The sequence below is a fragment of the Ctenocephalides felis genome, unplaced genomic scaffold, assembly GCF_003426905.1.
Source record: "Ctenocephalides felis isolate EL2017-DRISC unplaced genomic scaffold, ASM342690v1 CF-g0.4_SCAFFOLD_03571, whole genome shotgun sequence".
Classification (NCBI taxonomy): domain Eukaryota; kingdom Metazoa; phylum Arthropoda; class Insecta; order Siphonaptera; family Pulicidae; genus Ctenocephalides; species Ctenocephalides felis.
Genome location: NW_020539725.1, coordinates 47,833,655 through 47,905,743, shown reverse-complemented (window position 1 = coordinate 47,905,743; position 72,089 = coordinate 47,833,655). Strand labels below are relative to the sequence as shown.

Genomic DNA, 72,089 nt, shown 5'->3' with positions numbered 1-72,089 from the left:
AATAACGATTTATTAAGATTTTAATTGATATAATTCTGTTCATTACATGATTTTCGTTAAAATGTATATTTTTGAAGGTGTTAGCAACAAATGATGAAAAACGCAAAAAAGAAACAAATATTCAGTAGCCAGTAACTTGAAAAGTATTTCCTTTTTTGAAAAACATTATTAAATATTTTTCTCGTATAATTAGTTCTTTTATCGATACCCAACGTTATTTTGAAAAAAGTAAAATTACACCACTGAAAAGAAATGTCATCCACCCGAGAAGTGGTAAAGGAGTCTAAATTGTTTTCACTTCTGAAGAGTAAGATGAACCTAGTTCCAAAATTCCAAACGAATTGGAAAATAGTAAAAATTTCAGACCCAAAGCGCTCCATTGAGTAAATATTCCGTACCCAATGACAAACATATGAATTTTTGACACAATGAAACTTCTAAATATTTTTTTTGTGTTTGTGACTTAGTATAGTAAGGCAAAACGACTGCAAATTGAATATGTTTGAGCGCAATCACTTATGGCTCGCTCCTTTGCGCGAATTCGTACGGCGAATCTGTTCGCAAAGTGCGCAAACAAAATTATTGCAAGCAAAAGCAAACCACGCGCACGTCAGACGCATGCGCAGACTGCATCACTTGTCAAATGCATGTTATATTATTTGCATCTTATATTAATTTAATTTTTGGCACATCTCAGCTGCTTTTCGGCATTAACAATGTAGACATTACATTTTCCTTATTCATAATTATGAATTTATTATATTCTAATATTGCCTTAGCCTATAAGTGAATAGAAATGTTTGGCAAATGACAGTCCTCAATTGTTTTTAATGTCAAACTAAGCTTCAAATATTTTCAAGGGCAAACAATGATAAGCGGTTTTTTGTAATTTTTTCTATTTATTTCTACAATTTAACTATATTTCTATGAATCAAAACATTCTAAAAAATTTCCCGAACAAACTTCAGGAAGATTCATGAAAATCTGAATTATAGTTTAGGAGGAAATATGAAACTTACATTGTTACAGAAGAATTTTATATATAAGATATACTATATATTAAATATATATATACTATATATTAAATATATAATGGAGCCAACATTTTTAGAAGATCTAACAAATATTTAAAAAAAATTAAACAAAAGTTAATATTATTAGTACAAGCTTTACTCTCTTATAAGAGTTATATGTATGTGCTCATTTGTTTGTTTTGTAATATCACAATTAAATGAAAGTTAACAAAAACAGTTAAAATTTTTAGGTGCAAAATGATATATTAAAATTTTGTAAATACCACAATGATATTTTTTTTTAAATTTTTTAAATTACCAGTACACGTTTAATCAATCGTGATATTTTTTTTTACTATGTGATAGTATTTAAAACGCAATCCACTCTTAGTTACATATCATAATAAATGTCATATAATTACTTTCAAATTCTTTTCACATTTGTTTTTATTTCATTCATCCAGTTAGACTAATTACTATGCTTAATAGCTTGAAGACTTAAAATTCTCCATTTATGTTTTCATGAACGTCGTATACCTAATGATAAAGGTGATAACAAAAATAAGATAAGACGTTTGTGGAATGCGGTCATGTACCTGCCTAGTTGTTACGGTATTTCATATTTATGTTGAATTTGTTTATTTCTTGAAGAACACACACGCACCTACTCTCTATAATATACATATTCAGTAGAACCCCGTTAAGACGATTTTGCTTTGATCCCTGAGTTCCGAATTTTAAATCCTGAATCTGAAAGTGCTAAAACTCAAAACTAAAAGATCTGGAAATCGTGCTGATTTTTTTTTGCTATTTTGATGATATCTTGTATGGTGATAGAGATCCTGGTCTTAATGAACTACAATATTATAGGCCTACGATTAGTGGTTTAATTTTTAAAATTAACTAGTGATGCATGGCATTTTACCTTCAGCCAAATTGCTAGAATTACCCGTACTGTAAACAAACATTTAAGGAATAAACATAATCCATAATCAATGAAATTTAATTAATGATCAATGATCAATTGTGTATAATAATTATAATAAATTGTGTAAATTTTATTCGTATAGACCTAATATAAAATAACTGACCATTTTTATCACCAAATGGCAACTTTCTTAACTTTTTTTTCTGCATCTCCGAAATCATTAAACCTGCAAAAATTTAACATCTTCGAAAAATTGATCTAAATTTCCGAATAACTTGTCATTTTCTCACATTATTTTGCTCAACAGCAACTCTGTATACTTATAAATCACTCATAAATTAATATATTGATTAAGTCGATTATTTAAACATTTTGGAGTAACTGCCTCAAGATCAAATGCCCTTTTGATAATATGGTGTACAAATTATAAACAGTATGGTAATATTAATCAAGTATAATCATAATTCAAAATAGTACAATTTATTGAACATTTTTATACAGAATGATACAAAACATCCATTTATAAGGGAATGCGTGCATTCATTAAACGCGTTTCGTTACACATTCTTCATTTTTGATTCGAAGAGTAGTCAAACATCTTATTTTCTGCTCTGCTAAATTAATGGCATTGCGGTATTCTGAACCACTATCTTTCTCAACACATTCCAAGTTATCTTGTACAACTAATTCAGAATAATTTTTACTGCAAGGATAAGTCTTATTTGTTTTAAATAATTTATTAGTTTTACATTTAATGACTACTAAACTTTAGTTGCGATTTCAAGTTGTGCAGGAGAGTCCTTGAATTTGTTATTTTGAATGAGCTGTAATAAATTATTTATATTTTCACATTCAATTCTAATGAAAATTAAATCCATTGCATCCATTTATTCCAAGCCACTCCTATTACCTAATATCGATACAAGGTTAATTAAATTTAAAATTGTCATTTGTGTCACAAAAAACAGATAATTGTGATTGACACTCGTCATAGAGAAGTGGTAGAATTTTGTGTATTGACGAGTATATTTGTCATACCTTTAAAACTAAGACTATTTGCTACTTAAATTGCATTTTTTGTGTTTCTTGTAATACTAAATTTATTAATTTAGTGGACGTTATAAATCCCCAGAAAGCAAATAATATTTATAAATCAATAGAATATTAAGTAAATATTTATTAAGATTGAATTATAATAAGTTTTCTATCTGTTTAGGCCAAGAAGAAGATCTGGCGGTAGCATAGTGGTATTGGACGCGGAGAAACCGAGGTTGCCGGAAGACGAATGTTTTAACCAGGGCGTTAACCAGGATACGGATATGGTCGCCGTCATGTCGCTCGCTCACGACAACGGTAAGCTGGGTCACATTTGTTTACATTCATGATTCTAGAAACAATATTTTTGAGCAAATAAAAAATGTGAAAAAAGATACGAATTATTAGTAAATATTTTGTTTGCGTCATTGGCTCAATTCAGAATTTATAAGGATTATTATATAAATGAAATATATTATCGATAGTTTTATTTTTTTTTTAATAATCCAAAAAACAGCAGGAAAAAGGAATAAGACGCGAATATAACCATTTATGTCTTAATATAGTTAATTAATAGTGTTAATAGTCTTAAGGGGGTATTCTACTGTAGAATTTTGAAAAAATCGAATTTTTTTTTCATATTTTCAAAGTTTAGTTATTCAAAAATATGTCATTAAAAGGATTTTTCAAAATTACTATTATTTCCTGAGTTATATCCGTTTTAGTGACGTGGCCTCGGTTCGGGTCCGACCGAGTCTCAAAACTTTGAACGCGTTTTTCTCGGAACTATTTTTTTCGAGCTGGCGGTAAGGATATCTCGAGTTCTAATGAACCGATTTACTTCAAATTTGGAGAGGATCGCTTTATCGCATGGACCTTTCCCAAAACTATAACTTTTCATTTAGTATTTTCTAAAAAATTCGGAATTGTGAAAAAAAACTGATTTTTTTTTTCAAACTGCCGCCATTCAAACAAAAAAATTTTTTTTAACGTATCCAAGGTTCATACGATAGCGGCATCTATAATAATTAAGAATCCATCTATTTTTTATGTTTCGGATCACCAGGAGGGTTGGAATCATGCACGCCAGGACACCCTCTTTCTTTTTGAGCCCTTACTTTGACTGCTCATAACTTTGTGAATTCTATTTTTTTTTTAATAATTTTTTTATGTAATAATAAAATATCAATAAACAAATGATAGAAAAATCGATAGTAAAAATATTATTTGTTTCCTTTATACAGCGCTTCAAAAACCGGGCAAAATTCATGCTTCTACAGTAGAATACCCCCTTAATTGTGCTCAGTTAATTACTATATAGTATTTAGTGTTTAAATTTTATTATTGGGTCATTGTAAACATTCAAAATAATTAAATTAATAATGATCATCAATAATCTTTGTAGTATTGAAAATAAGATCTGTGGAGCTCAATAATAACACCACCTACGGCCTCTCTACTAAATACATTTTAATTTAAGTTTCTGAAGTAGTCTTCAATCTTGTAATGAAAAATGGTTTATCGTTATAAATATATTTCTAGGACCCCACCGTGAGATGGCAGTTGACGTGCCTGACTCGTTCGTCGCGCGCAACAAGACGCCACCTCGCTATCCTCCTCCAAAGCCGCCATCTTCGGGCACGGTCGCCAATCAGGTACCGTCGGCCACCCCGCACAATCACCAAAAACCACACGATAAATCTGATCACCGATCACAAAAACACGCTCACCAGAAGGTGGGACAACAAACGCACATAAAATCCAACAATCGAAATAGTAGTTATGATGATCAACATGTCGGTCACAAAACTAGCAACGGCACCCCGAGTTCGGTCGTCGTAGAAAACCACAAGGTAGGTCGGTTCGATTTGGTGGAAAACGGTCACCAACCGAATCACGATCATCAAAAATCACAACAGAACACAGGTAAAAGTATAAGCGACGATTTAAACGAATCAGATTTGTCGGACGATAAGAAGACGATATCGATATCGGACAACGAGAGGTCTATATCGTTATCGTCTACTAATGAGTCGACCGATAGATACGATTCTATTGTTTCATACGATATTGACACGATTGAGCGGAACAATCGTAAAAATGATGCTTATGATAACCCCAGTTATTTCATCGACCATAGGTACGAGAAAACAATTGTTACGATTTCTGACGATAATCGCGGAAAAGAAAATTTGATTATTATCAATAGTGCTGATGATGTACGATATGTCAATAAGACTAGATTAACAATAAATACAGATGATTACACCTTGCAATATCCTATAGTTACAGTAAATCATAGCATTGACGATAGGGAAGTCGATTTATCTCCTGACAGCGGTAAATTATCGACTACCGACACGGAGGATTATAATGAAAATTATGATCTTTTGCACGATAACATAGTGCCGTCGGACAACGATTTTAGGCTATCATATAATAACATCCGTAAATCATCAGAAGGAGTTGTTCTAACCATCTCTTCGGTGGTCAATGATACATCAAACAAGATCAATAAATTAGTAATTGACGATTTTGAAGTTTCTGATGATAATGTCGCTTCCTTTAACTCGTACGAACCGTTCGATGATCAGCTATCGAGTGGAGGTTACGAACTTTTGAATAGCAGATACAAATTTGCTGGTTGCGATATTGCTTCCTCACTTTATGATCATTGCAAGTATATGGATGATGAGAATGAATTATTGGTAGATAGTTTTGATGGGAGTAGTTATAACGTTGACAGTTTTAATTACTCAGAAGTTAATGCTTCTGTAGAAACCGATGTTAAGGATCTTGATGACAATTATAATGAAGATGATAAAATACCAATAAAACACGAGCACGTTGAAGTAAATGTTATAGAAAATGAGAAACCAAAGAATGATGAAAGAGTTATAAATACATATAAATCTACATATATAAAAACATCAAATAAGCTTACTATTAGCGGTTATGATAATAAGGCTTACATATCAGATATGTTTTTCGTTGAAAGCAATAGTGGTCATCGAGAAATGGCTGTAGACGTACCGGCAGATTTTGTCCAACGTAAAAAAACACCACCAAAGTATCCTGTTTTGAAAAAAGAAAAAGAAAAGGCAAAAAATAACATAAAATTCAAGAAGAGTGCCAAGAAAGGAAAATATTTCGAAAAAGAAAATATATTAAAATCCAATCCTTCATCAAAATCTTTAGATACGTTAAATGATACGATTGATGACAAGAGCAGTGATCTGAAACCGTATACTTCAGATTATTCATATGGAGCGAAAATATCGGATACAAATATTTTATCAATCACTTCAAGAAAATTAAGCTTGAAGAAATCCAAGACTGACGAAATGAAATCCCTTCTAGGATCCAAGGCTGATGAGGAAAGCATTGAATTAGATGTTCTCAACTTGAAACCAAAAGATCTTGACATTGGTAAAAATGATGAAGACGGCGTGAAATCATTATGGATTTCAAAATCAGGAAATGTGAAATATTCCAAAGCAGATAATGATTCAGAATATATATCAGAGATTTCTAAATGCGATATAGATTTTAGCAACAATGCAAGTAATGACATGTCTTCGGTTAAGGTCGATACGAATTTACTTCATAATAAACAAAAGGTTTCCGGCGAAGAAAATACAAAAGATTCTTTACAGGTGCCTGCTATGGCATTTAGATGTAAAGATCCAAAATGGAGAACTCAGCATCAGGTATATTTTGAATGATATGCACATATTATTCTTCCGAAGAATGTATTATTGGGTATTTAAATAAGGCACGTTGGAGAGTATTAACGTGCATTTAGTAGTGAGTCTTGCATCATATTCAGGGGAATTAAAAAAACAATCGTCACATAAGCAATGATAATGCTATAGTTTGAAGTAATTAAATTTGGTCTAAAAGTTTTATTGTTTTGTTTTATTAGCACATTTCGTAACCAGATTTAAATTTGAAATTTATAATGGTAAGAAATATTAAAAAGTTACGAATATTTTATTTTGTAGGTACTATATACTGCATGTTATTTATACTTGGGAATTAAATAAAATTAGTAATAAAAATCATATACATACTAATAAATAATGAACATGAAAGTTATGTTATTAATAAGTATTTATTGTATTTATAAGGTGTATCTAGTAATAATATTGAAATGCATGTGTTTATTCGATATATATAAAATATTGTAGAAAAACTTCTTTGAAATAAAATGCGAATGGGCTATAATACCTTATTAATAAAATACTTATAAAAATACTTTTATAGCAGAATTTATCAGCAGAATTTTTCTAAACCCATTCTCGAATTTACTGAAATCTTGTAATGTAGTTAATTTTTCCATGTGTCTCATACCTACTTTAAATTCAAATGTAAAATTCAAATGTAAAATTCATGAAATATTTTTAAATAACTCATAAACAATATATTTCTAAATAAATGGTTATATATTGAGTTAAGTTTAAAATATTTTCATCACTCGTGTAAAATTGTTACACGATCTTCATACATACATAATATCATAAAATATACATTATACACATTATATATATATATATATATATATATATATATATTATAATATTAATTTTCTTATGACATATCTGTATTATTACTAAAAATATTTTGCATGATTAGTTTTATATTATGATATAGTATATATAATAATAGTAAATTTGGAGTTAATAAAACTTTTCAAGTGCTAAATGATATAGACATTAGGCAATTAGGCATGGGAATTTTAAAGTGATAAATAATATTGCATCTTATACAAGTTTATTCTCAAGTGCACTTGCAAAATCTATTTGTATCGAATAATTTTTTGAAATATTGATTATTTTGATCAATAGTTTGTGTTTCGTTCAAATTAAAATTAAATTAAATATATAGTTTCAATAGAGAAGTATTTATTAAATAATTGACATATTTATTTTTGCTTGAAATTGTGTTTCGAAACATAAAATATTTTTCATTCCTTTTGTGTTTTGTCTGTATCAATATGTTCATCGTATTCATAAAAAAAAATATCAAATCTGGTTCAAAATCCTTTATCACAATTTTTGTTTGATAGATGAACGGTTCAGTGGTGGTAGCGCCTCCATCGGCTCCTTTGGCTCCTTCAGCAGTACAGGTGCCAATACCGCCTCCTCGGGAGCACCTGCGCATCGAGAAAGATGGACGGCTGGTGAATAGAGCACCAGCGCCGCAGGTTCCGGCGAGAGGCACGACTACTATTGCTGCAGCACCGACATCAGGAGCGGTGCAGCCTACTGTGGAGCAGTTGGAGAGCATGAGGAAATATCAGGTTAGCAGAAATAAGAATAGAAATATAAATATCAATTAGTAATACTTACTCTAATGATAGTAAATAATAAATCACTTGATTTAATTATTCTGAATATGTTGTGATCCGATGGGGGTTATAATTGAAAAATTGGTATCGTATAACTAACAAGTCAGCAGAAAAATATAGCACGCCAATATTTGTTTGTAATATAATTTAATTGATATTAAAAAAAGGTAAAACAAGTCAAACTATACGAAAATTTATATATATATATATATATATATATATATATATTCTAATTATAAAATTCTTCCTGTATGTACTCCTTTTCAATGCATCGATAGAAGTCGGCTTGGCATATGATGGAATTTATTCATTATTTTATTGTTTTATTCTATTATTAACATTCCAAGATTAATAAAAGTTTCATACCATGTGAAGATATGGATGATGATGAGCAATAAACCTATGATGAGAATATAAATTGCAAAAATATAAAGAGAACAAAAAATTATTATAAAGAAACGATGAAATGCCTGTGCCTTCTCAGAAGAATGCAGTTGCATATAATGATTAACTTAAATAGCTTGAAATAATTAAATTTAAAGCATTAATTGGCCAACAACATATATTTTATATTTTAAGAATTTATATATTTATATATTACCGTAGCAAAATAAATAAATAAAATAGTACAACGTTTTCAATGTTTGGAATATGAAACAAATATTCAATATTTTCGAGTAAAATTCGTTCGACATTATGATATTAAGTTATTGAATTGTTATGATTTTTTTTGTTTAAGCTAAATTTCATTTTAAATGATTCAAAATCGCTCTCCTTTTCTATCTCCAAAATCTAATACTTGATTATTTGATTTTATGTTAAGTTGTTACATGAAGATATTTTCATTTAAGATTTTTCCAAGTTAAAATAACCCTTACCTGGCAGTGTTACATCAATAAAAAAATTATCATTCTTACCGAAATTGTAGTAATAAAATGCATCACATAGAGCTAAGACAACCATTTGGGTTGTCATCTATAATACCGACATAGCTAAATCAAATCATTGCAACAGCTTATATACCCTTAAAATTTTTGATTGCTATTCAATTAATTATATAAAAATAAATTTTGCTATGATTATTTTTTTTCAATAATTTTAATAATCGCATTTTTTTTAAATTTTCCAATTTTTTTCCATGCTATTTTCATACGAAATTTGATTGAATTGCACACTATCTAAAAGTTAATATTAAGAGCTAAAACTTTCAGAGAATTGTTTTTTATCAATTTGAAACCATATGAGCCCTTGGGGCAAGGTAATTCGAAAATTTCCATATTAAGGACCACCCTAATATATATATATATATATATATATATATATATATATATATTAATCACTTTAAAATGGTTTCTGTAAGTAATGCTACTGTGTTGATTTATTGTTATTTTGCAATGTCAATAATAAAACATGTATGTTCTGTGGGTAACCTTCAGTGTATCACTAAACCAGCATAGATGTGGGTATATAGAAACAAACACAGATCTTACACACACACACACACACATATATATATATATATATATATATATTATTTATATGTTTAAACAATCCAAGTTATACTTGTATATCTATGGTTATAGCTAACTCTTATTGTCTATTCAATAAAATCCTTTTTGTGGTCGCGAGCTATAAATAGTTTAGCGCAAATGCTGAAACAAATGTATAAAATTCTATGCAAATATCGATTTTAGTGTTTTACCGACTTTCTATGTTCCTGCACGACACTTATTCTAATCAGCTAATGAATATTCACGGTAGCATGCATTTTGTCACACCTGCTTTGTACACAAACGTATACTACTCTTATTCATATTGCATACATTTTCTGTGCACCATGTATAGATGGTGATTTATATATATATATATATATATATATATATATATATATATATATATATATATATATATATATAAGATGTCCCAGAACCCAACACCAAGCCTAAACGGAGTGATTATTAGTATTGATCATAACTATTATGTAACAAATTAGAATCACACTTTTTGTAAATTATGAGCTTTTAAGTGCAACCTAGAGCTTTGGTGGAAATTTACCAATTTTACGGTTATTGTGGTGATTTTTGTAAATAACATTTCTAGGACCACAATAAAAAATTATGATACAATTATCCCAAGATTTCAAGAATTGAGATATTTTGTCGAACTACAAAATTTAAAATATTCTAAATAGATCGACTTTGATAAGCCATCCTTTAAAAAAATGCTCCTAAGTCTGTTGGCAATTTTCATCAGAAGTTGGCGCATTTAATCAGGATTGTAAAATGGTATTGAAGATCTTTAAAAATCCTGTCGGATGCGTGAAATACATTTTCAATCTATCGTGTTAAAATTTCAAAATGGATTTTTATTACATAAATATTTTATTCTGATACTTGCTCAGCCCTTTCGCTACGAGCGTTGTCTTTAGGACATCCGTTTGACGATCTGTGTGTAGTGTGTCGCCTATAGACGACATAAAGTGTGCCTATTTTGCTTCAATATTTGTCATTGAGAGAAATGATTAAGAATTCTAATATGTTATTGTGGTGTTTTGAAAGTGTTATTTTTGATTTTTGAATATATTTTTATTGATAATAATTGGATAATATTAAAATATTTTGAGTACATATGTTTGGGCGGCTTGCTTGCTTGTACATCAGTGTCACTTCTGCGAAAAACCCTCACGTAGCGAAAGGGTGAATTATATTATTCATATCCTTAACCAAATAATTCACTGCTAACTTGTACTTTACTGGCTTGATGCCCACTGCGAGGTATAAGATATGATATAGCCACTTTAATGGTTGTTTTCTCAAAATAAAAATGAAGGAAAAGTAGAAAATTTAAACAAATTTCGAGAATTTTTATTCCATTTTGATACCTCCCTGGCCTGATAATCGCAAATACGTGCCTGAATCCATACGTGTATTTACACACATGATATGTCATATGGCATTTCACATATGTCCACTAACACACGCGTTCTGACGGTTTTATTTTCAAATCGCGTTTAGCATCAAATGTGTTGTCCCTAGTAATAGTAGCTCCGTGTCACTCCGTGTAAACGGATTACAAACTGATTATTAGTGTAAAACAAATTTTTTCTTATATTATACTAGTGTGTTATATTTTTTAAAGCAAAAAATTAAAATCGATTACGTAATTAACTGTTAATTTTTGTGTTGATAAGGTGCAAAGTGTAGATAGATGTGTATTGTTAAAATAGTGTTGTGATTATGAAGGTGGAATGTTATTAATTTTGGAGATAATAAAATAATGTTTTATGTTTTATGAATCGATTGAAAGAATGATCTGACTTTGCAATATTAGTTGGTCAAATCTGATTATTGCATGTAACTAATTATTCGTAAGGTTTCCTTAACAACCATATAATAGAATGAATTTGCATGCAATTTTACTATTTTTACAATACCCATACCTATAACATTTATGACGTGTATGTTTTTTTTGTATAAAAAAATAATCCGGATTTTAAAAGATTAGTCAAAAATATTTTTGATAAAATAGTGGTTTTCTTTTATTTTTTAATAATTTGCACCTATTTCATTCAGAACATTAGCAAATTTTTGGTCGTAGTTAAAAAATGTCTAGATCGAATACCTAGAGGCCAATCCATTGATTGGGCGCCTAGGTATGACTCAAAATATTCTAACATTCTAATTTCAAAATCGTATTGATAATTGAGAGGTCTTGTTAATATTAAAAAATATTGAATCCTCGAGCATAGAACTCTATTTTTTGTATTGAACAGGATCAAAACTTAAGAATTCTATAACCACTTACCCTCGGGTGAGTCCTTGATATTTCAAAATGATGAACTCGAATATAAAATCCTTACCGATTCGAGATATACAATTTTAAAAAATTATTAATATTCAAAGCTGCATATAATTAAAATTTTATTTTTATCTATATTTGTCTATTATAGTAATAAATTCGTCTATCAATGATTTTACAGACATAGTTTAACACTAAAAATATTATATTAGGATATTAAATCTTATATCAATAATCATAAATATTTTATACTGTGCCGAAAAGTAAATATTGTTTTAATAATTTTATTTATTTGTAAGAATATTAATCAATCTTACAATTCTTTAAAAGCAATACCTACTCGAAAACTTCTCAAAATAATATAAGCTGTATAATCAATATAAATAAGGTCTATACTGAATATTTATTAATCATTTTTATTATCACATTGTTGAATATTTTACGCAATATAAATCCATAATTCACAAAAAACATCATTTAAAACAGAATTTTACTTGCCAATTCTCATGCCCATTTCTTTAACGTTTTCTCCTATTTTTTTGTTATAATTTATTTTTGTTAATCAAGACCTTAATGTCTTATTTACAAAATTGATATATGCAAAAAAAGAAAAAAACATAAAAAAATATACAATGAATTTTTTTCAAATTATGAATAAATTTTTAATGTAATAGAACTTTCAAATATTAAAGTTTCAACTAAATATTGTGAATTAAATAATAACATAATAATTAGAAAATTCAGTAATATTCAAAAAGATTATCAATGTTTAAAGATTTTTCTTTTGTTATGACTAAGATTTCATATTTGAATATTTTTTCTTTCATAAAACTAGCAGAATGCTATGCATTTCTTGAATAATCGCATAACCATAAAACGATAAGGTTATTTGCAAGTATAAATAAAATTAATTGAAACACAAGAATTTTACCTTGCGAATGAACTAAATATATATATATATACATATATATATATATATATATATATATATTATATAATTATATTTTTTGCTTTGGCGCGTCTTGTGTAATTCGAATTAGGAATAGTACATCATGTTATTCTGGTGAAAGTCCGAAATGTCATCTTTGGTCGTATAAGTTTAGGTTTATAAATTTATATATATATGCGTAGAAATATATATATAATTAAGCGATTGAATATGCAAAAGTTATCTTCAGATATAATATATTACAGATGTATAATGAAATCATTAAGAACGATAAATTATAATTGATTACCTACAAAAGCACATAACAATTATTCAGATAATATTATGTTTTGTATACCAAGGTCTGTTTGTCTTGTAGCTTTTTTATAAATGTCCATTTTTCTTATAAACAAATCGGATTTTTTAAAACTTCGAAGACAAATCTAGAGTTAAACACAAAATATAATGAGTGAATTTAAACATAAAATATGATAAGTGATATATATCGTAGAAAACTGTTACTAAATATTTTTATGAAATGGCTTATTAGTATTAAAATAATTTTAGCCTGACAATGAGAATATTTTAAACATTTTAATATTTTCTAGAGCTTACGGTTTTTACAAAAAATCTGTAAATTGATCATACCGATTCGAGTTTATTTTAATGACAAAAAGATAGAAGATATAAAACAATTAGTACGTCTTCCAATCAATATAGGAATTGATTTTTTTTAATAGAGATCGATTGATCCGTGCACCCGAAATCGTTGACGAAAGTTTGTAACTACTAATAACAGTTTTCAATACTTACTTTTAAAATTAACTAAATTGATCAAATTTGAACCATCTTCCATGATCCAACTAAATTTGGTCATCTCGAAGTCTTCACGCTCACGTGTTTTTGCTTTATTAGCTTCACCATGTTGAGAGGTATTTGTTGGTGATCATTATATAAATTTTACAAATATGAATATTTCACACAATCAACGATGTCTTTGCTCGAATGCTTTTATACAAACATTTAAAGGTGTTTTAATTAGTCTGCAGACAGATAATAATGCACGTAGAATCTATATTTAATACTTGACGTCATATTTTGGCTTGTACGGGCATTCATTGCGGATTTTTATTTACACGGTTACAATGTTAAAACAATTTGAATGGATAAACAACCTATATAAAATGAAGATAAGATTTGTTTGAAAATAATTAACACCTGCGAATTTTTAGAAATACACATTTTAGCTACCTCGTAAGTAAACATTAGCAGTATTGGGATTGCGATTATTTATCTTTGCCAATTGGAAAAAAAAACAAACAGTATTTTACTGAATAACTTTAGGCTCAATTTTTTATTAACTTTCTGTATAGTAAGTTATAGTAATGCAAAAAAAACGAAAATGAAAATTTTTATATATCTTTACGTTTCAGTGGTTTCTGAGCTTAGAAAAATGGATGCATGTGTGTGCGGAAACAAATTTTTGTCGACGATTTCGGGAACACCGACCAACCGATTTGAATAATTCAAAAAAACATTCGATTCGTATTGATAAGGAGAGCTGATTAGTTTTTGCCAAAGGCAGGCCTGGTCGTTTCGAAGATACGGGGCAATAGTGCCAAAAACTGTAACTCAGTTTTTAAGAGAACGGAGCGTCCGATTTTAATAATTCAAAAAACATTTTACTTTTATTGACAAGATAAAAAAACTGATTAAATTCGATCCAAGGTCGGTTGGAAGGTCTTTGCGATTACTATAACTTGCCCTATGGGAAGTTAAACATTCATGTTTTATTCAAAAAGTCTTTTTTACTCAAAGTTCTTTTTTTCGAAAATTTTAAATTTTTCAAAAATCGATTTGTCTTAAGCAATTTGTCTTAAGGTACGATGCCATACATTTTTTTTTGTTTCGTTAAATATTTCTATGTCATCCGCAGTTTATTAAAAATAATTTACATCTACGATTTTGACTGGCTTTTCCATCCTATACTTACGCCACTCATTTCAATAACTGTCACTTATAAATATAAAATTGGAATCGTTAATATTTAGGATAAATAAATCTTTTGCTATTATTCTGTTATATGGAAAAATTAGCAATGATACGTAATTCTCATTATCATGGTTTTGAACTATTAATTCCATTTGTATTACATTACACAAATCCATTTGTTTAACCTTGGCGCCCGTTTATCGGCCTGATATTATCGGTTTGCTATTTGTGGACGTCTGTTGCACCATTCGATGATAATTTTCAATAATAGAAAATAACAATGATCGTAAATGCGAATTCAACATGCAATCATGTAATTAAGATTTTTTTATATAATGTTTTATATAATAATTGTGTTTTTCTCTTTTGTATATTTTAAAATTTAACTCAGTAGTTCATATGAACCCAAACAAAATACTAATTCTAATTAAATAAATAAATTTTATTGAAATAATTTTATTTCAATTTTTTATAATTGTTTATATCAGATATACTAAATGAAGTTATAAGTATATTAAGATAATATTACTTGTAATATTATCTTTAAAATAAATTCCAGAGATAAGCACATTTCTTAATTGAATCGTTGATTTTTTGTGCGGTTTTAGTTATCTTTAGACATTATCCAATTTGCTGAAATTGCGTTTCGTACAAGTTGAATTATATATATATATATATATATATATATATATATATATATATATATATATATATGTTTTATTTGTGAGCAAAAATTGAATTCCACATCTCTCAAGATTCTTGCGATCATGTATCTCAAGTAGGCATTTGTAATTAACATCTGGCTATTTTTGCGGTAGCCTACAAATATTAATAAAAAACACATGTTATATATATACATATCTTATATATAAAATTCTTCTGTAATGGGGTATGAAAGGTTAATCATCCTAAACGATTATTCGGATTTTCATAAATCTTCCTGAAGTTTAGTTCCTTGTTAAGGGAATTTTCTAGGATTTTTTGATTCATAGAAATATAGTCAGATTGCAGAAATAAATGGAAAAAATGACAAAAAACTGCTTATCATTGATTGACATTGAAAATATTTGAGGCATTGTTTGACATTAAAAACAATTGAAGACAATTTGACATTAAAAACAAATGAAATGAAATTTGCCAAATATTTCTATTCACTTATAGACTAAATTAAAAATGTAATGTCTACATTATTATTGCCTAAAAGCAGCTGAAATGTGCCAAAAATTAAAATATTAAAAAACGTAGATGTGGTTACAGAACAACGTCTGTCGGGTCATCTAGTGTATATATATATATTATATATATATATATATATATATATATATATATATGTATATAACATATGATTTAAAATCAATACTCTCAATCTTTATCAGTATGAAAATGACTTAAAATCATTCCTCTCCTCAATTCTATTGTATTTGCCCACAACAATTTCTAGTACTTTTAAAATAAATTATATTTATTATACACATTTTTAATCAAGTTTCGATTTAATTAAACTGAATACTAAATTAATAATATATTAATAAAAATTTTAAAAAATAATCAATGAAGATTTTAAAATAAACTAATTGTATGTTTCTTATAATTCGTGATTGCTAGCCATAAAAATAAAGTGCCTTGTTTTTAGTTGCATGTTTGGAGGGTTTTTTGTTATGATATTTCAAATAAAATTTAATTATTTAATAATATTATTTAGTTTTTTATGCTTTTATTTTGTAGCTTTTATGCAATACTTCATCAGTTATTGTTGGGCCCATAAAATTATAGAAAAGAGTACTCTATGCATACGTAACTTTCGATGAATTTGCTTTAAAATGAGTCAGGTGAAATGCTTTCAATATATTTATAATTCATTTACTGAATTTAAATAGACACTCATATATGTTTATATTAAACTTGCATAACGACTAATTTTCATTTGTATCAGAATTAATTAATGACGAAACCATCAAATTGAATCTCTGTGCAAATATTAGGTTTCGTGAATCGAATATTAATTAAAAATCGATTATGTGACTAAATGAAACTGTGCCGTGGAGACATATTAGTGATGTTCATGTTAGATAACAAGTAGAAGAATATGAAAGTGTTTGTATGTCGAACAATAATGATAATATAGTTTTGTGCTGTTAATTTTTTTAAAATGGTAGCTAAGTCACCTAGAAATAGCAACGTCAGTGATACAGAGTCATATCAGGATAAAAATGTTAGTATGTGCTTTATATAGTTATACTATAGGTATTTATAACATGGAACATAAATCTTACTAATAATAAGTTTGTTGATAGTATGATAAATCACCGATGAACGAAAGATTTACTTCAAAAAATAAATACTAGTATATTAATAACAAATAAATCGCCATGATAATATCACAAAAAAATCATATGGACCATGGTAACTTTATTAGATAATTTAATTTAAAATATATCAAGGAAACTCAATGTATCAAATAATTTTTTTTTGACAAAATTCCTGAAAAAACACTATTTTTCATATGGCACTATATGACTCACATGGCCCTATATTAAAACTTTTTTTTTTCTTCTACCAAAGCTCGCATATCAGACATATATGTCTAACATTTTTATTGCTGCTGAAAAATATACTCCAATAATAAGTAAATTTACTTATTTTTTGTAAATGATTTTTTGCTAATTTATGAATAATTTAAAATAATGTTTTATGCTGTTATTCATTTTTATTCATATCAATTGTTTTACGACATATGGCATTTAATCAGCAGCTGATAAAATATCGATGTGTTTTCTCGCAACAAATTATTATTTGTGATGCCAATGTTAATATTTTGTTTGAGGCTTCACTATACACGATCGATAATTGATATTGGTTACTCAGAGGTTTAGATAAGACAACAGTACCAAATTTTTATGTAGATATCTGTTATTATAGTTATGAGATAACATTTTGTTTTACCATTTTTTCTATCTGGTTTTCCTGTCACCTAATTCATTATAGTATAACTAACATCTAAGAGTGAGGGCCTCACATTTTATACCTCTTGCCGAATTAAATTTTCATACATGACAAACTTGTGCTTCATTTTTTTTTGTTTAAAATAATACTCTGCCGATCCTAAATTCTGTATATCTCATTGTCAGTTAGACTGAAATGTCTGGTATAAGAGATCATACGACAGCAATCAACATGGTATTTCCAAAATGGTCTCTCATCTAAGCATTATCCACTTTCAAATTTACTTTTCTATTAAATAATTTCTATGATTTTTTCATAGGATCAATTACGTCGCCGCAGAGAACAACAGCAGCAGCAGGAGCAAGAGCAACAGCTACTGCGCGCCTCTCTCAGAGGTTCGGCAAAGCTCCGTGCTCTGCAGCAGCAAACACCTCAACAAGTTGCAGCACAGAAGCAGCAGGCCCTGAAAGGAACCCTCAATGAAGCATACGAACCTCATGAGGATGAGATTCTGGATGATAGCGATAAAGAGGTTGGCGACGAAGATGTTAAAGCTCCTGGGATTACGAGTGAGTAAATTAATACATTGAAAAATATATAAACAAAAAATTTTTTGGTGGGGTAGAGCGGGGCTAGTTGAGCAATCGAAATATCTCGAAAACTATTCACCGTCCGTTTAGGCATTATATGGTGGAAGATAGAGGTTTGGGAGAAATAAACATCCCGCGATCGCTAGTGGCCGCTGGACAAATGAGTGAGGCTCACATGCGTTTTGTTTATTTTGAGACCAAAAAGTAAAAAAGTAATTCATAGCGAGTTTTTGTCTGGTTTAGTCAAATGTTATTTATTTTTAATCAGGTAAATGTTATTGCTCCATATAATTATAGTACTTTTGATATGCGCAGAGATTCTGGGTATAATTTTCACGGTTTTTTTATAAACTCACTTTTATTTTGAAATTCCGAGTTGGGGTTAGTTGAGCATAGTTGCTAAACTTGTTCTGTCACTAAAGCAATTACCATTAACTTGCAGAAATTAATTATTATTTTTAAGATTTAAGCTAAGTCTATGAGTAATAATATAAAGAAATAATGATTTTATACAAAAATACTGAATATAATGGTAAAATAATTCCTAAGATACGATATTGTTTTGTTGATTCTACTTTTCGTAGATTGTTATTCAAAGCAAATTACTATAAGTTTTGTTTTCTCTGTCAATAAAGACTATAAATATAGAACTGGTTATTAAAAACTTATTTTATTTCATCACTAATCGACATTGAACCTATGATTTAATTATACTTTCTTAGCGCTCAACTTGCCCCACCTATGGGGTACATTGAGCATACTTGACTTTTTGCATTTAAACAGCTGTAGCTTTTAAATTTTACTTATTACCAAAAAATAGTATTAACACTTTGTTAAGCGATAAACCACAAATCTAATAAGCCGTATAGCAATTTATTGCGACTTTTCATTGAGGAGCTACATCCGTTTAAGTAAAAATTTGTTCAACCCCGCCCTACCCTACGGAAAGTTCCAGCAATTTGCCTTAATACACGATGTCATACACCACTAGTTTATATTATCTTCAGAATTTTTTCCTTAATCTAGTGAAAGTAACAGAATAAAATTTACTGCTCAACCTATTCAAAAGCTTTATCTACACCAAATATCTCTTCTCTTTGAATTTTTGTGAACGGTATTCAAATCGAATTAAACTTTTATTCACAATAGGTGAGTTTTGAACCATGACACACCTCTCACCGGGATTGAGTGTTGTAATGGCAAAAATCTTGAATATAAAAAATAAAAATATCGAGTCACCTATATAACAACAACACGCGTTCATTCACGTGCCCTGAGGTGCACGTCCGGTCACGTGCTCAGGTATATCCGCTTTTGGGATCGATGGCAGCAAACAGTATGCTCAATGCATATTGTATTATTACTTAAACACATATTTGTTTATGTTGATGTTGATGAAGTTTGTTTATTTAATTATTCAAATTATCACGTTTTTCGTCAAGATTTTTATGATCGTTTCCGATATATATATTTTTTTTAGAAAATATCATAACAAGCATGTACAATTCTGAAACTTCCCTAACAAATGCAATCTAAATACGCATATATGTATTTATATGTATATACTAGATGACCCGACTGACATTGTCCTGTACCCACGTCTACAATTCAAACATTCCTATTTTTTTACTATACTTTTTAATATCCTATTTGATGTCCTGCCTTTGTGATTCATTTATGATCTTAGCATAAGCAGTATAAAAAAAATTCAGAAAAAATAATATAGTAATATCTGCGGTAATATAGTAATATCTGCGTTTTATCTACGGTAAAAGAACAATATCACACTTGATTTCACCACACAACATTATTGCTTCAATAATTTAGCCTATAATTTTTATAATTTCGTACGATCTATTAGTTGCTTTTTGACAAATATAATTTCTAAAGTACATTTTTTTACTAATAATTTCTATTTAAATCTTAGGTGAATTAATTTGTAAAATCTAGTTTTATATGAGCACTCTTGAATCTAAAATCAACTTGCTAAAAAAAATATTCATATTATTTGAATCAAATTCTTATTAAATATCAAATTCAATTCAGACATCTATCATCTATTTGCATAGGTATGTTAAAAATGCTAAAATTTAGTAAAGTAATCCAAAATGCAACATGCATAAGTTTAAAAAAATAATGTACATGCAATTTTGGACTTGTTGCGTTATTTATCAAACTGAATTTTATAATTTCATCTGTCTACATATACTGTTGACTGTATTTTATATTATTTTCATTTCTGGCACATCTCAGCTGCTTTTCGGCAATAATAATGTAGACATTACATTTTTCTTGTATATAATATTCTAATATTATCTAGGCTCATAATTTCAGCAAAATTCAAATTTCAAGTAAATTGACATTTCTAGCATGCAGTTCAAATATTTTCAACGTCAAACAATGATAAGTGATTGTTTGTAATCGTGCTATTTATTTCTACAATATTACTATAGTTTAATCGTTCATTAAATCTTAAAAATTTCCTTTGACCAACTCTAAATTTTTTTTTATTAATATCCGAATAACCGTTTAGGAGAAGTATCAAATCGTACAACCGTACAGAAAAATTTTATAAAAGCAAAAAGAATCGACTCAGAGTGTCAGTTTTAAAATATTTTCAAACCAGGACATAATAAAAATATTTAGTTTATCAAAAAAAATTTCTTTTCAAATTATTTGTTTGACAATATTTAAATATTTATACATCAATTTCTTAAACAGCGTGTGGATATTTTCATATAGGTATAAACTTAAATTTTCTCAAATATTCAGAATCAAATATGCTATTCACAGCCATCATAAATTATTTCAATAACACAGTTGTTTTTACAGGATATTATTATTTAATATTTAAAAAAAAATTTTTTTATATATGCCCATATGTGACATATCATTATTATTTTGGCATATCATTATCAAATAATCATTTTATCAATTTAAATTTAAACATTTATACATAATTTTCTTAAACAGCATTTGGATTTTTTATATATTATAAACTGAAATTATCTCAAATCTACAGAACAAAATATGTTATTCACCAGCCATCATAAATTATTTCAATAACAGAGTTGCTTTTACAGGATATTATTATATTATGTTTTGAAAAAAAAACTCCTGCGTTTGTTGAGTGTGTCCATGCGTGAAATATCATTTTTATTTTAGCATAATATTATTAAATAATCGTTTTATCAATATTTTATTTCAATATTTAAACATCTATTTCTTAAATAGCATGTGGATATTTTCATATATTTTCATATATATCATTCATTATTCATATGTTATTCACAGACATCTGATAACAACTATCATAAATTATTTCAATAACAAAGTTGTTTTTACAGGATATTATTATAAAAATACTCCTAGATTTGTGGATATTTTCATATATGTATAAACTTAAATTATCTCAAATCTACAGAACCAAATATGTTATTCACCAGTCATCATAAATTATTTCAATAACAGAGTTGTTTTCACAGGATATTATTATATTATGTTTTGAAAAAAAAACTCCTGCGTTTGTTGAGTGTGTCCATGCGTGAAATATCATTTTTATTTTAGCATAATATTATTAAATAATCATTTTATCAATATTTTATTTCAATATTTAAACATCTATTTCTTAAATAGCATGTGGATATTTTCATATATATCATTCATTATTCATATGTTATTCACAGACATCTGATAACAACTATCATAAATTATTTCAATAACAAAGTTGTTTTTACAGGATATTATTATAAAAATACTCCTAGATTTGTTGAGTGTGTATATGTGATTATTATTATTTTTTTATCATAATATTATTAAATAATCATTTTATCAATATTTTATTTAAATATTTATACATCCATTTCTTAAATAGCATGTGGATATTTTCATATGTGTATAATAATTAAATTATTTCAAAGCTTTGGAACCAAATATGTTATTCACAGCCATCTGATAACAACCATCATAAATTATTTCAATAACAAAGTTGTTTTTACAGGATATTATTGTATAATATTTGAAAAATCAATCTTAAATTTGTTCATATATTATTAAAATTTCAATTCAAAATATTTAATTCATAACTTATAATACTGGTCATAAGTTCTATTCAACGTTTTAGCTGTTTGAGGAAATAACTTTAGTCAATCCTTTTAGTGCATATTGAATACTTGTTCTGTATTTTCTGAAACTAGAAATTTGCATACACTAGGGCATTATACGCAATTTTTTGTTATACTTTTTTATACTTTTATTTTTTTATAAATAAAACTGTTTCTTTAATTTCAGCATACGCCGAGCTGACGGCAGCATTATCACGCCTGCAGCAGGCTCTGAGGGCTCATTCTGCATTAAGTGCGCGTTGCGCTCGGGCGACGCAAGCGCTGCAGTCGCAACGAGTTGCAAGGGCGTTGCGCACCAGGAGGGAAATATGTGCCAGGCGTCTTGTGGACAGGGCTACTTCCGATGATGCTCAAGGGTTGGCCAGAGAGGTGGGACATAACACTCTAATAAAAAATTGTGAAAAAATTAAAACATGAATATTTAAAGAAAACTATTGATAAACATAAAATATCAGTTTTTTATATTAGTCATACAATATGTTGGAATAGAATTTTATAAGAGTTTTTGTAAATGATGTGTTTCATTTTCATTTTTCTTTTTAGTGTACAGATATGTTGCGAGAATTGACTGCATCGGTGCCACTTGCCCCATCAGGACCCTTGGGAGCATCTGCAGGATCTGTTAGCATAAGTACAGCTGCAGCTGCTAGAGAATTATGTGATTTGTTAGGCACTTACGAAATGGAAGGACTGCTGCAGGCGCACGATGGCGTTATTAAAGCAATACCCAAAAGTGCTATTTCACATGTGAGCAAGATATATATTTATTATATAATAATAATTTTATTTATTATAAGAGCATGGCCATGGTTAATTTATACAAATGACTGATGAAAAATTATTCTTTCAGAGTCCTAAGCCTGTAACCAGGCCACATCTTTCTGCATCGGCCGCTAGTTCAATTGGTCAAGTTGGCCCAACAACAGCACCAGCATTACTAGCAGAAGATGATGGTGTCAGAATTATTCAAATTGAAAAAACCAATGAGCCATTAGGCGCCACAATCAGGTTAGAGACAACAATTGTATTTACCAGTACACTTCTTAATACTTTGTACAATATAATTTACATATTTTACCTGGAACATTATATAAATTATAATTTATAACTATTTATTTTATAATAGACAAGAATTCGTCATAATATATATCATATATATCATAATACATTTGTGATACTTCGGTATCTTTCCAATTACTCTTTCCTTTTTTAAAAATAATCAGAAGAAACATATTAAAACCTGCACAAAAATCTATTAATGTTATTAATAATTATATTAAAAAAATGTAATTACATTGATAAAAAATTGATTTTATAATATTATTAAATAACTTTTCAGGAATGAAGGTGAATCTGTAGTTGTGGGTCGTGTAGTTAGAGGTGGTGCTGCGGAAAAAACTGGTTTATTGAGAGAAGGAGATGAATTGTTAGAAGTAAATGGTTTACCATTAAGAGGTAAATCTGTGAACGATGTGTGTGCTGCTTTAGCAGGAATGACGGGAACTCTTACACTTCTAGTTGCTCCAAGGTATTTTGAGTTATGCTATGATTTATATTAGTAACTGATTTAAATATAAGAACTGATTTATTCATAAAGTAAATAATTTAATTTTTAAGAATATTTAAGTAATTGCCATTAAACAATTTTTACCTACAATGAAATCCTCAATAAACACTGCCTGCTCAGATCAATATGCAATATAGTTGTTGCAACTTAACAGAATTTTATAAATTTGATTGGAATTTACTTTGCTAAAATTTTATGTTTATCATTTTAGATCTCGTCTCACTCCACCTGTGGCTACTGCTGCAGCAACTGCTCCATCCGTTCTGCATGTTCGTGCGCATTTTGATTACGATCCAGAAGAAGATTTATATATTCCATGCCGAGAACTTGGAATTGGTTTCCGAAAAGGAGATGTACTTCATGTCATTGGACGCGAAGATCCTAATTGGTGGCAGGCTTTTAGAGAAGGTATAGCTATTATTATAACTAAGTATTCCTTTTCGCTGTGTATGTTAAGACAAAGTATATAACAAATTTGAAATTGAATTAAAAAAATATGGTAGCTTAATACTATTTTTTGTAACAGGTGAAGAAGACCAGACTTTAGCAGGTCTGATACCTAGTCAAGCATTCCAACATCAGAGGGAATCTATGAGGCAATCACTAGCATTGGCTGCTGCTGCAGCAGCTTCTGGAGATAGCACAAAGGTAAATGTTGTTCTTAATTATATATTAACTTTAATTGACTAAAACTATGTAGCTTTATTAGGAGTATGTAAATAAGATTAAATACCAATTTAGTAGTGTTATTACTGAATTGATATATTTTACCATTTTTCTTGTTTGGTCTTTTTATAGATTCTGTTATTGAAAATAATAATCTTTCCTAATATTCTCAGGCAGGATCAAGGCGTGTAGCAGGAACTTTACTCTGCTCCAGAGCCAAACAGCCAAAACGCAGAAAGCGAGGAATGGTATCTGGAAGTGGGGCTGGTTTAGGAGTAGGTGGAGGTAGTTTAGGCAAAGGAAGTGGAGGCAGTGAATCTGGTTACCCACTATATTCTTCAAATAGTGGCGATGGTTAGTACTACAATAATAAATTATCTAATTCATTTCAATCTAATTTCATCAAACAATTGTGTTTATTTAGAACCAGAACCTATTGATCAAATTCTAACATATGAAGAAGTGGCTCTGCATTACCCAAGAGCAGATAGACGTAGACCAGTTGTGTTAATAGGACCACCAAATATTGGAAGGCACGAACTCAGGCAGCGATTAATGGCAGATCCAGCTGGTAGATTTGCAGCCGCTGTACCACGTAAGCATTCAAATTGAATTTATTTTTCTATGTTACAACCGTTTTGTATAATTTGTAAGAATATTAAATTATTTGAAGTATATTTTGATTCATTTATTAATCAAAATTATTATCAATTTTGATTACCTCGAATTATCAAGTGTTTCATTTATTAAAACCCAACGTAAACATTGCTAAAAATCAACTGTGATAAATATAATTAGTACATTTCATACATAATATTTATATTGTGTTATAAGATTCCAAACTAATGATAATTTGCTACGACAGACACATCTAGACCTAGAAGTGAGGGAGAAGTTGCTGGCCAAGATTATCATTTTATATCACGTGCTCAATTTGAAGCTGATATCTTAGCTAGAAGATTTGTTGAACATGGAGAATATGAAAAGGCATATTATGGTAAGTACTAAATAAATTAAGTATTTTAACATTAGATTATTATTTCTTTCTTGTACTAAATTGCATAATAAAATTAACTTCAAATAAAAATAAACAGTAAATAATTTCAGTTAATACATAAGTTATCTGTTAAAACTTTCTGTTTGATTTAAGGTATATTCGAGCACAAAATGTTTTTATAAAAATTTGAATTACCTTTTAAAAATGTTTGTTTTTGTATAAACTCTAATTTCTTGTCAGCTTCAATGAGTTGAGTTTAAAATGAGTTAAATAATGCCAAGATATTTAAATTTTCATAAATTTTTCTAGTTAATAAATTGCTCTTCAAATAACTTTTTTTTTTAATTATAGGTACATCTCTTGATGCTATTAGATCCGTAGTAGCATCAGGAAAGATTTGTGTTTTGAATTTACATCCGCAATCTTTGAGATTGCTGAGAGCTTCAGATTTAAAACCATACACTGTTTTGGTAGCTCCTCCTAGTTTAGAAAAACTAAGACAGAAGCGATTAAGAACTGGTGAACCTTATAAAGTGAGTCAAACTTATTCATATTATGTCAAGATTCTTTTATTCTTTGAATTAGTTATATTAAATGGAAAATTATACATTATAATATAATACATCTGGATGGATAATCCATATATTTGCATGTAAATTTTAGCTCATTTAAAACTAAAAGAAAATATCACACTGAATAGGTTGCTAATGCTATTAGCATTTGGTAAAATTGGTGTCAGCTTCAAAAATAAAAAAAACTGTATTCATATTTAGAGTATTTATTAACTGCATGATTTGTACCCTACAGTATCTTACTTTTTTCATTTGCATTGTAGGAAGAAGAACTAAAAGATATCATTGCAACTGCAAGAGAAATGGAAGCTCGTTGGGGCCATTTGTTTGATATGATAATCATAAATAATGATACAGAAAGAGCTTATCAGCAATTATTGGCAGAAATTAATAGTCTAGAAAGGGAACCTCAATGGGTTCCTGCAGCTTGGCTACATTAATAAAAACAAGATTCAAGATTCAACTTTACACTTGGATTTTGAGGAGGTAAGAGAGAAATATGTAATATGTACATACATATAAGTTTATGAGGTCGTACAGAGAGGTTGATAGTCATGTAGTTATTTAGAGTGAGAGTAGTGACAAGCTGGATTGTTGTAATTGTATATAATAAATTTGTATTGAAATTTTTGCAGTATTAAATCTGTGCTAAAAGTATGAGTGAATTAATAAAATAAGATTTTAAAAATTTATATAGTATCAACACGAATATCAAAAAAAAGTTTTTATAGGTGTTCTATTATACGAAGCACTCGAAATATTAAATCTTTATAAATGAATGTTGATCCTGTAGATTACATTGAAGAGTAGACTTTGGAAGTATTTTATGCTCAACAATTTTAGTACTTTCAATTAAAATAATAAATTACTTGCATAAATTAATAAAAGTTCTATTCAAATTCCCAAACTGAAGTCCCTGGTGGACATTTGTGTGATTAGAATACATAAAAAATAGTGGATATCTCAATAAAATATTCTATGTCTTCTATCTACTTAAAAATTATATCGAAATAAAACAGTAGAAAATTTACAATAATAGGTTTAACATGCATATTCACAATGTAGACATAAAGATGCATATTCAATTTTTGTGAGAATTAAGGAATAATAGATGAAATTATTAGGTCAAATTGACACCCCATAAAACGTGCTCAATATCATCTACTTACAATAAATTAAAATTTTTTAAATATAGATAAGTTGCCAAATCGACAGAGCCTTACATGGATATGAGATGAGGGACTGTTAATAAAAATTATTTAATTCATATGTGCATTTGTATTGTATATATTGATAATTATAAAATAGTACGTGTTTATCAATGAAATTGTGGATGTTAGAAAAATAGCATTTTGATTTGTGTGTAAACTAATATATCTACTTATATGTGAAATTCATGTATATTTTTTAGAGTTTATTTACCTACTTAAATTTTACTTATGAGTAAAATAAATACCCCAAAAATATACTAAATAAGATATGAATTTATAAACATATATAATATAAACAACACTTGTCTTAATATTATGATATAATTTTGACCTAATGTGCAATTTATTGTGTTATTGTTTACGTTTTCTATCGGTTGGATTAGAAAGTTTAAATATTAAAAAGGGGAGTTTTTGCATAATTTATTTTAATAAGTATTGGGTTTATTTGAAAATTCATCATTGTTTGAAATTAGTAAAATATATTGCAATTTCTAAATAAATGAGGAATATCAATCTGAATTAGTAATGTCCAGTGATCATAGTTTGTTGCACATAAAGCTATTTGATACAAAAAATGTGTTGTTTATATGATAATATATAGATAACTATTTCATAATAGTGAACAATATATAGAATATATGTGTATGCAGAATAAATCGATACTTACATTAAATAACAAGATTGCAAAACATTTTTTTCAAACTTAGTTTAGTTATAAATTATAAGCCGACTTGTATAAATAATTTTTAAATATGTTGTCGAAAGTAATATTATTTGCATTTTCTCAATTTTATATTTTAACGATGAACATAGACGTAGACAGAGAAGAAATATGAATGTCATTTGTTGGTTAACTAATATTGGAAATATATGGAGTAAGATATATATGAAAAATTAGGTAATAAATTTATTTAGAATTATTAATTGTATAAATAGATAACATGTTATTAAATTTATATTGCATTGTATAATTTTATAATTTCTATATATTAAAATATGTTAAAAATTCTATTATATATATGGTATATATTTGTGTGTATATATGTTCACATGCAATATATACACAAAATATATATAAATACAAATTTGTTTATGTTGGTCATTGATGTGATCCAATAAAGATTATATTATTCAATGAATTTTTTATTTCTCAATACATAGATTTGTAAGTATTTAGTAGGCCATAAGGAATAGCTTAAAAAAAGAAAACTTGTTATTACTGAATAGGAGCAGGTAAGCTGGTTATATCAAATGGTATATAATAATTGTGTTTATATTTTACATTTTTAATAAATTTATTTCGAATATATATTTATATTACAATTTTTTAAATGGCAACGGTCGCCATGGCCAACGGTAACGATGGCAACGAAAATCGCAAAACAATTTTACTGAAAATGCACTAAGGTTATTACCTGATTACGTTTTTTATTAATTAAATAAATAATATTTTGTAGTTATATAAAAAAATATATAAATAATTTAATTCAATATTTTATTAAAACATGAATGTGTAATTAATTATAATTAATTTCAAATCAATTATTACCTTTTACTTAATTACTTATCGTGCGTCGATCCAAATTAATGTACATACATTCATATATTCATAGTATATATTATATCCTTATGTATATATCACATATAAAGGATTCATATCTGAATGCTTTCCAAAGTGCATTCAAATATCGCGCCATATTTGTAAGTTTGGCACATGCAGCGCCTCTATGCAAAATCGTTCCCAGTTCATGTGGAACTACCGTCAAACGTTTGACAGTTCTTGCGTAAAAAGGAATCCAATAAGATTCCTAAGCTCCTACGGTGATTGCTTGCAGCGCCTCTATGCAAAATCGTTCCCAGTTCGTGAGGAACTAACGTCAAACGTTTGTCAGTTCATATCCAGTTGGAATCCATGGACTTCTATCCACGGACTTATATACTATTTTTTCCATCATTATATATGGGCCAGCTAGGCTTGGTTTGTATGGAAATTGGATATATAAATTTATATATTAATTTTTCCATCATTATATATGATATATACGCATACTTGCCCGTTCCCATTCATTAAATAAATAACGACTTATATTTTCAAACTGAAGTTATTTCCGTATTAGAAATATTTTTATGTTGGCAAAGCTGAAAGTTTGTTGAACTGTCAAACCAAAAAAATAACGAATTGTTTGAGAGTTCTATTTTTCATTTATTTAATTATTACAAAGTGTTATGAATTAAATGTAACAATAAATATAATGTTACAAAAGAATTGTTAGAGATTGTTACAAAAGAAATGGTTACAAAAATAAATTGAGGTTATGTCACTTTTATTACATTTTTTCGTGCAAACAGAACCAATAATATATAAATTTATTTATTATAATAGGAACTACTAATCATTAGTCAAAGGTATGTGTATTATTTAATTTCATAGTAAAATATGTAAGGAGAAATTGCAACATAATTTTACCTTTATATTTTAGCTCTGGGGTAAGATATATTGCCGTAAGATAGAGGCTTTCAATATTAAAATGTTTTACTTTCACATTTTGTCAAATATAAAGTATCAAGTAATCGACATATAACAATAAAACTATTCTGAAATGAGAATCTTCTTTATCTTGCTTCTTGCTTTTTGTAAAAAGAAATGAATCGTTCTTGTAACTTGAGGTAAGATTATCGAACAATAATTTCTTATTTTGTAAGGTATAATTCCAGTCTGTGTTAACAATAGAATCCAAGAAAATGGTCATGAGTTTAAACATAGACTTTTATGAAGTAATACAATGACAAGATAAATACAATGTATTTTTTAAAACATATTTATTTAAGAAATAAGGTTCATGAAATGGCAAAAATTTTAAAATTGTAATTATCATGTATTAATATATTATGACATATCAGTTTGACCCCCAAAATTTGTGTTCAGCGATAAAAAATACATTATTAAAACATATATTGTACGCCTAATACAGAAACTGTTTTTTAGTGGACCTGTGTAATTAATAATATTTAATATTATATATTATATATATATATATATATATATATATATATATATATGTATGTATATATAAATGTTTGTTTCTATTTAGGTTCTATTGTTATGATAGTGTGTTTGCATTTGTAAATAGAAAATAATATTTATGTATTTGAATAAATTGTGTGTGCATTTTAACCAAACTGTTATGATTTGTTTAAATGTTTCAGTTAAATTTAACTGCATTTATTACAGTTTATTGATTTGTTCATTCATTTGTTATATTGTTAGTTATATTTATTACATTTATGTAATATTTAAAAAAATAAAAATAGAATGTTCAAACAATTTGTCAAATTTTTGGTTTGGCAGTTGACGACAAAAGTATTTCTAATATTGGAAGAACTTTGGTTCAAAAATGTATTTCGTTACTTCTTCATTTATTGATTAATAATGTGAACATAGAAATGATAATTTAAAATTTAACTTAATTAATTTCAACTAAGACTTCTGTAACTTTCAAACACTTTGTCTTATGTTAGAAAAATATATAGCAAATTTGCATAATATTCAATTATTTATAATATTGTATAATGTTATGAAGCTCTACATCAAAAATAACAACTGGCTATACTTTAATTTCATATTTGAAGATTCACATATGTAGGAGTAGTTTATGAAGTGAGATTTTAAATATTTATTTTTTATTCCCTTTGTAACTTTTAAATAGTTTATCTTATGATAGTAAAATATTTGGCAATTTTGAAGCAAATTCAACTATTTATGATATTATTCAATATTTATGATGCACTTCAGCAACTCGGAATAGTTTGAAATAGTATTTGAAATTCCACAGAGGGTATGGTAATTTGAATTATATGATTCTATGCATTTATTCATTATTCATTTTATAATTTTGAAATACTTTGTTTAATGTCATCAAATACTTTTATTTGAAGGATGTTAACCAAACCAAATGAAAGAAGAGATGGGTTTTATATTGGGACCTACCTCACTTTATATTCAACTCTTAAATTATGAATTTTTAAATTTATAGTGAAAAACTTTCGATAATGAATTACGAAGAGATTGCTGTGCCGATATTTACCGTCACCACGATTGGCAACTTACTACTTTCAAACGGTTTTTGGATCATCAAAACCGTTTTAGGATCTACTATTTGGACATTTGTTACACAATTTTTTTATGTATCTTGGTAATATTGCATATCGATATATAGCAAGGAGTTCAAGTTACGAAATGACACATTATTACGTCTGAATTATACAATTCGAGCCTTTTTCTCTTCAAAATAAAAGCTTACTCGTTCAAGGTGCACCTATATATGCGTGCGCACTCGCTCTAAATATAATATACGGCCACTTCACAAATAGCAATTAGTGGGGGTGCCGGCAAATGCATTCTCAAATTACAAAAACCAGAAAAAGTGAAACGGCTTAGCTCGAAAAATAAATCAACCTGTACTTACCGACCTAAATCGGAAAATACACATATGCATACGTATATACTCACACATACTTTTTCCAAATTTGGTGTCAAACTATTCAGAATGGACTTGAAACGTCGAGAAATCTTTCGCAAAAACTCTCGGGAAATTTAAAATCGCATAAACACACACTATGGAAAATACGATATGTGTTATCATTAAATTTATAGATTATAATAAAATTAACAATGCATAAAAAAGTTTAATCTTAGGTGAAATATTTATCAATTCAAATTTGTTTACGTGATCATATTGTAATATATTTATAGAGCGTTAACAAGAATTTTTGATACCTCGACCATGAGTCGCAGTCGACTAATATTGTTCAACGAAAATCTATTAATTAAGGAGCCTCCATTAATCACGTGATCGTTTTTTTAAGGATTTTTGGACTCCAACTTGGTGATACGTGGTGATATTCAAAATTAACCTCCTACCTCCCACCAAACATCACGTGTAGTTACGAGAAAAAATTGTAATTTTTTTTTTTTGAAAATGTTTGGATCTTTAAAAAAATCAGGTAAAAAATAAATACACATGATATCTTACTATAATCCTTTTTCCCTCACGTGTTATTTCGTGATTTTTTGTTATACCCCTCCCTACCTCACGTGATTAATGGACTCCTCCTTAGAAGATTTCATTGAATTTTTAGGTTTGCTGACGTAGTCCAAATGTAAAATACCTTTTGTAATTGGCCAGTAGACAATTCACCTGTCAATCAGTAAAAATGAGTTTTGTGATCGATTGCGAAGTTTTCGTGCGGCGTTCGTTAAAAGATGGAAAATCGAATAAAACATTTTTACCATATTCCTGCAAAGGTAAATAGGCATTTATGCTGACAAAGCCTTAAAGTACGGGAGTGTCAAAATTGGTTTTCCAAATTTCGTTCTGGTGACTTTTCACTCAAAGATGAAAAACGCTCTGGTCATTCGTCCTGATGAAGATGATTACAAATGGATTGTCTACTTTTGCAGTTGCAACCCAACGGAACGATCATTTCTAATGTCTACATTAAACAACTAAAAAAATTAAACAACGAAGTTGAAGAAAATTGCTAAATCGAGGCGGTGATTTATTCCAATATTGGCATCACATAAATTTGGTCACTCGGCAAAAATTATTGAAGAGCTTGGTGAAAATGTTTTGCTACAACCTGGTACCTTTTGATTACTTTTTATTCCGATCTTTAAATACTCCTTGAATGGTAAACATTTCAATTATTATGATGGTGTCAAATTGTACCTGATTCGTTTTTCCTCAATAAAAAGCAGAAGTTTTATGAAAGTGGGATAATAATGAAGATATAATATTTTTATTGTCTAGGATAATAGACGGTTGCTTGAAAGATGACAAAAAGTCATTGATCGAAGTGGAGTTAAACAAGTGCAGTAAACGGAGCGTTTTAGGTCTGAATTTTTTTACTATGCTCCGAATTTCATGAAATTTTGGAATTAGGTTCATCTTACCCTCAAGTTCACAAGTGAAAACAATTCGGGTTGCGCCATCACCCCCCGAGGGGATGACACCCCTTCTAATTGTGTAATTACATTTTTTCAAAATAGCGTCGGAAATCGATAGAAGAACTAATTATAAGAAAAAACTCACGATTTTATAAAAACTTTTTTTTTCCAATTTGCGCGGCCGCGCAGTCTTTAAACATTCATAACTCTGTCAATTTGTGTGTGAAAGAAAAATAATAAATAACAATAATAAGCCAGAAAGATTCCTTTGATTTTTATCTATATGCTTTTATACGTATCTTTTATTCTTTTTGAGATATAATGAAAATAATTTCGATTTTTAAAAAAAAATTGGAAAAAAAAGTTTTTATAAAATTGTGAGTTTTCTGAAAATAGTTTGTACTAAAGTTATGAATCTGCTAGAATCCATCAAGATGTCTAAAATGAAGTGAATTCTAGATGGAATGTGAATTACTTTGATTCTGATAGAAATGGCGCTCTGATAGAAAAGCCATATGATTTAAAAGAAAAAAACTTCGTATATGCTTCTTATTTGCATGATAGTTCACTCATTTTACACACAAAAGACTTGTAACAGCACTCATTTTAAAGCTTATGTTAAGCACTATAAAACCCAATTTCACCTAAATGCATAAAATATAAAACCTCGACACTAGATGGCTTTAAATACAACAATTAAATCTTGAACGAAATAAAAAACGACTTTGCTCTTTCAAATATTTCTTAATATTTTCCTAGAACACTTTATGTAATACCGATTTATTAAGATTTTTATTGACATTATTTTGTTTATTACATGATTTTCGTTAAAATGTATATTTTAGGAGATATTTGCAAAATGAATCTTTAGTGGCCAGTAACTAGAAAAATATTAGTTTTTTTGAAAAAGTATAAAAGACATTTTTTCCTTATAATTAGTTCTTCTATCGATATCCGACGTTATTTAAAAAAAATGTAATTACACAATTGAGAAGGTTTGTCATCCCCCCGGGGGGTGATGGCGCAACCCGAATTGTTTTCACTTTTGAACTTGAGGGTAAGATGAGCCTAATTCCAAAATTGCATTCAATTCGGAGCACAGTAAAAAAATTCAGAGGTTATACCCTTTTTTCCTCTCCGTTTACTGCACTATCAGTTGATAACCTAATATAATATTGAGTATGAACTATTTATCATATCATAATCATTTTCGTCTTTGGCGCCTTGTCTATTCGCACATTACACTGAAGTTACTCTCAAGCATGTATCAGATACAAATATAAGAAGAGGGGTCACTTTTACTTTCGCTCACGGCGACGGCGGCGACCAAGAAAAATCAGTTGCACTACCGGTAGCCGACCAACTCGACAATGTCCGCGAACCAGTCATTATAGTCTTATAATAATTAATATTACTATTTTGATATCAGTCCAACTCTGAATCGAACACAATGACCGAGATAAAACCTTACACATAATCAAATTACTTTTGTGTAATTGTGTGTTTAGAACTAAAGGAGAGATGTCAATGCATTATGTGTTTTATATCAATATCTATCTGACAGTTGAATCTAACGGACATGCTCGCTTCCGCATGTAAAATTGTTTGATTTAAAATTCAGTGTAAGTTTTAAAGTGACTTTAAGTTAAGATACTATTTTGAAAATGACTGGAAATTTAAATATGGAGCCCCAACTGGACAGAAAAGCTGTGCTTAATGAGAGCGAAATTTGTACGACTGATACCATGCCTGATATTAAAACCTATTACGAAGGTAAAATAGCAATAAGATTTGATTTATTAACTTCCCGTAGGGTAAGTTATTGTAATCGTCCCAAAATCGAAATTGAAAATTTTTATATATCTTCACGTTTCAAAGATTTTTGAACATTTCGGCATACCTTACGTGTGTGTGTTTTGTGTGGGTGTGTGTGTGTGCGGATACAAATTTTCGTCAACGGTTTCGGGAACGCCGATTTGAATAATTCAAAAAATATTCGATTTGTATTGATAAGAAGACGTGCTGATTAGTTTTTGACGAAGGCAGGTCTAGCCGTTTCGAAGATGCGAAGCAAAAAGTGCCAAAAACGGTAACACAGTTCTTAAGAGAACGGAGAGTCCGATTTTAATAATTCAGAAAACATTTTACTTGTATTGACAAGATGTAGAACTGTTCAAATTTTTGGGAATGCAGGTTCAGCTTTTATAGACTCTCAATAAAAATAAGTTAAAAAAATGTCATTTGGCGGTCTAAAATGTTTATTGGACATATGTACATCAAATCATCAGATATTTTATAGAGATTTTATTAATGTGTACACATTTTGTGTCATTTTTTTGGGTTTCGTACCAAGATTTTTAATTACGGTACGGGAAGTTCCAGCAATTGGCAAGACACGATGCCATACACAACTAGATATTAATATTAATCATATTTGTACAAATATATTGTTAAACTAGTGAGGTGTATGGCATCGTGCCTTAAGGCAAATTGCTGGAACTTCCCGTACCGTAACGAAAAGTTTGAGGAATACTGAATGTTTTCAAATAGATTATTATTAATATTATAACATCGTCTAATATTTATAAGAATTATATAAACTGAATTGCAAAGTTGAAATTATTTGTTTAAAGTATATAAGAACTATAGTCAGAATTAAAAATAAAATCTGAATTATTTTCGATATACAAAAAAAAAACTAAAACTAGCTGTAAGTGGAATTCTGTCTTAAGGCAATTAAGGCATCGTGCCTTAAGGCAAATTGCTGAAACTTCCCGTACCATTTTTTTTTTCTAAAAACGATTAACATTTTTGAAAAAAATTTACTTCGAAAAAATAAGATTTTTGAGAAACTATAAATTGGACCAAAAATTACTTTTTTTTGAAAAAAAATTAAAAAAAAAAAAAAAAAAATTTAATTTTTTCTTTATTTTCTTTATTTTGACATATTTTGGAAGATCTAAACTTTCTTCCAAAGCAATCGTACTGCTTTAACTGCATAAAGACAAAATATCAAAGCGCGTAAGCGCCGCGTCGCCGTCTAACGCATGAACATTGGTACGGAACTCATAGGGCTGTAAACCAAATTCATACTTATTGTTAAAATCTCTATAAAATATCTGATAATTTGATGTGCATATGTCTAATGATAATTTTTGACCGCCAAATAGCATTTTTTTTTACTTTTTTCATTAGATCTCCTAAACCGCTAGACCTGCCTTTATGAAAATTTTGATCGGTTCTTCACCTTGTCAATATAAGTAAAATGTTTTTTGAATTATTAAAATCGGACGCTCCGTTCTCTTAAAAACAAAGTTACCGTTTTCGGCACTTTTTGCCCCGTATCTTCGGAACGGCTAGACCTGCCTTCGCCAAAAACTAATCAGCACGTCTCCTTATCAATACGAATCGAATGTTTTTTGAATTATTCAAATCGGTTGATCCGTGTTCCCGAAATCGTCGACGAAAATTTGTATCCGCACATACATACACACACGTACATACACACACACACACACACACACACATACATCCATTTTTTCTAAGGTATGCCAAAATGTTCAGAAACCTTTGAAACGTAAAGATATATAAAAATTTTCATTTTCGATTTTTTTGCGATTACTATAACTTGCCCTACGGGAAGTTAAAAAAACAAAAAAAATGATACATTTTTTTTTCTAAAATCAATTATTTTGTTAAAACAAGCTGAAAGTTCTTTGAATCATTTAAATTGGACGCTTAGTTCTCTCAAAAACTGCCATTTTTTGCACATTTAGCTTTGTATCTTTGAAATAGCTGGGCCTGCCATTGCCAAAAACTAATAATCACTTCTTCCAATCATTACTAATTGATTGTTTTTTAGATCATTCAAATCGGATACTCCGTTCACTCAAAAACTCTATTTCTATTCTCTGCACTCTTTGCTCCGTATCTCCGTAACGGCTGAACCTGCATTTGCCAAAAACTAATCGGCTCTTCTCCCTATCAATAGGAATCGAATGTTTTTTGAACCATTCAAATCGGTTGATCCGTGCGCCCGAAAACGTGACTGGAAATTTGTATCCATACATACATACACACACACACATCCATTTTTTCTGAGGTATGCCAAAATGTTCAGAAACCTTCAAAACGTCGAGAAATGTAAAAATTTTCAATTTCGATTTTCGGCCCATTACAATAACTTACCCTACGGGAAGTTAATATATTTTGGTCAGAAATTCTGTTGAGTTATATGAATTTGCTCATTCATGCAGAGTATTGTTTTGTTCAGTATGGCTAGTAATATTTTTATCGATTGGAATAGTTCAATAATATATTTTGATGATTCACAATTGTCCAGCAATGAACAGAATAATTACTTGTTGTAAGTGGCATTTTGCCTTGAAGCACGTTGTAAAAACTTTCCGATATGTGTAAAGGCGAATAGGCTTAATCAATTTTTAACTAATTATTTTGCAAATAAAGTTTTTGCATTTACTACAAAGCAATCAAAGCGAATTTAAATCGATATAGTTCAAACAAACTTATAATATCAATAATTGAATGTTCTAAAAGCTCTAGTTCACTAACACGAGAGCTTATATTTTCTAAAAGCTCGGCCCATTATTCCAAACTTTATTGAATTTTATAATGTAACTACTTTTGGTAGGACTATAAGATCTAAGATCCATGGGTCTATGACAACTTTCAGGGGGTCTAAGTCAACAAAAAAAATCAGGATCCACGAAATGAAATGAGTTTGAAAACCTATGATTTAGACTATGAACTCTTTAATCGTCTTTAAATTTCATTAAAAACGCAAAAGAAAATTTTTAACGTAGACAAAAGATCAAAAATTGTCTTTAAAATTATACACACTAGTAGCTTAAATATGCACTTGATTTTATTTTTTATTATTCAAATCTTTAAAAGAAAAACCTATCTATGTATTGTATATCTGCTACAAGAGATAAAGTTGTAGCAGAAAATTTATTCACACAAATTTAAAATAATCATTTAATTAATTTTAATCAATAGCGATAGCATCAAATGAAAAATTGAATAGTCAGATATCTTTTCGATATCATATATCTTACTTTGATTTATTTGAGCAAATATTTTAAATGAAGCCATAATATTAGTAGATACATCAATAAATCTGGTTTTAACAGGTTCATATTTTAGTACAAATTATGTTCATTTTATGTTTTACATACTGTATTCTACAGTGGAAGATATTGCATATTATAATAATATTTAGACGAGTACCGGACAGTCAAACGCAAGAAACGGTTGAGACAAAACAACGCAGACAATGTGATAGGAAACCAGACTGTTAACACTCTGAAGCCATCTACATCGAAAACGGGGAATTTAGCACCCAAGAACACCACCGTAACAGATCCAAAGATTCCACCTATCATCGTCAAAGGCCAGCTGGATTTAAAAGTGATCAAATATATCAAAGATACGACGAAAATAATATTCAGGACCCAATATTTAAAGCCACAATTGCACAAAATATATGCCGATACGATTGCAGAACATGAAAAACTGAAAACCATACTAAGGGATTGTGATTTTCAATTTTACACCTATACTATGCAGCATGACATCCCTAAGAAAATCACTATAACTGGCCTAAATCCAGACATGACTGAAACGGTGGTTCTTGAAGAACTGAAAACCAAGGGCATTAAAGTAAAGCAGGTGGTCCAAATTAAGAAGAAGGAATCGGACGGCAGTCAGCGCAAACTCCCTATATATATTGTCCTTCTAGATAAGGAACAAGAGATGGCCAAACTGAAGGAAATAAATAATATAGAAGGACATATATTTAAATGGGAGAGTTACAGGCCACTAAATAAGACTATACAGTGCCACAAGTGCCTGAACTTCGGCCATACCTCGTACACGTGCGACATGCGTTACCGGTGCATTAAATGCACGAACGTGCACCCACCAGGAGTGTGCACGAAGCCATCAACGGAGGAACCGAAATGCGTGAACTGCCAAGAAAACCACCCGGCTAACTATTCTAAATGCCCAGCTCTAATCAACTATAGAGCAAAAAGAGACAAAGATGCGCTTAAGAGAAATCCAGCATACAAGCCAGCGCCAACACCTGCGCCGCTGACGAGGAGCTTCTCGTCAGCCTTACAACCCACCAGCGATGGCCGTAACAACAGATCTGCGTTTCCTGAACTCCCGGTACCATCATCACCACGAACACAGCCGGCCTCCCAGTATCCATCGCCGAAGATCCAGCCAACACCAGAACCGATCCGGCCAGCATCCTCACGAATCCGGCCTACCAACAGCCAGTCCGATCCAGACCTGAGTACACCGGAGGGACTATTTACTGTTATGGGCGAGATCAGGAAGTTATTCGCGGATCCCGAGGTAAGACAAATTTTCAGTGAGCTTTATAAACTGACAAAGACATTGAACACAAATATGACTTACAATGACAAATACACAACCATACTTAACTTTTTAACGGCATGCCCATAAATCACGCACGCGACATACACATAATGTACTTCAACTCCAACGGACTCAAAAACAACGTAAACGAACTGAAACAGACTATAACAAAATATGACTTGGACATTGTACTAATTAACGAGACACACCTGAAACCTACGGACAGACTTTACATCAACAACTACAAAGTATACAGGAACGACAGACCGACAAACTCACGCGGATGGGGAGGCACTGCAATATTGATCAAGTCTAATATCAGACACGAGCAAGTGCCAAACCTGACAGCGGGCGGTTCTGAAATAACAACTATTAATGTATACAAAAGGGGTCAAAAAGTGACTATAATATCGATTTACATCCCGGCAAGCGGACTGCAACTGACGGACCTACAAAACCTACTTGACTCAAACACACACGTCTTAATGGCAGGAGACTTCAACGCGCAACATACATCTTGGAACTGCAACTACAACAACACGAACGGAATCCGACTCTACGAATATCTGACGGAACACAACACCACGGACGCACAACTACACTATCCTGACACGCCGACCAGATACGCCACCGTACAAACGCACCATCACAGCACGATCGACCTGGCCTTGACAAAAAATCTTCACATAACATCCGAACCCATAACTAGAACACTTTTCAACTCTGACCATAACCCTGTTTTTATGACCATCTCTGACAGACTCGACGTCGACAATACTCCAGAACGCAACATTTTGGATTATTCCAGAGCCAACTGGCCACTTTTTAGAGAAATAATTACAGACAATATACGACACACGATACCCATAGAGACCAATACAGACATAGAGGAGGCTGTGACACATCTGACACGGACGATCACGGACACCATCCAACACACAATACCGCTGCGACACGCAAATACATCCACATTTGACACACTACCCGAACAAATATTAGTTAAAATTAAATTAAAGAACAATATAAAGAAACTGTGGCAACGTACTGGTGACAGACTACTAAAGGAACACGTGAACAGACTGACAAAAATTATTCATAATGAGATACGTGAGCACCGGAACGACACTTGGACTAAAAAACTAGAAACCATCAACACTGACCCGCACAAAGTTTGGCAAACAGCCAAAAGGCTGACGAGGAAAACAACACCTATCCCGCCACTCAAACTACCTGACAACAATTACGCCACGACACCAGCAGACAAAGCAGAAATTTTAGCAACACACTTTGAAAACATACACAGACAAAACGCCGACATGTCCAACGCAGACTTAAAACGAGACGTACGCAATTCTATTCAAAATTTTACTGAACAATTTAACGACAAAGACCTACGAATAGACCCTGCCACAGTTTCAGAAATAAAATCGACAATCAGAAAACTACCGAACAGGAAAGCACCCGGACCGGACGGACTACAAAATATAATACTGAAACAACTACCAACGAACGCATACATACTAATCACACGACTGGTTAACCGTATAATGGCCAAAGGCCACTTTCCTGCTTCATGGAAAACATCTACCATATTTCCTATCCTGAAGCCGAGGAAACAGCCAGACTCTCCGCAAAATTACAGACCAATCAGCCTCCTCAATACAATGAGCAAAGTAACTGAAAAGGTACTGCTCAAACGCATCAACAGACACATCAGACGAAACAAGATTATACCAGACACACAGTACGGCTTTAAGGAACAGCACTCTACGTTACATCCACTGACACAACTAATAGAAAACACTGTACTCAACTTCAATAGACGAAACCATACCGGATTGGTGTTGCTCGATTTCGAGAAGGCTTTTGACACCATCTGGATGGACGGACTGATACACAAATTCATAACCCTTAACTTTCCACCATACATCACAAAACTACTCCATTCTTACCTCGCAGACCGTAATTTCACAGTTCAAGTAGACAACACACCCTCGACGATTAAACAAGTGACGGCGGGAGTACCGCAGGGCTCGATCCTGGGACCGTCCTTGTTTAACGTCTACATCCACGACATGCCCACTGACGCCGACACAACACTGCTGACATTTGCTGACGACACTGCCATTTACAGATCATCACGTTCACCAACGCTACTGACTACAAAAATACAAAGACATATAGACGCCCTGACTGATTACACGGAAAAATGGCAAATTAAAATTAATCCTTCTAAAACAGAAGCAATTTTCTTTACAAAAAGTCGATGGTCCATTACACTTACTGACTTGACGAAACTAAAGGTAATGGGCCATGAAGCTGAGTGGTCCAAGGAAGTCAAATACCTTGGCGTAACCTTGGACTATAGACTCAGCTTCACAAAACATACGAATACAAAAATTGGACAGGCTTACGGGATGATGAATCTACTGAGACCTCTTTTGAACCACAACAGCCCGCTAAGCGTGAAGAACAAGCGGACACTTTACTTGACACTGATAAGACCATTGCTGACATACGCCGCTCCGGCATGGAACGCGACAACCAAGACCAACAGACGGAGACTACAAATAGCACAGAATAAAGCACTAAGATTGGTACTAGACAAATCAAGGGACCCACTGACGAGACACTACTACCCAACGAAATATTTACATGAACAGACGGACATACCGACTATACTAGAATACATAAAGAAGCTCACTGAAAATTTTTACCGAAAGTGTAGGGATCACGATAATAGTACCATCCGCGCGTTAGGCCAGTACACATCAGAAATGATCTGGTACAGGAATTATGCCATGCCAAACTACCTGATCGAGCCCGCAGTGAATACATAAGTCATAAAACAATGAATGAAGGATTTTTTTTTAGGAGATAAAACTTTTCTCCTTTTTTTGTCCTTAATGCGTAATAATGAATAAACTATTGTACAAATACAAATATATAGACAATGTTGCAAAACCATAAACTTTTGGGTAAAATACCTCCAGGGTAGACAAACCCACATATAATTCACTGTATTTTACACTGTATTTATTGAATAAATTTTTATTTCTGTCTGTCTGTCAAATTTATTCATCACACAAAAAAATATGTCTCAAGGTTAATTTGCAGCTAAAAAATTAGCCTATTTGTATATATGCATTTTAAAAAAGTATTAACCGTAAATGAAAATAAATCAACTTTAAGAGTATTTATTATAAATTTATATTAATGTATTTAAATACTACACTGATTATTCTATTGTTTTCATACATATTTGATAAATCGGATTTTAATCTTGTTTGTTTCAATTTTGGGAATTTGGGAGTTCATGTTATTTAATTTCGTTTGTTAAATTACAAATGAATTTGACACGTGTAAGACATTTATTTATATATTTTTTATTGAGAAATGATGTTTCATTTGATTTGATAGAGCCTTAGGTTTTTAAGCATAAGTGGGAAACCGGATAGGGCAGTAAAAAAAGAGATATTCTCCTCCCCTGTCCTTTTGGATTTTGCACAAATCCCCAATTATGATTTTGCACAAATCATTTACAATAATGTTTATTTTATATAGTCGCCCGCTTTTTGTTATTAAATATGCATTACATTTTTGTCATTAGAACTTATTATCCAATCGTTAATAAAATTTTAACAAAATATTAAATTCCTACTTCTGTATAATCATAATTTGCGTGACATCAATTAAATTACTCCACTCCTTTTTCAAGGTAGGAATTCAATACAAATAAAGAAAACGATAATATAATTCGAATTAAAGCAATCACTTAAACCGAAATAGAACGCACATTCCATTATATTGGCAAAGAAAATAAATACATTTTTGCGTAAATGATTATATTATTATTGCCTTGCGTGAGTTTAGTAATAAAAATTACACCACGGAAATTGTATCATTAATGTTATAACTAGGGTAATTTTTTTCCTATTGAGATCTCTTATCAATAGTTTTATAGGAATCTTGAACTTAAATATGTATACATACATATAGGTATGTGGTATTCTATATATGTCCAAGATTTTGACTATGAAATAGAAAATTTAGACTGGCATACATTTGATATTGCCACATTGCAGCTGGTTAGGGGGCACCCATTAATCACGTGATCGAATTTTAGAGGATTTTTGGGCCTCCTCCTCCTCCTCCTCCTTGGTGATAAGTGGTGATATTCAAAATTATCCCCTTTCCAACACCCAACATCACGTGTATTTTTAGTTACGAGAAAAAATTGTAAAATTTTATATATTTTTTTTGAAAATGTTTGGATTTTTTTTAAATTTAGGTAAAAAATAAATATACGTGATATCTTACTATAGCCCTTCCTCCCCCACTTAATTAATGGACGCCCCTTCACTAAAAAAGTTTGGTGAAAATTTAAACAAACAATTATTTCTAGAGATGGAGCAATGTTATATATTGCAATAATTACTGATTCATTACATAAGTTATGTTCTGGCACATAAACATGTACAAGCATCAAGTAAATTTTTTAATATTTTATGATCAAAATGTATCAACGTATGATCATAAATTAGTTCATTATATAGAAATTCTGTTAATATGTTACGCTTCAAGTAAGATGTTAAGTAATATATTATGAGTAAGAGATTGAATAGTGTAGTTTACAAGTTTATGCATGCCAATTTAAAAAATTAAAAGTAGTTTATATTAATTAACTATACGTATTGAGGTTCATCTCAAAAACAAGTAAACTGTGGTATTTTTCAACAGTACGATTTAAAAGTAGAGGGCAAATTCGGGGGACATCGATATCAATTTAGTAACTTATTTTAATTTTTTCTGCCATTATTAGTTTTTTGGGTTTTAGTACTTTAACTTATTATATATAATAAAAGTTAAATAAGTAAATAAGTAAAGTGAAATTATCTACATTCAACAATATTGTTATTGGTAAAATATTATTTTCAAAACCGGGTCAAAGGGGGCGTCTATTAACCACGTGATCAATTTCTGAGGGATTTTTGAACCCTCCCCCACCAAACATCACATGTATTTTTAGTTAAGTAAAATTTTTCGAACGAATTTTTCGAATTGACGAAACAATCGTATTTTTTTTTTTAATTCAGGCAAAAAATAAATACACGTGATAGACCTTTCCCTTCCTCACGTAACTTTTAGTGATTTTTTATCAAACTCCCCACCTTTTCCCCAACCAAATGCAGACATGATCTCATATTTAAAAGTGAAAATGGGGGTTTGATTTTGGCTTATTAGGCATCCCATTATGATGCAAAATATTAAGCGGATTAAATCATTACTAGTAATATTACAACAAATCAAAGGATTTTAGATATAATTTCTTCATCTCCATATTTGAATATGCCATATTGCATTTATACAAATATGCCCTCTGATTAGATTCATCTCAAATAAACAAACTCCATTAGTTAAGTAAGTTCTTTTTATCCTTTTAAAATCGATTTCATCCTTTAAACATTAACTTCAAGCGATGATTTTTTTACGTAAGCATAAGTCTCAAAGAGCAAATATGTATAAGATTACATTAAAGATTAATGATGCAATTTGTTAAGGAGTATATAAATAATTTTCTATCGCAATATTTGCTAGACAATAAAAACATAAAAATTTATTACATTAAACGTAGTAGTGGATATGTTATCAGACAATATATTTACTTTTTACTGGTAATATATGCACCAGCAAATATTTACTAATTAACTTACAAAAATCTTAATGCATACAATGTTCTTATCTGAATGATTTTGCTCAAAATAATACAAATTGATATATACACTAATCATATATGAATAGGAATTAAATTACTCAGGTAGATTTATAATATTTACATTTTTAAATTAGCACCTATATTAATCCTACGTTTTTGAAATCTATTCTATTCATCTGCAGTATATGAGAAAATACTTATACATATTCTGACAATATTGTGATTATAATATTTTAAGATATTTAACTTTGTAATTACTAAGGAATACTAATTATTTTCTGATTTTTTATAATATTGTACGAAACAGAAAAGGGTAATTATTAAAATAAGGTAAAGTAAGGTAAGGTACAATCCAATAATTCCGATAAAATATTATATTTTATAAGTAAAAAAGTTATTTAATATTGCCGTTTAACGTGATTTAAAATTAATTCAAGTTTTTAACGCGTTTATAATAAATTCTTGATCAAAATTCAAGAAGAAATCTTTTAGCAGAATCAACTTTTGTTTAATCATGAATACTTTTTTTTTAATCATTACTGCAATGGGGTACTCCGATGCGGTAAAAAAACTAAAACTTTTTTAATTTGCTATGATTAAAAATGCTATGTTTGATTATATTATGTTCAAATCAAAATATGAGTTCTGTAAATGTCAGAATAAGAAAGTTTGTTGTAATGGTATTATTTTTATATTCTACTAGTATAACTTTTATGTATGCTGTACAATGTATATGAAATAATCGAGATTACAGATCTAAATAGTCTTATCTTTTTCAAGACTAAAAATAAATTTCAATTGTGCTAGAATCTAACAAGTAAGAATACTTTATCTAATGGGTATAGTTTATTTAATTAAAAATTAAATATCAATATTGGGTTTTTAAAATGCTTATAAAAATCTGTATGCTTAACTACATAAGTACTTGCTATAAGCAATTATTACTATGTCTATATTTATTTTTTCAAGAGATTTATAAAATACAAACATACTCATACAAAAAATAGATAGATAATTAGACACATACATATGTAAATATATTTTACAATTTACAATTTTTAAAAAATTTACAATTTTTAAATTCTGGTTAATTATTATTTCCTTGTTCTACTAAATTAATTTGTTGTACTACCAATAAAATTGAACGGTGATTCATTTCAAACAAAAACTGCTTTTCATTAGTCTGCATTTTTTGTTAAATTTTCTTATTCAAATAACTTAATATTCGAGCAAAATATTTTTTATAAAATTACTAAACCGGTTAAAACCGATTTTCTGGACTACTGAACCCGGTTTAGACCAATGAAAAACCGGTTTTCTAAAAGGTTTTGTATAGGCCTAAATTTCCACCTAATCATTAATTCAATGAAAATGCATTTTAATATCAAAGAATGGCATTATCATAGCTTTAACTAGTTGTAAGAATCGATTTCAAGAAATACCTATATACTTTTCTAGACAAAAATAAAAATCATATTATTGTTTACCTTAAAAATGATCAATGATTCAAATAATACGTGTGTGGTTTAGTTATTCAAATATATTTCGAGTCTCTTTCACCTCAAATTGTATAATTTCGAAAAGAATAAATAAATACAATCGTACTGGCACACCCATTAAAGTTTGTTTAATAAATCATCACTTAAATTTTATTACTTCGGTATATGTATTTTTCGATCCGCGAAAGCCATGTCGTCATCCAATTCGGTTCAGGAGAAAGTTACACCATGTTACGTTATGTTATGCAGGTGGAACTCATAATAATGTTACTTGCACGCATTATAAACCCATTGGTATTTCAGACAATCAATGAAATCGATAATAAATCTTTTGTTAGTTTAGTAATTGATTATTAATTGGTCATAAACTACAACATAATATTGTACGATGCGGCAGCGAAAATGAAAGGTAATGAATGGCGTTTTAGATCTAATAAAACCTTACCTAGACAATGCACAAATATAAAATATTGAATGTTATCACAACTGCATTTTTTTGATTTGTCATTGCAACACATACTTATAAGTAAAACCCCTGACTGCACAGCAAATACGTGGCGTTTTGACAGTTTTTACTACCAATTTATATGAAGAAAGGACCGAAACATAACGTTGTTATGGCAACGGACCGTAACATAGCGTTGTCATAACAATGTTATGTTGCTATCTCTTTTATCAGAGAGTTAGCCCTAATAGTCTAAGAGCCAGTGAACTATTTGACTAACCTGTTTTCACAAAGCTAGAATTTTTTTTAATGATATTTTATTATCGATCCATTAGGGAAGTACCATTCTGGCAGTCATTCCGCGGTTGCGTCATCATCCCTTCAATTTGTGAAAATGTAATAACAATTTTTTTATAACTTGCTCCTACAAGGCTCAAATTTTGAGGTTGTATTATTTTAACTGTTCAGAAAGCAAATGTGAAAAGCCAGCCCATTCTGTCGGTTGCAAGGGTCTGCCAGTCGAGTACATAATAATCACGTCGCGCAAAGGTGTAGGCGCATTGCCATACATAATCGACTAATACTCTTGTATTTGAATAATTTATACGCCATTTTGAAGGTTTTTTGAAAACATCCGATATACCAAACTTCAACTTTGTATCTCACCTTATGGCCGAGATATCATTGAAAATATGCCAAAGTGGCCCCTTTTTCAAACTCAATTTTTGGCGTAACCATAAAATATATCGAAAAAAAAATTACGTGATTCTATTCATATTGGCTTAGACCACATAATGCATATTAATATATGCTAAATAATCTTTTATTATTTAAAAAGAATATAATATTTTTTCGGATAGCGCGTTTTTTTTAATTACCTCATTATTAGCGTTATTTGAAAGCCTATTGTTTTTTCTTTTAGTACTGCAAGTATTATTCAAATCAAATTTGTGGAACTGTTAGTTTCCGGAAGCAAAATTTTCTTTGCCAGAAAATCCGACTGGCTTTATAATTCATTAAACTACAAATATGTAAAATATGCTTCTGGAATATCTCAGAATAATCATAAGATTTAATAATTATTAATAGATATTTAAGGTGATTCTTAAAATAATCAAAATTACTTCAAGTTCACGCTGTTCTTGATAAAGGTATTTGTTGACTTAAGACAAATTTAAAAATATTGTTTGGCTCGGTGAGTTGGCTAACAGCCTTAGATATTATTTGGCAAGTGAAAATGGCTTCAAGTAATTAATTTGATTTTATTAGTATTAATGAATACATAACAGCAAACACCGCATTATTATTATTATCATGCCATGTGTTGCATTTGATAGATAAAATTTTATAGTTTAATTTTTTATAGTTGTTTACGTATATCGAATACTTAAAAATTACTAAGTATTTAGAACTATGAAAACTATTTTTAATAAGGGAAATTTAACCCTTTTTTAACAGTATCTCACGCCACCGAGGCATACATGCGGACAAGAATAAATGGTGATGGTCCTTTTGTTATGGAAATTTTGGAAAAATAAAAAGACTATTTGTTACTAAACCAAAGTTTTATATTTTCTGAAATAACCTTTGATGATATCACAAAGTATACAATGACAAAAACGAGAAAAAAACACTTGTTAAGCACAAAACCGTTCTCGGGTTAACAAGTCAAATTTATTTTTTTATAATAAAATATTTTTCCATATATTTATATATTTAATTATATTATATTTTAGGTTTGGGTATGACATGGGCAGCCCTCCTGATTTCGGCATCTGTCCTCATCTTCATAAGTGTCCTGATTTTGTTCTTGAGCACCATGCGATCAGTTGCGAGGAACGAGAGGAGATTCTTATTCAAAGACACCAGTATTGTAGTTGGCGTATATACGGTATGTTATTAATTGATTATTTGCTTATTATTCAATAACAACTCTATTTTTAGATTCTCTTTAACATACGCAGGAAAAAATTTTAAAATGTAAATAACGAAGGTTTTTATCCACTCGGGAGCATATTACGTATTCCTGTCCGAATGGAAAACATAGTATAATCAAATCCAAGACATTGTTTGGCCTTGCGACTTATATAGTCATTGTTTATTCCAATCAATCGTATACTGAATACGTCTAGATTGCTTCAGTTTTTTTTTTTTTGAAATTTGCATTTTGTGTATAATTGTAAACTACTACTTGGGAGAGATAGATGTGAAAAACTTGAGAGTGACTTTGTTCTCATTTTGTGCCACTAAAATAAGATATTAACTTTACATTAATTTTATTAACTATGGTCAATTCTTATTTAAATTATTATTAATTTTGCCTTAAATTTTATATAGATATTTAATTTATTCTATTCTATTTATTCTATGACTTAGAATGTAACTATACGGTGGAGACGCCAAGTACGCCCCAAATTAAAATAACGTAACGAATAATATTGATTTAGAGCTTGGATCATATTATTTTGATACTCATTCGAGCCCCTTATTAATTGATCGATCAAGATCTTTCGTCCCAATTAACGGTTCTTTGAAAAAAAAAAACCGAAACAATTTAAATTATGTGAAACCGTTCAAATTTTCAGAATGAAAATGAAATTATTTTAAATTATGAACCAATTTCAAAATTATGATTTTTGTTTAATAAATCGGTTTGCAATGGGTTTTTTATACCAAGTTCGGTTAATTAATTTTGAATCGGAATCGGTTGATTAATTTTTTTTCATGATTAAAAGTATAATATTTTTTTGCTTACTTATTGTATTTAAAATCTATTTAATAATTATCCTTGTGTTTGTCATTAGTAGATACTAAATATTACCCAGAATAAATTTTTGTTGGAACTATTTGTTGGACTCAGATTTTATTTTACGGTGATCTTACAACTTATTTTATGCAATTGCTGTAAAAATTGTATACCGCGACATTCTGGCACTTAATACATATTGATTTGTTAGTGTTATGTTAATTTTATTTATTAATGTTTGTGCTTTTTGTAGGTCGTTTGCATGTGCAGCGTGTTCACCTTGTCAATACCACGAGCCCAACCATTATGCGAAGCTGTATCACAAGTTGTTTTTATGATAGCAGCTTATAGTTTTTATTCTCTGCTAGTCAAAAATTGTTCCAACTGCGATGGTGAATTAAGGGATGTGACAGAAAATACCGAAAAGGTACACACTTAAAATAGTATTCGATTTATGCTGATTATTCAATGTTCATTTAAAAGATTATTCATACATACCAACGTGGTCACATGCTTTTTTGGAATTCTATTATCCTGCGTAAGATAAGATAACTAGTATTTTTCTTTTTATACTTTTTTATATTTTTTATCCAGGCGTCGTCTCTTGCATATGCCGAAGGAAGTAGTTTTTGCTGCGATGGGCCTCAAAGCCAGATGTTAAAATCAATTAAGAGCAAACGGCGGGATGATGCGTGGCTCGTGCTGCAAGCTCCTCCTTGCTGCTGTTGGCCTTTCTGTGGACGACTTTTACCAGAAAGACCATTGAAAGTGTTAGTAGAATTACAATTTTCATAGTAATACAAGATTCAAACAAGTTGAAACTATGCATGTTATCGCAGTAATTATGTGGTTACGTTAAATTTTTTATGTAATTGAAATTATATAAGTTATTACTTTCTATTTTGTATAAATCGATAGCGATATATATTATTTTTTTATTTATATAGATGCCACATTACTAATTTGGGATATTTGGTATTACAAATGCCGTTTACTACATCTGTAGTATACTTTGTTCTTCTAGTCATGGCATCTGAACATCAGGTAAATCAATATTATGATAGTTATAAATTTGCATATCTTATATTGATTTAATATATTTTTTAGAGAATCTACAACACATATTACCAATTTCTTCAACCAATATGCTTGGCTTCTATATTACTTGGCATTTACGGAATAAATGTTACTTTAAAGTAAGTAGATAAAGATTAGATAAATTAATATTTGGAACATTTTTCATACTTATATTGAAGATATTAGTTGGACATATTTTTTTTAACATTTTTAATTACAGTAATTATTTTGACTCTATTATATATGGATTTTTGAATGGATGGCAACCTACTTTATTATGAGGATTTTTGAATAAATGGCAACCCAGTAGTTGTCCAAACCAATCATGACTAATTAACTATACTCGAAGTATTTCCTGACATTTTTATTATATATTTGCAACTATACCCACAAGAGACGATTTTTACTTGAGGCTATATTTGAGATCTTTAACCTCAAGTAGAAATTTGACATCAAAGTTGTCTGATATTGGGCTTTGGTGGCAGCGGGATTCGAACCATCGAACCCGGGACAAGTTGGTGCTAACCCACGTTCAAACCGATATTGCTACATATGGGCCAGTTGGACATATTTAACGTTTTTTTCTGTTTCAATATAGGACTTTGAATTAATGCAACAAGTTAAAAACAATTAAATAATGCACACTTAAAAAATATATAAACTAAATTATGTAAACTAAACAATAGTCTCAGAACCACTTTCGTCAAAAGATTGGCAATGTTGCCATTTATATCGTGCTAGCGAAGTCACCGGATTTAAGTCGATAGTTGTTTAGGCATCTTTTGTTCTCTACTTGAAAATAGTTATAAGTACCATACTTCACTTGATTTTTTGAGATAATGGTATCTAACTCTCTCTGTCCTATGTTGTTTCTAATTACAAGTGGATTTTACATTTGTGTTTTCAGATTGGCATCTGCAGTGTTACCAGAGAGGCCTCTGCAGAATCGGTTCCGGTGTTTGCAGTTAGTGTTGATCAGTACGAAGTTGCAGGCGTTGCTCATCCGGTTGCTTGCCAGCAACGGGGTCGTGCCATGCATGCCGCCATTGGCGCCGGCGCTTGTCTCAAATTGTAAGTTTATTTACCTATTTACATATTTGGACGATTTTATTGAGGTTATTTATATACATTTAATGACATGTGTTCAACACATTCAATTATATATTACAATAATTACTACTCGCAATTCAATTAGATATTACAATAATTACTACTCCCATATATTAAAATCCAGGAGAATATTAGAATATAGCCTTATGATTTTTTCTTTATTTACTATTGACATAACAATATCAAATATTAACTGCTATTTATTTCTACATGTATAAGTTTGATTTTTATCTCAAAATCAGAATTGATAATTCTAAAAATATATATTATATATAAATAATCATAATATAATATTATGATTATTTTTAAAAAAAAGTCAAAAAAGTCAACGATACGTGGTGTTCCCAAGCGGTCTCCCATCTAAGTACTACCCACGCCCGATGTTGCTTAACTTCGGTGATCGGACGAGAACCGGTGTATTCAACATGGTATGATCGTTGACGACGAAATAACGTTGTTTCTATTTCATAAATGTATAGTAAAGGGAATATAAATTATAAAAAGTAATATAATTATGAAAATAATCGAGTAATATATTTAGTAATAGAAATTATTTTTAATTTTATAGGATTTTTATTTTTTCATCTTTCATAAAAGCATATTTTATAATATTTCCAGAATAGCCAAATTAATATGCATAACGTGAATTATATTCAAATATGTACATAAATAAGCCAAACACGCCTGAAAGTTCTATTACAATAATATCGTTTAAACGAAAGTTTGACTGGCAAGAAATTAGTTGATAATTTCGTATAAGTGCCGTCAAAATCGAAAATGAAAATTTTTATATATCTTTACGTTTTATAGGTTTCTGAACATTTTGGCATACCTTAGAAAAAATGGATGTATGTGTGTGTGTACGGATACAAATTTTCGTCGACGATTTCGGGAACACGGTTCAACCGATTTCAATTATTCAAAAAACATTCGATTGCTGTTGATGGGGAGACGCGCTGATTACTTTTCGGTGAAGACAGGTTCAGAAATTTTTGAGATACGGGGCAAAATTGCCAAAATTGGTAATTCAGTTTTTGAGGTAACGGAGCTTCCGATTTGAATGATTTTATTTGTATTGACGAAATGAAGAATTGGTTAAATTTTTGGGTATGCAGATTTAGCAGTTTTGGAGATACAGAGAAAAATGTAAAAAAAATGATATTTGGCGGTCTAAAATGATTATTAGACATATTCACATCAAATCATCAGATATTTTAATAATAAGAACAAATTTTGTTATAATTTTTTTTTGGTACCGCGCAAAGATTTTTAATTTTTAAAGTTCACTTATACGGTTCAAATAAATTTCAAAATTTTTCAAAAAAAATTTTTTTTGCAGAATTTTCATAAATATACAAAGTAAAACTTTACTACTTTACTTTTTACTTCAAACGTAATATTTAAATTTACAATTCTGTTTAAAACTGTATATATTTCATATGCGTAAGAAATATATCCTCAGATGGAATCTTGTAGCATTTCTTCTTAATGTAAACATTTTCAAGTGTTGAGTGATAAGATCGTTACTGTATTACTCTTTGAAAATATTTAAAACAATTGTTATTAATCATTGATCAAAATTTATTGATTATTAATTGTTTTTGCTCGAATATTTAATTGTGGTACGGGAAGTTCCAGCAATTTGCCTTAAGGCACGATGCCATGCACCACTAGTTTATGGTAATATTGGCCAAACTCAAATAAATAATATAAACTATATGTTAATATGAAAAAAATTGATATCGGCTAAAATTATATAACTATTGTTTGATATTATCTGATTTTTTAATATACATTATTGCAAAAATTAATTATTAAATATCAGAATTATTTATTACCTATGTTAAGTATTAATTTTTCGCATAATATTTTCAATTCTTATTTAATATTTATTTTTATTTTTCAGTAATTCAAAATTCGCTGGTTCTATGTGAAATGCTGCTTTTAGCTGTTTGGGCGCGTTTTATTTACAGAAATCCAGTATCGAAGCAGGTACTTTATTTATAAATAATTGTTAATAATTTCATTTTTTTGTCCTTTTTAAGCTATTCAACTAGTTAGTTCTATTTAACGGCAGCAGATGATATAATTTATAATTATCACACAAAATATAGCCGGGGTATGACTTAGACGGCCTTCATAACTAATAATATACGAATATTAATAAATCTTCATAACTAATAATATACGAATTGTATATTAATCGAATTATTTAGGAGTGGATAGTTTTTTTTTGTGATAATATACTCTATACTATAGGTTCTCAAACTTGTTTGTGTCGTGGACCCCTTAGGCTTTGCCATGGACCCCCTATTTAGCCGATATCGATTTTTTTTATAAATGCGTATTTGTACTAACGTTTAGTATTAAATATTTGAAGTTTATTATATATTTATTAATTGACTTCAGAATAATAATAAAATAGATAAAAATGAGGTTTGTTGTGATCCACTATCGTGGATCTCCATACCTTTGAGGGTCCATATTGACCACTTTGGGAATCACTGCTCTATACTAACATAAAAAATGTTTTTGATGCCAAATTTCAGTAGTTAGACAAAATATTATTTCCAGGATGAAAATACCCCTATAAATATTGCAGTAAGTGCAAGAAGCGACAACAACAATGCTGTTTTGGCAAATCCTCAAATCGCAAGGCCTTGGACTGGATCGAAAGATAATGCTTTTGTGATCGAAAATCAGTACGGAGATATGACTAGTCCAGTAAAACATGCGTCCAGATCTACCAGAGACAATACCAGGAGTGATGTGCACATGTAGTACAAGATCTTAATATGATTGATTATGCGAACTTTCGAAGTAGTTAATCTGCGCGTTTTTGTATATAATTAAAACTGATCTGAAAGAGGAATTTGAACTCATATATACAGCTAAAACCCATTTGTGTTATAAATGTAACATATATTTTGTGGCCTTATGAAATTTGTGGCATATAATAGCATATAGGGGCAATAATTGTATTTATTTGCAAGAACGCGTTGGATAATATAGGCAATAAAGATTCATATAAATTAATATACATTATCATATTATTTAAAAAATAGCGAAATTATGAATATTATACAATTATTGCTCCTGGTTAGATCTAGATTTATTGTATTAAATTATAAATGCAGTTTATACATTAAGTTAATTGCATTCATATAGCTAAGTATTAAATAGTAAAAAAGAAATCTTCAAATAGCAGCTAAAGATATTCTAGACGGAAATGATCAGTAAAATATATTTGCACAAGTATCAATTTGTGCAAATTTGATTCAGTTTTTTTACAGTAATTACGATTTTTTTAACTGAAAACTTGTCAATTTATGCCGACTTTAAACTTGCTTTATTTTACCACAAAAAATATTTTTCGATGTGAATTAGATCGTAAAAATATGAGATTTTTTCAAATAGCTTTTTTATGAAGTAATTTAAGTAACAAATTGAATTATGATTAATCAATTAATAGCAAAACAAAATGAATTTAGCGTTAGCGTTAACTATAACGATCTGATCGAGAATTGATATTGTTTGCAAATGATATCGATCTAATTATTTTATAAAATTTTATTTTTACATGCTTATACCAAAACAGTTTTACAAGACTTAAAATAAATTATTTTATTGTAGTACATACAATGGTGGAGCACCTCAAACTCGCAGGGGGCGCGTTTTGACGATTTTGCATGACAGACAACCCCGAAAATTTGGTTTAATCAAATCACTGAGAAGTAGTGTAAACTAGTGGTACAAGTTATTTTCAAATTTTAAGATGTTTGGAATGATTTCTATCATAAGAATTCGCCTTTGAGTGTCTTACAAATTTTACAAAATTTACTTCCTACATTTGTATGACTAACAATTTGGCAGAAGAAGAAGTACAAAAACTTATAAATAAGTAGTATTTTTTTAAATAAATTTTATTTACTCTTTGTACAATAATATTATATTAGTTTTAAGTCGCTTAAGAATTCATATGCAGATTTCATAAAAGTCACTTTATATGAATGTACTGTATTATTATCTCAGCATTAAGTAGCCTGAGAATTATTGTAATTTAAATGTGTTTATTTTTAATAATATAACATTGAAACAATAATTATCTATTATCATTTTAAAAGAAATTATTGTAAATAGAGAAGTTTAGCAAGTGCTATGGTGAAATTGGCCAAACAATATTCGTAAATTTAATTCGATTCATATACGTGTTTTTTACTTTTCTATCTTATTAACTTCCCGTAGGGCAAGTTATAGTAATCGCAAAAAATCGAAAATGATCTTTTATATATATATATATATCTTTACGTTTCAAAGGTTTCTGAACATTTTGGCAGACCTAAGAAAAAATGGATGTATGTGTGTGTGCGGATACAAATTTTCGTCGACGATTTCGGTAACACGGATCAACCGATTTGAGTAATTCAAAAAGCATTCGATTCGTATTGATAAGGAGACGTGCTGATTAGTTTTTGGCGAAGGCAGGTCTAGCCGTTCCAAAGATACGGGGCAAAAAGTGCCAAAAACAGTAACTCAGTTTTTAAGAGCGTAATAATTCAAAAAACATTTCACTTGTATTGACAAGCTAAAAAACTGATTAAATTTTTGGGAAGGCAGGACTAGCGGTTATAGACTCTCAATAAAAATAAGTTAAAAAATGTCATTTGGCGGACAAAAATGTTTATTGGACATATGTACATCAAATTATCAGATATTTTATAGAGATTTTCATAATGTGTACTTTTTTGTGTAATTTTTTTTTTGGGTTCCGTACCAAGATTTTTAATTACGGTACGGGAAGTTCCAATAATTTGACTTAAGGCACGATGCCATGCACCCCACTAGTATTATGTTACTGTAAAAATCATTTATAAAAAAATTAATTAAATAAATAAATAATAATAAATAAAAAGAAAGGGAAAAATGACTCCATTTTGAAAAAGTTACAAGCTTAGTTCGCAAAACTGACAACTCATAGTTCGCACTTTCGCCGCCAGGACGTCAACAAATCAATCAAACAAGCGCTGTTTGGTTATGTGTATTTGGCTGTCACCTAATTTTTACGCAAATTGTGTCGGCCCGGGATAAAATAATCGGTTCCTTCTTTAAAGTGTTTTTGTGCGTATAAATAAATTATTTCCTTATTATAAATTCAAAATGCCTTCGGTGAAAGGAGCAGAAAGCGATGCTGACGATATGTCAGGGGGCGAAAGCGACCATTCAAACTCGAGTAGGGCCCCCGAGAGGGACTCCAGTGCCGAAGAAGCTGATGAATTGGAATCAGATGACTCTTCTGAAATGGATGAGGTTGAATGCGATCGAAGAAGAAAAGAATGCTTGGAAATATTAGGTACACAAACAAACATAACCTAAGCTGTCAACAGCTGATTGATGGCGTGCCTTGGCGCCCAATATAAGAAAATGTAAAATATCTAGCTTATAGCCATATTTTCACTTTAATTTCACTTTACTTGATTTTTTCATTTACAAAAATAACTGTTTCTTATTTTTCTCAAGGCAAAAAAACTCTAAGGATTACTTTTTTAGTGTAACTTTGGTTTCTTTTGAACAGATCTTTCTTAGATTTATACATACTTATACATTTTGTAACAATGTTAAATTATTCGACAAGGCATCTAAAACTACAGCTTCTAAAAACAAAACATTAGCTTGTTGAAACATCTTTACGTTTTAATAAATCGGCAAATAAAACTTGCAATATACTGTAATACTGTATACTGTGTTTGCAATGTACTGCAAATGTAAGAAAGAATTAAATTGATCATTTCTATACATAGAAACGTTGATTTTATAGTTGAATATATGTTATTTAAATTTGTAGTTCTATCCAAAAAGTAAAATGGTTTTTCTTTCATTTAAAAAATGCTAAATAAAAAACGGTAGTCATTGAGATTTAGAAAAACTTTCAAATTGGATTTAATTTTATCATCAATATTATGTATAGGTTTCTTATATCTAAGCTTATTAATTAGAAGGAAACTTTACATTTAAAAAAAACCTCGTATAACCCACTTGAAAAAATAGTAAATTATATAACATGACATTTTTCAATGTCGAATGTTTTAATTATTTAAACAGATACTAATTGTAATAGTAATTAAAATGCTATAAATCGTAAAGAATTTCAAAATATTTTGAATCAATTTCGTATAGTATCTTATGAAAATCTATTTTATTATTACAGCTGACTTAGAGCAACAATTCTTAGCAATACGTGAACAGCTTTACAAAGAACGTATAAGTCATGTAGAGTGGCAATTGTTGGAAGTGAAAAATGGGAGGTCAAGAGAATATCTTGTTCCTTTGCAGAGGTTGCAAGAAAATATGAGAATTAGGCATGAGGTCGCTGGGACATTGAAGCAATTTAGATTAAAAAATATCCAACATAAATATGCTGCTGAGGAACAGGCAGCTAGGCAAAATTTTGAAGTAATAAATATAATTATATCATATTAATATATGCAATATTGAAATTGGAATTGAGTTATTATAATTGCAATTAATTTTTTGTCATACTCTTTAAATATCTCATATAATTCATTATTAGAAATTAAATTAATATAATATCAACTGCAAAATATTGTTGACCGATATTTTATTTCATATTTCATTATTTTAGTACTGAGCAATTGTATTGCATTTTTAATCATTTATATAAATACTGTACTTATTATTTCATGATTCTAACTTCTAAAACTGCTTTTTCTTTGTTAGAGTGAAAAATCCCTTGCTGTTGATTTCATACATGAAGAACTGCTAGATAAAATCAGACGCTTAGAGGAAGACCGTCATAATGTGGATATTTCATGGGCAGATTGGAATACAGGGTCACGGTCAAGTAAAGTTCGAGGTCCAGGTCGGCGTAAAGCGGTTACTGTTTCTGGACCTTACATTGTATATATGCTTTCTGAACAAGATATTCTCGAAGACTGGACTGTCATTCGGAAAGCATTAAAACGCACAGTTCCTACTTGACACCACATATATAAAATGTGAACATTTTCTGTGAATGTATGAGGTTTAGTGTTTTGAACCATGTCTATGATAAATTATATAAGTATGTTTAGTGAATTTTCTTAAAAACTGTAAAATTCTATAAATTTTGAGGATTATATGTTTGATTGCTTGAAACCATAATAAATGGGTTTTTGTGATTTTAGTTAAGTTGAAATCGATTTTAATAATTTAAATTCTGTTTGTTGTAACCATTATGCAAAGAATACAAAAAAAATGTTAACTATATAATTTACAAAAAATAGAGCCCAGTTTTAATTGTAAAAGTATTGATCACAAATATTGTAGCTATTTTGTTCAAGAAGGGTTTATATAATTTATATTTAAATATAAATCTATATTATGAATAAATATATTAATGTATGCAAAATTGTATATTTACAAAAATGACCATCTAAGTGTATAAATTAAAATTATGTGAATTTGATTTTATGATAAATTTTATTCATCCTATATGTACAATCAATAAATTTTATAGCAAAATTAAAAACCTTTATTTAATAAATACTCTTCGACATAAGCTACATAATCACCTTTTAATAATATTTGACCTGCTAATTCATTCACTTGTGTTGCTACCTTTCGTTTCATTTTTTGTTCCGTATATTCTTTCAACTCTGAAGCTAATTTCCAAATATCACCTTGAATTCTCTTTACTTGAGTCAGTTTTCTCAAATTTCTGTGCGATAATTTTAAATATACTGGTAGCATATGATTTCTAGTTCTTGCAATATAGTACGGATTATTTACACACGATGGATCTTGAGGTTTCCACCCTGAGGGGTAAGATTCTTTCATAATAGGATTTGGCACTGCCTTTAGGGGTAACAGTTGCTCTACAAATTTCCATTCTGGAGGATTTGGAATAATTTCATATTCAGGTAAATTACTAACTTCTTCGACTGGTTTAGAACTTCTAAAACTCGAGTTACGACATGGAATCTAAAAATCGGAATTTCATAACATAACCCCAAAATGTGCAAATACAGAATATAATAAATTTAAAAGAACGTAATATAGTGTATTAAAAATTACCGATCGAACGACTGCAGGCATCAGTTTTATTATGTTCATGTCGTTTTGTTGATATTTCGCCACTAATGTTGTTAAATTAAATGTCAAATTGCGAAGGGAATGAATCTTGGCGAACGCCATTTTGTTATCGTTGGCATATTTCAGGCCAGTCGTTCATAGAACGGTAGAGCGACAGAATAAAATAAGAAGAAATTACTTGTAAGCGATACAGACTCGCATAGTGATATGTCTATTCTATTTTTTTTAATTAATGTACGAAGGGGTCGCAAATGACCGAACAATTGTTGAATTTTAGTGTATCAACCTTTTTAGCAAGTAGTAAAAATAGTGTAAAGTGCTTTAGTAAATGAATACAACCACGAATTGAGTCAAAATAACACGGTTCGCTAGTCGGGAAATGAGTTGTGCTTTCAGGCGACGCAGTTAATATAGGTGGCGTGCGGTGCGGTAAGTGCTTTCACACAATTTTCACGCTAGTTTTCCCCAAATCACTGTTTTCCCTTGTGTCGTGCATGGAAAATCGCGCCCCTACTATGAGTTAGACTCGCGGTGTTTGGAAGTTTGACAGTAAGTCGCAACGCCCGGCCTTTCTGAAGTGTTTGAAGTTACGATAAATATAGGTTTCCCTACAAGTGTCTCGGCAAAAAATTCACGTAGGCTTATTGATGCATGATTTGGAGCCCCCTTTATTTTATGTTGTGTTATTTGTAATCGACATAGCCTAAAAGTGAATAGAAATTTGACATATAATTGTGACACGTTCTGTGTCATATCCCTCGGGGCTCCGGATCGCGGAGCGTGCATTGCGATGAGACGGGGGCCCCAGTCGGGCCGGGAATTCGCAAGCATCGCGCTCGGGCCTCGGCTGCGTTCGGTGCGAGTCGGCAAATCTGCTCACGAGGCGAGGGGACAATTCGACACAACAAGTGGTCGCTGCTCGGACTCGAACTCGAACTCAAAAGCGTTTCGTAGGGTCTACGCCGGCCGAGATCTCTCGCCTTGCGGCTGCTTACGTTCTTACGTAACGTTCTCTAATGTTCGTCGTATCTCGCTTTGTGTGCTTGGAGGGTGTATTTTTTCTTTGCGTATATGTTACCATATCTCATGCATTCATGTGTGATCTTATGCATGAATTGATTGATAACGCGCAAATAGGGAAGTTGAACATTGTGCTTATGATTGCGAATGATTTTCCGCTTCGAATCGTTTGTGTGGATTCAGCGACCTGTCGATTCCATTGAATTTATACCGAATTGTGACTGTCTTTCAATTTATTAATTGATGATTTATATTTTGTTAGTTCTGCAGTAGTAATATATATTATTTAAAATTGTACAAATATTTTGTTTGTACAAAAGTTTTCCATCAAATATATTATTTCATTCTTTATTTATTATAAAAATAACTAGTGGCGCATGCCATCGAGCCTTGCAGCAAATTGCTGGAACTTCCATGCGGTAATTTAATTTTTTTATAGTATCAACCCCTTCCACTCGGATGCCGCCGCTCCGGCGGCAAAATACATATGGATCTCGCAATTCGCGAGTGGAAAGGGTTGAGTTTTTTTTCGAAAATTTTGAAAAAAAAAATCTATTTGCGTCGCAGTCTCTAACGATTAAACATTATAAATCTTGGTACGGAAACCGTCGAAGTATGTATTTATTATTAAAATCTCTATAAAATATCTGATAACTTGATGCACATATGTCTAATGATCACTTTTGACCACCAAATAGCATTTTTTCAACTTTTTTCATTGGATCTCCGAAAACGCTGGACCAGTCTTATCTAAAATTTAATCAATTTTTCATTCTGTCAATACAAGTGAAATGTTTTTTAAAACCTTCAAATAGGACACTTCGTTCTCTCAAAAACTGAATTGCCATTTTCGGCACTTTCGAACGTTTTTTGAATCATTTAAATCGGTTGATCCGTAGTCTCGAAATCGTGGACGAAAAATTGTGTCCAAACATACATACATCTATATACACACACGTAAAATAAAATGTTCAGAAACCTCTGTAAAAGTTCAGATTTGCAAAAACAAAATTATTTTCCATACTAATTTCCAAATTTACCCTACTTGAACTTAATCATTAATCTTCACCAATTCAACAAGATAAGATGTTAAACAAGTATATAATAATCTAATGATTCATAATTTGTATAACAAATCTATAATTTGAATCGTAATTTAAAACAACAGTTTTAAAAATAAAATTATTCACAGGTTATTAAAACATTTTAAAACTAGTTATATTTGAGTTATTAGGCAAAAGCAATTTTATTGCACAACTGTCACAGTTTATTCAGTAAATTTATTACAAATTATAGTCCAGTCATTTGGTGCAAAAAAGGCTGTTGCCGGTACAGTACTCCGGGATTTCTGAAAATTGGTAATCTTATAGATTTCGAGGTGCTCTTTACGAAAATCAACTTTGCCACCTCAAATTTGAACGGCAAGTTGCCGCCATATTGGAAAAATGGCGTCAAACAACAGCTTTTTTAAAATATCTCCTTTCTGGCTCATTCTACGATAATAGTATCTATGTACGAATTAAACTAGATAAAATTTCCTACAATTCTTTAGAAAACCGTTTTTCTGTGAAATTGATAGTTTGAGAGTACGGCCGCCTCAAAGTCTTTACTGCTCTCGCCGTAGTATCAAATCTCTCCATATATGACAGCACCTTGAACTTGATCACATTCTCTCTAATAATTAATATTTTCAATGTTAAATTAAGCGAATGAGATCTAGAAATAAAATAATTCAAATATTTGTCTGTTTTTTGCTGATTTTTTAACTCTTAATGGCTAAGTAGCTATAAGTAAGTAGCTTGAAGTGTTAAAAAATCAGTAAAATAACAGAAAAATATTTGAATTATTTTATTTCTAGATTTCATTCGCTTAATTTAACATTGAAAATATTTATATATTAGAGAGAATGTAGTCAAGTTCAAAGTGCTGTCATATATGGAGAGATTTGATACTATGGAGACTTTGAGGCGGCCGTACTCTCAAACTATCAATTTTACCGAAAAACGGTTTTCTAAAAAATTGTAGCAAATTTTATCTAGTTTAATTCGTACATAGATACTTTTATCGTAGAATGAGCCAGAAAGGAGTTATTTTGAAAAAGCTGTTTTTCGACGCCATTTTTTCAATATGGCGGCAACTTGCCGTTCAAATTTGAGGTGGCAAAGTTGATTTTCGTAAAGAGCACCTCAAAATCTATAAGATTACCAATTTTCAGAATTCCCGGAGTACTGTACCGGCAAAACGACCAAGTGACTGGACTATTAATTTAATCATAAGATTATATTTTTATGAGACTTTATAAGAGATCAAATAATTTTTTTATCTCTTATAAACATTTATTGTTGTAGGAAAAAATGTTTGTACATAAATATTTTTTTAAAATTGTGATATTTCAAATTGTTTATATATGTTCTAAATTCTCTAGTTGTTTTGAAGAAAATATGATTATTTGTGAAGTTAATTTGAAAAAGATTAATTTCCATGTTATTTGTGTATAAAAAGTGGTGATGGCAATATAAAATAAACATCCAGAATATCTAATCTTTCAATTCAAAGCTAATTTTTGTTAGAGGAATTGAGATTTTTACTCGACAATCGGACAAACGAGAAAGTTGAGTTGGTAATGCATAGAGTACCGGACGAACAGAACAGAATACATTATTCCGCCACTCTTGGCCACTCTTGAGCTACGTTCTGTTTTCACATGAAGCGTCGCTACTCTACTCTACTCGTACATGCAATGGCGGAAAGGAAAATCATTTCCAGAAGAAATCTCCGCGACGGGGCATTGTGGTCTCGAGTCTTGTCGGTGCATAGACAGAACAATCTGTTAAAAGATAGATCGAATAGAAACGATCGACTCAAAAAAGTTCATGTCAAAGCTCAGTCTAATGTTATATTTTATTATTTTTTTTGTTCATGTTAACAATTTTAGAATTCCTTTATTATGAACTTTGTTTTAACCCTCCGTCGGTCGGATATTTATTCACCTTCGAATGGTCGGAGTGGTCTGGCTGGACCACCATTCATTTTACATGCATTTATATGGGGTAAATAAGTTATTGGTCTCTTATATGTTAACGATTATTAGTAGTAAATATTTGTTGTTTTGATTTTTTCTTTTTTCTGCATGTGTTGAGCTTGCTTATAATAAAAAAAATTATATATTATATTATATTGTATAAAAAATTCAAAGATTATAAAAAAATCGTTACTTTTTTATTATTTTTATTTTTCTATTTTATATCAATGAAAAACGATATTTATTCTTTTTCGGCTCCTTCGAAATGAATGTGAAATTCAACTGAAAACGAAATGAGGTGCGTCGCCTTTGAAATGAGCTGTAAAATTCAAGTTACAAATATAATTTCACTACAGGTTTTCCAAAAAAATTTTTGAACGCAGTACGGGTAGAAAAATTGTTGATAATGTGCGCATTACTCAGCCGATTTTCAATGTTTGCGATGACCAATAAGTTTGGTAGGTTTTCAAGGAACTCTCGTCGTGAAAATACTAACATTCATGTTACAACACATAGCAAAGAATATATAAAACGCAGTTTGAATAGAAAATACCAGAAAAAAGACAAAATACTGGTTTACATATATCAAAAAGCGTATATTTCATACAAAATGTATGGGTGGTCTAGACAGACCACTCCGACCGTTCGAAGTATAAAAAAGTTAATATCCTTATAATTATCCTTCTGTACATTTTTTCGTCCTGATTTTTTCATTGATCGACAGCTAATGAAATTTTAGGAAAAGTCAGGAAATTTTAAGTCGATAGAATTACTAGAAGTATTTTTTTTTTAATTAAAGCCGAAAAAAGTCTGGCCAGACCACGCCGACCGACGGAGGGTTAACAATATACTTCAAGACTTGCATGAAAACTTTGTTCGGAAACCAGATCCAGGGTAAATTTACGAATAAAAGGATATTTTTTAATTATTTTGAGATTTCTCAATTTTACTTAAGATTTACTTATTAGAATACGAATTTTCGATATATGGAAGAAAAACTAAAAATTTGGAAACGAATCGAACGATGTATAATACTTTATATGGTTTCTTTACGAATTTATGAAATATTTTAAATAATTGCTCAAAGTATATTCCATAATAAATTTAAAAATCCACTTATCTTATCTAGAAGAATACGATTAGGATGAAAGTATTTTAAGTTTTAAAAGGTAGTTAATTTTTTACATCTAACTCTATCTAACTATAATTTTCATGTTCTTTCTTTAATAAACTCTATTTCGACGAAAGGATAAATAATACTATTTTGATTATTTTAACATTTTTATCTTTTTTTTCAATTAAATTATTTTGTCCAAAACTTGAAATTATATTTGGCCGATCAGTGCACAAAATCATTAAGTTTAAAAATAAAAACACGATACATATATATAATTATTAACTTAAAAAAACTGTTGTAACTTAAATTATTTAAATATAATGTAATGCGTTAATATCAATTTGCTTACATGAATAGTTTTTACCTTTTTATAATAAAAGAAAAGAGTTAATCAAAGTGTGTTTTTTAATGACTCATGATTCATTTCTGTTGATGTATTACATTCATAAACCTTATAATAAAAATACTGCTACAAATTCGATTTTTACGTTATATATTTATTTGGTCTTATTAGTATTTCACATATTGTTAGTTTTGATGTGCATTTTGTACTTACAAGGAGAACCTCGTATTTATTCTTCTGGGATTTTGATGAAACTTACTATGGTGAAAAAATAAGTAATTAAACTTATGCTTTTCGATAAGATCTCTAGGTAAAATAATCCTGAAATTCTAGAAAAGATTTAGAGCGAGATGAGTATTAATTAATCTCATTGATTTATAATATCTGAGTTCCTATTTAAGTTTAATATATTCAGGAACTTATTTGCTTTATTACTTTTAACTATTTTCATTTACTTTACATACACTTTCATTCATTTTTCTTACAAATTTATTGTTGCATTTTTATCACATTTTTTATGATTCATTTTATTTTAAGTTGTGCGTAAATAGACTGATAATGTTTAATATTTTTGAAGAAAGCTGATTCATACGTTTTTGTTATATAAACAACGTGCTCGTTCATCATGTCTACTTTAATTTAACAACTTAGCTTTGTCAGAAAAAATACTTTTTATGGTAAATTTCTAATGATTTTTTCTAATATTTCTAACTGTTATTTTATGTACGCTTTGCATATATTTATCTTTATAACTCATCAAAGTTTCTCATCCAAAAACTCATCCAAAGCTTAAAGATATCATTTCAAAGTGAAATTTGTTTTGAGTAATTTAAATTTGTTTATAAATGCAGATTCTTATAATAATCTACGCAAAATCAAAAAAGCTAATTATTATGGCTCTAGCCATAACCATAGCTTGAAAGTGAATTTTATCTCCAGCAAAAATTCAAATATTTTTTATTCATCTGTGAATTTAATGGAACTTCGCTTGGGTATAAAGTTTATATTCAAAACGAAGTCTTTAAAATATTACAGGACTATGACATAAGTTCTATTACTATGCCTGTAAGTCCCGTTTCATCAAGTTCCCAGACGAATAAACTTGAGATTACTAAATTAATATTTAAATATATGGAAATCGAAATAGAAATCCTTATTGAAAGTTTTCCTGGCTCCAAATTCATTTCCGAGTGGTGGTTTCTTTGCCAAGGTTTTTTTTAATCGCGATGTACTTTTGAGCATTTTTTCGGCTCCAATAATATTTTATAGTATAAAAATAAACTAAATTTTCGAAATTTAGTTATATTGAAATGTTTCGACTACTTTTACTATTTTACCTAAATTAATTATGGGGTTTACGGTATAGAAGTAAATTGTTTTTTTGAAGAGATTATAATGATTATATGAATTGACATGTATAATTTTAGTCATTTATTGCGACATTGACAAAAGAATAAGTAATAGTAAAAGCTTTTCTTTATTTTCACAAAATTTTTGCAATCATTTATAATTGGAAGCATTAAATATTTCAGCTCCATCTCTTATGTACAATTTAATTCAATAGTCAATACAATAATCATATACAATTCAATCCATGAAAAAAATGTTTTGTTTTATTTAATGATGAATTAGAATCGTCAGCTTAATCTTCAATATCGGAACCATAAGTTTTCCCATTTGTTCGAAAATATTCGTATATGTATAACGCTTTTTTATCGCTGCCTTTTCATTTTTATCGTATATTTACTGAAAATTACTCTATTTTTTTTAAGCTTTTTTCAATCTTTTCTTTTTTGAGTTTTTCTAAAAGCGATATTTGTCCCGGATTTAGATCTTTTATCTCGGATAGTCCCGGTTTTCTAACAATTAATAAGTAAGTTAACAGAAAATTATGAAATCCAACGAACAAGTGCTTTTTATTTAATTTATTATCAAGTAAATTTAATAGAATTTTTTACAAGGCTCCAAAGCGAATAAAACACATAGATCGAAAAATATAGGATATAGCATAATATCGTAGCTGAAAAAGTATCACATATAATCGAATAATCTAAGTGCTTATAATAAAAACAGTTTTATTTTATTGTGTTCTTAAATAGAATTTGCTATTTTGAAGCCACCCACCCCCAAATTAAATTTGCTCAATACGTTTATTGACACTTAAGCGAGAAATTGAAAATTTCTGCATATCTTCACGTTTTGAAGGTTTTTGAACATTTTGGCATACCTTAGGAAAAATGGATGTGAATAATAGATTAGTTTTTGGCAAAGGCAGGCTCAGCCGATTCGGAGATACTGAGCAAAGAGTGCAGAAAATAGAAATCGAGCTTCAAAGAGATCCAAAAAACATTCACTTAGTAATGATGGGGAGAAGTGGTGATTAGATTTTGGCAAAATCAAGTCCAGCTGTTTCGGAGATGGCAAAAATGGCAGTTTCTATGAAAACATAGCATACGATTTGAATGATTCAAAAGCTTACAGCTTGTGTTGACGAAACGATTGCTTTTGGCGAAAGTTTTTTTTTTTAATTTTCTAAAAATATATTTTTTAAAACTAAATTTTATTTTTCAAATATTTAATTATGGTACGGAAAGTTACAGCAATTTGCCTTAAGGATCGATGCCATACACCTTTAGTTATTACAATTTTTGAAAAAGCGATGAATTTTTTATTGATGCAGCAATATCGGTTAAGGGACACTTTTACGTAAAAACATTGCCATCTAGATTTCCAAATGAAAACTGATGACACCAATCCTAAGATCTCTGATTGATATCTCATAACTCTAACCACCCCAAATTACTGGAGAGCACTTTTTTAATAATCGATTTTTTCTTTGCATAAAGTAGAAATAAAAAAAATTAAACCAGCATAACGTGTATAGGTTATAATAATTATATAACAAAATGTGCGAAAGCTCTAACTAATGAACAATTCTTCCACATATTTAACTCGGATATTTTTGTTTAATACGATATAATTGATATTTTCGGTTTCTGTTGATAATTAACTTCCCGTAGGGCAAGTTATAGTAATCGCAAAAAAATCGAAAATGAAATTTTTTATATATCTTTACGTTTCAAAGGTTTCTGAATATTTTGGCATACCTTAGAAAAAATGGATGTATGTGTGTGCGGATACAAATTTTCGTCGACGATTTCGGGAACACCGATCAACCGATTTGAATAATTCAAAAAACATTTGATTTGTATTGATAAGAAGACGTGCTGATTAGTTTTTGGCGAAGGCAGGTCTAGTCGTTCCGAAGATATGGGGCAAAAAGTGACAAAAACGGTAACTCAGTTTTTAAGAGAACGGAGCGTCCGATTTGGATAATTCAAAAAACATTTTATTTGTATTAACAAGATGAAGAACTGATCAAATTTTCATAAAGGCAGGTCTAGCGGTTTCGGAGATCTAGTAAAAAAATGCCATTTGGCGGTCAAAAATGATCATTAGACATATGCACATCAAATTATCAGATATTTTATAGAGATTTTAACAATAAGTGTAAATTTTGTTTACATTCCTATGGGTTCCGTACCAATATTTATCCGTTAGACCGCGACGCTGCGCTTACGCGCTTCGATATTTCGTCTCTATTCAGTTAAAGCAGTACGATTGCTTTGAAAAAAGTTCAGAATTTCCAAAATATTTCAAAATAAATTTTTCTTCAAAGTCTTTTTTTTTTTTCAAAAAAAAAGTAAATTTTTGTCAGAAATTTATAGTTTCTCAAAAAGCTAATTTTTTCAGAGTAATTTTTGTTTAAATGTTAATCTTAAAAAAAAAAAAATTGGTACGGGAAATTCCTGCAATTTTCCTTAAGACACGATGCCATGCGCCCCACTAGTTATATATTTTTTTTAATAAAAATACAATTTTGAAAACTATGACAAGTTATATAAATGCTAAACAAAATTTTTACATTATTAATTTTTACATTACATGATTAATAAATAATAATTTCAGCCATTTCAACTAATGTTAATATTTAGTCAACTACAAACATTTTCCCAAGAATTTGGTTTCAACGTAATAGAAATCTTAATTTAAAAATAATTAAGTTTTAAGAAAATTAAACCTATTTAATAATAAAACTTGTTTTATTATCTGAATGTGTTGCCAGAGCAAGTATTATATCTTGTTCATTTCAATGAGATTTTGGCAACATACAGCTGTGCGTCACTTTTCAATAGGGTGTAGTAGTTCGCTTTGTATTCCTTTCCGATAATTTTACCTGCAAATCGGTATGAGCTACCGATCATCTATGAACTCCGTACAGTCTTGTCAAAAACGCCATTAAAATTACTCAAACTTATATTATGTACTTTATTTTATTTATGTAATCATGTGTTTTAATGTTCAATTAGATAATTTTATAGTGTTATTATTGTGTGCAAGTGATTGCTAGTCGCAAAATGTAAATGTGTGCACTTATTCATATGTTTCTTGAAGTAGTGTTATTTGAGGTTATGTTTCATTAGAAGTAGGTATGTAATGTCAATTATTTGGATGCCGTGTTTTTTGTGATTTTATTTTGCTTTGTACATTAATTGTTAAATTATGTACATTAGTTGCCAGAAAATAATTATTTTCATTAATTATTTTCACAACCTTTACAGGGTACTTATTCTTTTGATATTTAAAATAAACCAATGGATTTTTTAGTTATTGAACACTTCCTAAAGTCCTTTTTTATTTATTATCATCATTATCAGGATTGTCATTTTGCCCCTTGTTATATATAAATATATTTTTACATAGTTACACAATATATTTTTGGTGTAAATCTTGCTCTGTAATATTTAATTTTATCTTGTTTTGTCTCAATCACTACAACATATTTAAATTAAAATTATTAAATGTTTGTTTTGAAAATTATTCATATAAATTATTATTTTTATAAATGTTTTTTGCCCTCAAGGCCATCATTTTTGTGCTAATACTAAGTTTTAAATACTTGTTAGCTAATGAATTATGATTTTTAAATATTTCTAATATTTTACTAATTTTATTATTTGTGTATATTATTTATTAGATTATATTAGTAGGTTTAAACTTGAAACACAACATAAAACTAGTGGGGCGCATGGCATCGTACCTTAAGGCAAATTGCTGGAACTTCCCGTACCAAAAATTATTATTTTTTTTTTTTAAACGATTAACATTTTTGAACAAATTTTACTTCGAAAAAATTTTTGGGAACTATAAATTTGACAAAAAATCCTTTTTTTATAAAAAATGTTTTCTTTATTTTGATTGGAAATTCTGAACTTTTTTTTTTTCAAAGCAATCGCACTGCTTTAGCTGCATAGAGACGAAATATCATAGCGCGTAAGCGCCGCGTAGCCATGTAACCGATAAACATTGGTACGGAACCCATAGGAATGTAAACAATATTTATGCTTATTGTTAAAATCTCTATAAAATATCTGATAATTTGATGTGCATATGTCTAATGATCGTTTTTGACCGCATTTTTTTTTTACTTTTTTCACTAGATCTCAGAAACCGATAGACCTGCCTTCATGAAAATTTGACCAATTATTCATCCTGTCAATACAAGTAAAATACTTTCCGAATTATTCAAATCGGACACTCCGTTCTCTTAAAAACCGAGTTACCGTTTTTGGCACTTTTTGCCCCATATCTTTGGAACGGCTAGACCTGCCTTCGTCAAAAACTAATCAGCACGTCTCCTTATCAATACGAATCGATTGTTGTTTGAACACACACACATATACATTCATTTTTTCTAAGGTATGCCAAAATATTCAGAAATCTTTGAAACGTAAAGATATATAAAATTTTTTATTTTCGATTTTTTTGCGATTACT

General features: G+C 29.6%; 4 protein-coding genes and 1 non-coding gene across 7 annotated transcripts in view; 3 read left to right on the top strand and 2 right to left on the bottom strand.

The window, feature by feature from the left end:
- Positions 1–27,953, top strand: part of LOC113386904 (MAGUK p55 subfamily member 5-like) — a 98,613-nt gene extending 70,660 nt beyond the window's left edge. For 2 of the 3 annotated variants that reach the window (XM_026624661.1, XM_026624659.1), the window contains 15 exons: positions 3,158–3,294; positions 4,519–4,829; positions 8,045–8,278; positions 18,307–18,556; positions 22,868–23,070; positions 23,245–23,448; positions 23,552–23,709; positions 24,041–24,229; positions 24,480–24,676; positions 24,795–24,916; positions 25,108–25,288; positions 25,359–25,529; positions 25,800–25,931; positions 26,283–26,464; positions 26,767–27,953. In XM_026624661.1, coding sequence (XP_026480446.1) covers positions 3,261–3,294; positions 4,519–4,829; positions 8,045–8,278; positions 18,307–18,556; positions 22,868–23,070; positions 23,245–23,448; positions 23,552–23,709; positions 24,041–24,229; positions 24,480–24,676; positions 24,795–24,916; positions 25,108–25,288; positions 25,359–25,529; positions 25,800–25,931; positions 26,283–26,464; positions 26,767–26,943 — 2,745 coding nt within the window. In that variant the 5' untranslated portion in view covers positions 3,158–3,260 and the 3' untranslated portion in view covers positions 26,944–27,953. The remainder of the gene's footprint in view (positions 1–3,157; positions 3,295–4,518; positions 4,830–8,044; positions 8,279–18,306; positions 18,557–22,867; positions 23,071–23,244; positions 23,449–23,551; positions 23,710–24,040; positions 24,230–24,479; positions 24,677–24,794; positions 24,917–25,107; positions 25,289–25,358; positions 25,530–25,799; positions 25,932–26,282; positions 26,465–26,766) is intronic. The other variant, XM_026624660.1, reaches the window with a different exon arrangement.
- Positions 27,954–35,008: 7,055 nt separating this feature from the next.
- LOC113386169 (organic solute transporter alpha-like protein) lies at positions 35,009–55,443 on the top strand. Its single transcript, XM_026623968.1, has 9 exons — positions 35,009–35,434; positions 49,466–49,620; positions 50,729–50,902; positions 51,070–51,245; positions 51,423–51,519; positions 51,583–51,671; positions 52,460–52,623; positions 54,569–54,654; positions 55,237–55,443. Exons 1-9 carry the CDS (start codon positions 35,326–35,328, stop codon positions 55,441–55,443), a joined length of 1,257 nt encoding a protein of 418 aa, XP_026479753.1. The 5' UTR covers positions 35,009–35,325.
- LOC113387151 lies at positions 52,986–53,104 on the bottom strand. Its single transcript, XR_003368105.1, has one exon. It is a non-coding gene; the product is annotated as a 5S ribosomal RNA (ribosomal RNA).
- Positions 55,444–57,818: 2,375 nt separating the features above from the next.
- Positions 57,819–59,941, top strand: LOC113385309 (breast cancer metastasis-suppressor 1-like protein). The gene is made up of 3 exons (XM_026623151.1): positions 57,819–58,012; positions 58,868–59,112; positions 59,398–59,941. The coding sequence occupies exons 1-3, from the start codon at positions 57,820–57,822 to the stop codon at positions 59,656–59,658; spliced, it is 699 nt and encodes a 232-aa protein (XP_026478936.1). The 5' UTR covers position 57,819; the 3' UTR covers positions 59,659–59,941.
- Positions 59,942–60,180: 239 nt separating this feature from the next.
- LOC113385382 (probable 39S ribosomal protein L49, mitochondrial) lies at positions 60,181–61,174 on the bottom strand. The gene is made up of 2 exons (XM_026623228.1): positions 60,733–61,174; positions 60,181–60,639 (listed from the first exon to the last, which is right to left on the bottom strand). The coding sequence occupies exons 1-2, from the start codon at positions 60,850–60,852 to the stop codon at positions 60,181–60,183; spliced, it is 579 nt and encodes a 192-aa protein (XP_026479013.1). The 5' UTR covers positions 60,853–61,174.
- Between the last annotated feature and the right edge of the window lie 10,915 nt (positions 61,175–72,089).

Coding starts and splice junctions, on each gene's coding strand:
- LOC113386169 (XM_026623968.1), top strand. CDS start 35,326: ATGACTGGAAATTTAAATATGGAGCCCCAACTGGACAGAAAAGCTGTG. Junction 50,903..51,069: donor TGACAGAAAATACCGAAAAG/GTACACACTTAA, acceptor TTTTTTATCCAG/GCGTCGTCTCTTGCATATGC. Junction 54,655..55,236: donor GAAATCCAGTATCGAAGCAG/GTACTTTATTTA, acceptor TATTATTTCCAG/GATGAAAATACCCCTATAAA.
- LOC113385309 (XM_026623151.1), top strand. CDS start 57,820: ATGCCTTCGGTGAAAGGAGCAGAAAGCGATGCTGACGATATGTCAGGG. Junction 58,013..58,867: donor AGAATGCTTGGAAATATTAG/GTACACAAACAA, acceptor TTATTATTACAG/CTGACTTAGAGCAACAATTC. Junction 59,113..59,397: donor CAGCTAGGCAAAATTTTGAA/GTAATAAATATA, acceptor TTTCTTTGTTAG/AGTGAAAAATCCCTTGCTGT.
- LOC113385382 (XM_026623228.1), bottom strand. CDS start 60,852: ATGGCGTTCGCCAAGATTCATTCCCTTCGCAATTTGACATTTAATTTA. Junction 60,640..60,732: donor TGCCTGCAGTCGTTCGATCG/GTAATTTTTAAT, acceptor TCCGATTTTTAG/ATTCCATGTCGTAACTCGAG.